This window comes from Gastrolobium bilobum, unplaced genomic scaffold (assembly GCF_033153095.1).
Source record: "Gastrolobium bilobum isolate Gb01-03AN ecotype WA unplaced genomic scaffold, APGP_CSIRO_Gbil_v1 utg48796, whole genome shotgun sequence".
Classification (NCBI taxonomy): domain Eukaryota; kingdom Viridiplantae; phylum Streptophyta; class Magnoliopsida; order Fabales; family Fabaceae; genus Gastrolobium; species Gastrolobium bilobum.
Genome location: NW_026896941.1, coordinates 65,050 through 137,138, shown reverse-complemented (window position 1 = coordinate 137,138; position 72,089 = coordinate 65,050). Strand labels below are relative to the sequence as shown.

The window sequence follows — 72,089 nt, the reverse complement described above, 5'->3', positions numbered from 1 at the left end:
ATTTGTCTTTATTTTTCATCAATTCACTATTTTCCAAAACAATCGAATTTTCCAACTTAAGGGGACTGATTATTGTGGTACTTGGTTTACAATCCCTGTGGAGATGATACTCTACTTACTCATTATATTACTTGTGCGATCGGTACACTTGCCGGTGAGCATCAGGTCCCATATCTTGTCTAGTTTTGATGATAACAAGCAAGTGAAACCAAATTATCTAACATTTTCATTAATTTTTTGAAGTTTGTTCCAGGAATTAATTTGCGATGAATTATGAAGAAGTGAATGCAACAAATTTGTCATGAAATCGTGAATATCAGAATTGCATGATAAAATCTTAGATTTCATGTAATGGTTGGATGAGGTGAATCTTGATTATGCCTTGGATTACATTATCTTAAAGTTTTGGAGACTAAGTGTAACACCCCGTAGTATTTCGATTGTTAACATCAAGATATTATAGCGTACACATTGGAAGATTTTATTTAAAGATTAATAATTCGTCTTGTAAAAATACGATTAAACTTCTTCCAACACATTTTCTGAAAATATTTCAAAAAAATGTTCACGTGAGATACTGCGAAAGCGTAAATATAAACATACATCTACTAATTAATCCCATTAGCCAGTATTAGTGGCCATTGACTAACTGGATATGACCTCAAGTGTCATTCCTGTCAGAGTCTCACGGACAGTATAACGGTTGTTTAACGGATAACTGGGAGATAAGAATCTCATGCACAAATACACCTAATAGACATAATTACATGACATACAGCTTGCAAGTCCCACACGGACTGCAATCCCCTCATAGGGTCAGTACATACATAATGGCTCTATGCCCAATTAATACATCCATACATCATGTCTATATGTCCTCATCACATGTATCTAACATAGTTCAAAATAAATACATCCATAATCCAGAAGCTCAAATAATAATCATTCTGAGCATTATTAAATACAACCACATTGTCTCAAAATAAACTAACTAAGCATGTCAAAACACTACACACGCCACATAAAATTATAACATCATAAAATAAACAGCAGCCTCAATCCACTAATCCATAGCTGGGCCTGACCCTTAGACTGCACACTACTAACCTGGATACCTGAAATGATGTCCCGAAAAGAGGTAAGATAACAACATCTCAGTAAGCTCAAGGTTTTTAGAGGATCCTATAATCCCCTGAGCTCATTTCCTGCATGACAAGTCATATATAAAGCATATAATACAGGCATAAAACATAAACATAGCATCATCATATCATCCTTGTGTAACCCCAGGGTCAAAGCCATAGACGGTTACACATGTGTGACTCCAGGGTCAAGCCATAGACAGTCAACACAACCTCAGTATGAAATAGCTCCCAGAGTCAAGTCATATGCAGCTTACATACCATGATCATTGGCCAGGATTCTCATAACATATATCATCAGAGCATCATAATAACATCAAGAATTATATAACATCTATATGAATGTGAATGAATGCACATATACATTATACCACATACTTTTATACAATACAACCATAATGCCTACCATCATGGTGGGGCCACAAGAGAGAGGAGCAACCAGAACTAGGAGCTTACCTCAAAGAGCTTAGTACAAGCCCACACTCCAATATAATACCTATGCTCCAATACAATCCTCAAGTGCAAGGTTCTCTAGGCACACCTAGAGTAGGACCATTCATATCATTAATTAAATATTAATTAATCAAGTCATATCCAAGATTTAATCATATAATGATTCCACTTTTTATACTCGTATGCCAATAATATGCCCATTACAAGTCTAGACCATTTATTACTTAATTATATGATTTTAGTGCATTATTAAGTGTTCACTTGTTACACAATCAACAACATAGTTTAAGCACCTTACATAATCTTAGAATCACACCCTAGGATCACTAAGTTAGCTTAGATTATTTTAAACTCATCCAAGCCATATATATGATTATTATAAGTTACTAAGGGGTTTCCATAAACCCACTTAGCTTAAATCTCACTTTTACGGTCTTTTATAACTGTTCACGCTTCTGTTTTCTAGTTACTGTGTGCAACTCACTTTCTATAACCTTCTCATATTTTATTATGTTAATCTAGACTTAATTACCTTTCCAAAAAGGTATCACATGCCTCATTTAGAGTTTTCTAGCTCCGGTTATCATCGTTTGAAGTTGCACAAGAAAAATTGTCTGTCAACCCCACACAGAGCCTCAAACATCCCTCACCATTTCTGCGATTCTGGAAAATATACTAAACCAATTTCTCTCAAATTTTTATATAGAAATCTAGAAAGCTTCAGATTTAATTCGATATATCATGAGCCTAATTTGAGTAAGAAAAATGGAAGAGAAAAATTCGTGGAAGATGCAGCCACGTACAGCCCCTGCACATGGCCTCCCTGGGCAGTCTCCACTCAATCAGACCTACAGAATGCTACACATCTTCAAATGTTACCAAATTTTGGCACCATATATCTGACATCTCAAGCTTCAAAATGATGTATGGAACATCCATTTTGGACCTCTATGGTAGGAGATATGCTCTCCCAAAATTAGCCTAAACACTGGTCATTTAACCTCAAGTGTGTTTAATTAGCAAATCCTAATTATCTTTGGTTAGAAACTCTAAGTCACTTTAATTTTAGGATTTTTCTATTATTAGGTCACTTATACATTCTCACATAGTCACATTAGGTCTTAGTTCATTAGGTTCACTAATTACATAATTAGTGCTTATAAACCCTAATTAGGTCCATTTTAGGGTTTTATAGTTAATTAATTAATTATGCATGATCCAGCTCACTTTAATCCTTGATTATTATCCTAATTAGGTCTCAAAACAATTTTTAACATACTAACCCTAATTGATCCCTAATTGGCTGAATTGTTTAGGTGCTATAAACAAGGTCGTTAGCTTGTCTACTTCACCATTTCTTTAATTAATAAAATCCTACACTTAATTAGTCCACTAATCCACTATTTAATTAAATTTAAAACATAAAATCCGAATTATACTTATTAGGGCAGATTTGACATGATAGTGTGATTAGGGTTTAAATTCTATCCTTAAGCAAGATTAATGTTCTTATTGCATTTTTAACATTATCATTGGTTCAACTCATGATTCTCCACACTTTCCAACATCAAGAACTCATTTTTATCAAATTACAACATCAATCCCATAAAGAACCCATGATGGCCAAATCATATAGGTGGGTGTGGGAGAGTTTTGGTCACCATTTTTCCAAGTAACCATGTGTAAGAACCCGCACCGTTAAATTAGGAATTCAATTAATTTAAATATGAATTTAGAAAATAATAATTGATCCTAATAATTATGAGAAGGCTTAAATAATTATAGTAAGTGATTAATAATATTGAAAGTCGCTTTTCTGATGAAAAGTGCAGATACCGGTTCTGCCTCACGCTATAAGTGCGCACCGATGAAGTATTCCGGAAAATTATGAAAAATATGTATATATCACTAGAATAATATCTATAACTAGTATAACAAGTTTGGAGTCAAAATAATGAGAACTGGCGTCAGGACTGATATCAGCTACGTAAAAGCGCGTACAGGCAAAGTTCTGCGAAAAATAAAATAAAAATATGATAAATCCTAGAAAAATGGCTAGGACCAGAATCCAAAGTTTGGGATTAAAATGTTAAGCGTAGCTATTAGCGCTAATATTGTGTGTTTAAACTTTAACAGACTATAAATACACATTTTGCACAAAACCCTAGGCCATAATCAGTTGCTACGTGGGTTTTCTTTTGAACCTTGGGTCTCCAAGCTGCCACCTTCCTTTTCTTCATGAACACTCAACAAAAACCCAACCTTTCTCTTTGATTCTTCCTCTATATGTGGTACACACTTGGGTGTCTGATTGGTGAGGGAGAAAAGTGCATCATTTCTGAGTATGTGACTGCTGTGAGTTATGGTTAGGGGCTTCGTGTTTCAGTTCTTGTTTGGGAAGCCATTTAAATGTCATTGGAGGCTTCAAGAAGCTACCATTGTTGATATAGGACCAAGCTTGCAAGGTAAATTCTTGGCCTTGTGAAGACAGTGTTGTGTGACTGATTGGTGAGCTCCAAGAGCACCCCTTTTCTGAGTTTGATCCTTGGGTAAGCTTCATCACCTTTGTTCTTGAGTTTTCTTTGGGAAGAATGAACCTTGATGCATGTAACAAGCTAAAGTTAATAACTTAAGGGTGGGTAAGGTTAAACACACCTAGAAATGCATGATTGAACGTCTGGAAACCTAAAAAATGGGACATTGGTTGGATATCTTCGTGAAAATGTAGAACTGCATTCTGTCGCGAAATATCCGGATATGATATCCGGATATTGATATCCTGACATGGGGTTTTGGATATCCGGATATGGATATCCCGATATGATATCTGGATATGCCCCTGACAAATATCTGGATATTCTGAGAATTTCGTGATGGTCACTGTTCTGTTCATACAGAATGAGATTTTGGGTTTATGGACCCTAGATTGGTGAGTTGAACCTCTGTAATAATTGAACTAAGTCAGAATCACTTAGATTAAGGGCTTAAGGCTTTGGGAGAAGTCTAATGGCATGAAACGATAAAGAGAACGTTGTCATTATATCATGAACTCTTAGATTATAAATATTGATATGATTGTTGGTCTAAACAGATTGTGATTGTGTTGTTTATGAACCTTGAGCTAGTGTGTACCTTGGCTTGGGATTGATTGCTTAAGAGGTAGGCTTTCGTGTCCTCGGTTTTGCCATTGTTAGTTTTACCATACCTCATGGAGGTATGGTTTATATGCATAATGTGTTTTCATGTATTGATATTTGAAATGCTATTGAGCTGTTAAGTGCAAGTGCCTTATGATATATATGTGTTGTTCTACCTAGATGGTAAGCCTGAGTATGTGGCCATACAATATGGTGATTCTGTAGGTGGGTGCATGTAGCGTCTTGCACTGATTTTAGGTTGTAGACGTATGTAATTCCTGCATGTTCTCTGGCCAGTAGGATTTTAACACACCTGACATGATTATATGCTGCATTGCATTAATTTTGGAACTTATATTATTATATTGCTTTTGAACTTATATTGCACATGTAAGTGAGCTTGGGGTGGAGAGATCCTTGAGGACTTCTTGTTTTACTGAGATTTCTTTTTAGAGATTTCACCCCACGATTAGGGCACATTTTCAGGTTCAGGTACCTCGGGGGTTGATACCTCGGGCGACAGGAGGTCGGAGCTTAGTTGACTGGTGCATGTTGATTATACTATTATGATTGGATGCTGCTTTATGTTATACTGTCATTATATGATTTTTGAGCTGAGACTTTGTTGGGCTTGTTGTCTTATTTGATGAGTATGGGAATTGTCCATGTCACATTGATGTTAGTTATGCTTTTAGCTTGAGTTGTATAAACTATCAGGATATTGTCCGGTCTACGTGTTGTAGCTCTATAACTAGAAACACATTTATATATGAGGTATTTTAGTTAGTTGTTTAATTGCAATTTACATACAGGTAATGTTTTATAAAGAATTTAAGTAATCAACTTGGTTATTAATAATGACGTTATAATTGAAAAGAAAAAGTTAGTTTCGCATTTTAATTAAGTTCAGCTTAATACGATGATATGATAACAAACCAGGTATACACAGGGTGTTACACCATGTTTACTTCTTCAAGTTAGCTCCAAGGCTTCAAGCTTCCACTTTTCTCAAACAAAGATGCATCCTTTCCACCAAGAACACACCTTTAACAAAGACTCATTAGAACTCAAGAACACAACTCAAAGGTGGGATTTTTCAAGAAAAAGATTCAAGAGACTTAGAGAGATTCACCAAGGAGTGTTCTTCCAAGATAACTCAAAACAACATCTCCATGGCATGAAAAATCTCCAAAACCGCTGCTGCATGGGGAGGGATTCACCATGAAAATTTGGCTTCCAAGAACAAAAATGGTATGTTCTTGAAGAGGAGGATGAGAGGAACAAGTTTTGTGAAGGAATTTTGGTGATTTGATGAAGTTTTAGTGATGGATTCTTAGAGAGAAGGTGGAGAAAATTTGAAAACTCAAACTTAGAGAGAGAGAGGGGGGGCTGCTAGGGTGCTGATCAGAAATGAGGGGAAGGGTCTCTTATGTTTTTAGGGTTTATGTAATGTCATTAAGTGGCTTTCTGTCATTTAGTGACACCCGGTGTAATTTTTTTTTTTTTTGAACTGTTATCAATTTTTTACCCGAAGATCTCAACTTTAAGTAATTAATATTAAGTTTGTTTAATTAACATGTTTCTAACTTAAAAATCTAATTAGTAATTCACAGATACGCTTACTGTTGTTTAACTACACTATAATCTTTACGGGTATTCTTAACTGTACCTGAATTTCATAATCTTCTTAACTTTAACATTATTGGTCTAATTATGACTTGTAAGGCATATATTGGTCTTTCTTTCCATTTTTTCATCTTTTTCTCGTTCTGAGATTCTACCGGCTACTTCTACCACAATATGAGTATCAAACTTCATCAAATCATATACTAACCTCATCTATGATAATCATACCATCAAAATAGCTCTCTAACTCTAATTTGCTAAATTTGAGCCATTCTACTGACGGTTACTGCTCCAGCAGTCAAAAATAACATATGAAAATTCACCTTTGTAAAATACCATCAATATGGATATCAAACTTCTTAGAATTTCATCATCATTCCATTTATGACCCTAAGGTCTTCATAATAACCCTCTAATTTTAAAATTTTAAAATTAGGATTATTATACTAAGGAAAGAAGATTTAAAAGTTTAAATTTTAATCTAAATATATTTTTAAGATTTGGTTTTTGATTAGAAAAAGAAAAAGTTAATTTGAGATTAAATTACTTTTTTCTTTTGAAAGAATTACTTTGATTTTATTTAATTTTTAAAAGTTAATTTTTGAAAAATCATGATGATCTTGAAAAACAGATTCAGTGAAATTTTTTAGAGATTTTTCTTTAGTAATTGATTTTGAGAAAAAATCTAAAAATTATAATTTGAGTCTTTCTTCAATGTGTTTGTAAGCATTCAAGAGAAGAGCACATTGAAAGTATTATGAGCATTTATTCTTAAAATGCATTCAAAATTATTTGGCAATCAAGGCATGAGCATTTTCATTGAATCTACCACTTAGGTTTTATTTGTACACCTATGCTGATTGATTAGAAGGTGTAATGTAACTCTAATTAATTTATTTTCGTTTAGCTATTGTCGAAGTAGGTAATAGGGGAGCAATTATCTAATGATAATTGGATTTTATTCTTTTGGCTTAGAGTTAAGCTAAAAAGAGTGTTTAGCTATTTTTGGAGTAAGCAATAGAGGAGCAATTATCTATTTATAATTGGGGTTTTATTCTTTTAACTTAGAGTTAAGCTGGAAGAGTGTTTAGCAATTGTCAAATATTTGATAATTGGGGTGCAATTTACGAGGGTAAATTAGGGTATTTAAATCTAGAGGTAGATTTGGATGAATTTTTGTATAAAGATAAAATACATTTTATTCTTGTAGTTTGAATTGAGTGTGGCTCATAATTGTGGATTTATTTCCCAATTGGATAGAGGTATCCAGATTGGAGTCATTGATTTTTTTTCTCTTTTTAGAGTTTTTTCACGTAATTATTTGTGTTATCTCTTTGTTATTTTCTTTATTGGTCAAAATTATTATTGAAAAACTAACATTGATTTATAATCATAAAGTTTAGATAACTCAACTCACCTCATTTTAAGTTCATTCTGGACCTACACTAATGAATTCAATGTTTTAAAATTTTGAATTAAGTTGAGTGTCATTTAACCCTTAATAATAATTCTGGGGCTCATGTGACTTACGAAACATCTTCCTCCCGTTTGAACCAAACATCAAAAGAATTTGACTCTCACAACTCTAGTGGAAGTGTGATGTGGTGTCCATGGTTTTGTATGTCCGCATCAATAACGCACGGTGACTTTAATTATGTCCACAATTAATCCAATGACCAATGGAAGTCTTCTCAGTATGAATTCTAAAGATAGTAGGGTGATCGATTTTCAAGTTTTTAGAAATTATTGCCACGAGAGTTGAACAATATCTTTGTTACTAGAACCAAATATAGGAGGATTATCATTTTTTTTATATCAAAGGAAATTAAAAAGAAGCAAGCTACAAAGCAACAAATCTGGGTAACATAGTACCCCTACAATCCTCTAAACAAAGATCCCTACAGCCTTCCGGAGGAGAGCTGAACCAGTGTGTATCCCAATCAGTATCAACCCTGAGTTTAGCCATCCAATCAGCCACTCGGTTACCTTCTCTGTATGTATGTAAAATATTAACCTGCCAATTACGTTCAATAAGCTCCTTGATTCTATTCACAAGAGAACAACAAGGATGGGAATCAGTACAGCCTTTCCTCAGCAAAAGGTTAGCCACCAAAGAGTCTCCCTCCAAACAAACACATCTGTAATTATTTTGCCAAGCCCACTCCAAACCAAAAACACAACCCCACAGTTCTGCCATAAGCACCGAACCACAACCTAAGTTCTTGCTAAAACCTTGCAGCCAAGTCCCATGATAATCTTGAATTACTCCACCACAAGCTAGGATTGACCCATTATTACTGCAAGAACCGTCCACATTAATCTTGATCCATCCCTCCATGGGAAGCACCCAATTAATCCACACCTCCTAAACAGAATTAACAGCTAATCCAGAAGACATCAGAATATCATTATCATTTTCAATATTCATAATACTAATAGAAACCTGATGAAAAAATTCATGAGGGCTGTGTCCTATGCCATTAAAACAGAGATTATTCCTGTCCTTCCACATGTGCCAACAGATAACACCAAATTTCAGACTCCATCCACGATTGTACCCCTTAGGCTTAAGATTCAAGCTGAGCCATTTATCAACATCATTACTATAGAAATCCTTATTCCTTCTGCCATCAACCCAGTGTTCCCAAACTGCTCGAGACCAACTACATTTCCTAAAAATGTGATCTCTATCTTCCATAGGGTCCTGACATCTTGGGCATCTAGCATTAACAGCCATGTGTCTTCTATTTCTCTCTGCATTAGAGAGAAGCTTGTTACTCAATAAAAGCCACAGGAAGAATTTAATTCTGTGGGGGCCCTCCCATCTCCACACTAATCTCCAATCTTTGGTCTGAGGCTCATTAGGAATGGGGATCAAGGAAGAGTAGGCTGAACTAATAGAAAACAGCCCTGAAGAAGAGTGTCTCCAAATGACCTTATCGAAACCACCTTCTGCAATAGGGGAGAAATACCAGCTATAGCAGCCAGAACTTCCTCAGCCAAGTAGACTTCCAGCAAGCTTCAGTCCCAAGTACCATCTACTGAAACATAATCACTGACCTTCCAACTCCTGGCTTCAGCAGGTATATCAGATAGAGCATGGTTCAGTAATTTACCAAAACCAGGGACCCAAGGATCCTTCCAAAACTCTGTGTTTCTGCCATCACCAAGGAGGATTAAGGAACCAGCCTGAACATGCTCCCACACCTGTTGAATCCCTCTCCAAGTGTTTGATGCATCTCTAGTCACAGTGATGTTAGGAAGCAAGCCATCACCAACCTTATACTTCGATTTCAGAATTTGAACCCAAAGGTTTTCTGAATTATTTATCAAATTAAATCCAAGCTACATTGAGAAAGCTTTATTTACCATAGATTGATCCCGAAGACCAAGACCCGCAACCACCTTAGGCTTACAAACTTTAGACCAACTAACAAGATGAATTTTCTTCTGGTCATGGCTTGAACCCCAGATGAAGCTTTTAGTAAGTTTTTCCACTTCCTTACAAACTCCAACATGGACAGAAGCAGATTGCATCGTGTATGCAGGTAAGACTTCCAAAACAGCTTTAGCTAAAGTAGTTCTCCCTGCAAATGAGAGGGAATTTTGATTCCAGGAGGACAATCTGTTCTGCATTTTTCCAATGACATGGCTAAAAGCACCTTTGGTCACTCTATTATGGTGTAATGGAACACCCAAATATTTTCCCAAATCAGTTGTGATGGTAAATCCCAAGCACTCACTGATTTCAGTAGCTTTCCCAAAGCTAACATTCTTTGAAAAGCAAATTTTGGTCTTCTCATTACTCACCTTTTGACCCGAAGCATCAGAGAAAACTTTAAGGACTTGATTGATCACAAAGGCTTGCTCCATACTAGCCTCAGCAAACAGAATGATATCATCTACAAAGAATAAGTGAGAAAGAGGGGGAGCCCTTTTGTTTATCAACACAGGTTTCCAGGCTTTCACATCCACTGCCAACTGAATAAGGTGAGCCATTCTCTCCATACAAAAGACAAACAGGTAGGGGAGATGGGATCCCCCTGTCTGATTCCCCACTCTGGAATAATTTCCTTGGTAGCAATTCCATTCCACAACAGCTTGAAGGTAGCAGAAGACATGCAGCTGGAGATCAAATTACAAAGAGAAGCAAGAAAGCCAATGTCCTTTACTGTCTCCCTCACAAAGTTCCAGCTTAGCCTATCATAGGCTTTTTCCAAATCAACTTTAATCATCATCCAACCCTTCCTCCCTTTCCTTCTTCTCATTGAGTGAATAACTTCTTGGGCCACAATTATATTATCAGCACTCTGCCTCCCCTTGATAAAACTGCTCTGGTTAGGGGAAATTAGTCTAGGCAGCAACTCCCTTAATCTTTCAGAAATAATTTTTGTAATAAGTTTGTAACTCACATTACAAAGGCTAATAGGACGAAAATCCTTCATGGTTTCTGGAGATTCCTTCTTAGGGACCAGACAAATATGAGTTTTATTTATCTCTTTCACCTTATCAGGATCTTAGAAAGCTTCTTGGACAAGGTTGCACACTGAAGCCTCAACAGTAGCCCATTGACTCTGAAAGAAAATAGCATGTAAGCCATCTGGTCCAGGGGCTTTGAATTTCCCCATTTTGAAGATGATCCTCCTGATCTCCTCCTTACTGGGACACTGAGCAATCCTATTCATCTCACAACTGGATAGCTTAGGGAAAACCCCCTGGACAGGAAAGAAACCATCATCCATTTCTTCTGCCTTAAACAACTTTTGGTAGTATTCGACAGCCATAACCACCAATTCTTCAAGATCAGCTAACCAGCAACCATTATCATCTCTCAGAGTAATGATTCTATTGTGCCTCCTCCTGGCCACAGTAGAAGAGTGGAAAAAATTTGTATTCTTGTCACCAAATTTAAGCCAGTTACACCTTGATCTTTTATACCAATTCAGTTCTTCCTTAATGAGGATAGCTTGGAGGTCTCTCCAAAGGCTCTTCTGGAATAGCTCCATATTGTGATCATATCTCCCATGCATGTAACTATCCAGGCCTCGCAATCTGGCATAAATCTTGTTTTTCTGCTAAATACTCCTTTTAAACACATTTTGATGCCACAATTTCGCTTCCACCTCAAAATTATTTCTGGCTTGAATCCAGTCAACATTATTTTGCCAGCTGCTCTTCACCAAATTCCCAAAATCCTGATCAGTAAGCCAGGCAGCCAAAAATTTAAAAGTCCTAGTGTGATCAGCAGGTCTAGAGGGGCCACTCTGAGCCAACAGTAATGGCCTGTGGTCAGAATTAAAGAAAGGGAGATGAGAGATAAAAGAATCAGCCCTGGTAAGGTTCCAGGCTTCATTAGAGCAGGCCCTATCAATTCTCTCATGTAATCTCCCTCTCTTCCAAGTGAACTCAGGACCCATATATCCTAAGTCACTAACCTTACAACTCCACAAACATTGCTGCATATCCAACATTCCGTCCCAACAAACCTCCCCCCTCCAATTTTCTCAGAAGAGTAGAGAATAGAATTGAAATCTCCCATCAGCAACCAAGGTTCATGAATGGATTGGCTAATGAGCTCCAATTCGGACCAAAAGATTCTCCTCTCCATCCTCCTAGGATTACCATAGATAAAAGTGATGAGTTCCACCTTAGAAGACTTAAGGTGATGAACCTGAGTGTGCACAAACTGATGGTGAGCTGAAATAATCTCCAGCTTAGTCACATTGGCATCCCAAAGGATCCAAATACCACCCGAGAAGCCTATAGACTCCTGCTTGAAGAAATTAGGAAACCCAAACTGCTTAACAATAGTATCTCCTTTAGGTCCATTTATTCTAGTTTCTAACAGAACCAAAATATCAATCCTAAAACGAAATTTTAAATCTTTAATAAGAGTAGCAAAACCTTGTTTACCTACCCCTCTACAATTCCATACACAGACAGACATGAATATACTTAAAATAAAAGAACCAGAATAGGGCCAATACCCTGGAAGACCTACTCACAGATGAGTTGGGATAGAATCCCCTAATTGAGTACATGGGTTATTTTCATTCTGCCCTACCTGTGGCTGAGGTGATGAACTAGGAGACTCACAATCCAAGACTCATTTTCCTCTCCTACCCACCTGGTTAGTCAGCCCATCCAATCTTTCTTTCAGATCTAAACTGGGCTTCCCTCTCTTTTTCAATCTGCTAGAAACAATATTAGGTGGTTTATTTTCCACACCACCTTTCTTTTGCAAAGGACTAGTGAGACTCATTCCCTTCTCCTTACTTCCTTTCACAGGGACACCTCTGACCTTGCCATCAGCAACTTTAGGTTTCCTCAAATTGCCCTGATCACCAGAGTGATTTCTATCCCCCAAGGTATTTTGGATGTTACTGGAATGCTTTATAACATCCCCTAATTCCATAGCCACTATCTCTGGACCATGGGTGATAACCTGATCAGCCTCCATAGGAATAACAACATTCACAGCCCCAGCTTCCACCTTCTCCATAGCCACCACCTTCTTGACACCTGATGTACCCTCTCTCACATCTTCATTCTTCATCTTTGAAGGGACAACCTTCAACTTCCTCCCCCTGGGTTGCATTTGAATCACCATCCATTCCCCAAAGGCTTCCTTCTGCTTCACTTCTACTTCGGCTTCAACTGGACTACTGTTATCTGATTTAGCAAGGGAATCTCCTTCAACAGCTTTCTGATCCTCCTGAGTAGCAATATCAGAGCATAAATCTTTTTTGTGGCCATAGATCCCACATTTGAAACAAATCAAATGTAAGCCTTCATACCCTGCATGGTAAATTTTTTCACCTATATTAAACTTTGACAAACAGCTCTTTCGCAAATCCACCTCCACACATATGCGGGCAAAACGAGCTCTCTCAGTGATAACCTCTAAGCCAGAGTCACTCTTACGAAGAGAGTTTCTATTAACCTTCAGAGTCCTCCCAAAAATGTTGCCAATCTTCCAAAGATGATGTGCAGTATACAGTTCGATAGGTAATCCAGGAATCCTGATCCACACTATCAGCTTCTTAACTTGATCATCATATGGATCAAAGAATGGCCTCCATCGTTGAACCACAACATAATGATCATTCACTATCCAAGGTCCTTCTTCCAGGACATGACGGTAATCGTTGTCATTCTGAAAACGCAGCAACAGAAAACCATCGTCTAAATCGATTAATTCATATGGACTCACCAAGTTCCATAGCCTCTGAAGCCTTGCCATCAGAAATCGAGGAGCAATCATCTTGCCTAGCAATTTGATAATCAAAGCCTTTCGCCACTGCTTACAGTCCTCCATATGTTGAGCCTTCGATATTTGATAAGTTGGACAGAGAGGATCCTCCTAAGAAACTTGAGGGCACTCGTCCATGAGATCATCCTCTTCTTCCTCCCTCTTTTTCCTAGTCAGCCAGTCCTCCTCCTCACTATCCGAAGCATCTCCGCCATTTAGCTTCAATAATTTGTCTTTATACGACACCAACTTGCTTCGTGAGCTACCAGAAGCTTCCACAACCTTCTTCTCGGTCCGCATGGAGGGACTAGGAGTTAGATCCTCCCTCCCTTCCCCTTTTTCCATCATCGGAACATCCTTAACCAGATCCTCTCCCAAATCGCCCAAATCTCCCTTCGGTTTCTTACCATTTCGAAAAGCCAGGTCCTCCTCAGATGGCAACCTCTCTCTACACCCCTTCCCTCCATCCCCTTCTGGGGAAGCTTGACTCAACATCACTTCGTCTTCCATCAGCAAATCATATCACAGAGAATCAAAGAGAAAAACACAAGAAACGCCCCACAGAACCCTAGCAGAGAAGAAAAAACTCGCGCGCGTAAGTCTACGCGCCTAACCTATGCTCCTCTTCAGATGAGGATTATCATTGGTTTGAGAAAGGTTAAGTACCCATTATTTATTCAGTGTTTGGTGGTCAAAATTTTCAACATGTATAAACCATGTAGGCAGATAACCTTATATAATCTTTCTTTCCTTTTCTTCTCCCGGCTTATTAATAGCATCAATGTCTTGCTACAAGTACTGGAGACAATTTGCATATGTTCTTACGTACTTTGTCTTTATTTTCAACCTTTTTCTGCACGACAAACATTTAGACGTTCTAATATCCTCTAAACATTCAATTATATATATAGGGATAAGATCAACTTACACCAATATATGAATAATAAGTTTTAGACCAAATCTTAATCGTTGATTTCCATATATTTAATGGTTATAATTTATTAAAAATTAAAAATTAATTAATTAATGTGACCCAATAAATCACAATTGTAAGATTCATGAAAATCGACGGTTAAGATTATGTATAAGACTTATTATTCTTACATCAATATTAGTTTATCCTCATATATATATATATATATATATATATATATATATATATATATATAGGACAGGAATTTTTAACACCGGTGTCAAACTTTGACTCCAAATCATAATAATTGATTTTCGTCATTCAACGGTTATCATTTATTGAGAATTAATATTTAATATAATTAATAAGTTTGATTGACAAAAATTATAACAGTTGATTGACGAAAAACAACGGTTAGGATTTGGTGTCAACTTTCAAAGTTTGACACCGGTGTCAAAAAGATACCGCCCATAATAAATTTAAATACATCTATTTTGAAACTATTTTTTTACCTCAATCATATTAACATAAGGAATTGCTTAAAACAATTTTTTTTAATCCTTATTTCAACAAATATTAGAACTTCATAATTATCTTTTTGTTTATAAATAGAGTAAATACCATTTTTAGTCTTTAGCAAATTTTTCGATACCCGCTTTAATCCCTAACAAATAAAAAGGCTATTCGTGGTCCCTAAGAAATTTAAAGTGGACCCATTTTAGTCTTTTTGAAGGACTAATGTGGGTATTTTTTGAATTTATGAGGGACCACGACTTTAACTAAATGGATCCATTTCGAATTTCTTAGGGACCACAAATAGCCTTTTTATTTGCTAGGGACTAAAGTGGACATCGTGAAATTTGCTGAGGACCAAAAATGATATTTACTGTTATAAATATTTTGATCTCAATGTATATCTTTCATATAGGACCATAAAATGCAATTAATGAAAACATGTGTAAATTGGTTTGAACATTACTTTTTATCAAAAGTAATACTAAAGGAGTACACATTAAATCAGTAGCCAATTTATATAATCTTTTTGCGCAAGACCCTTATTATAAGTCTGTTCATCTAACATTAGTCTTTAAAGAAAAAAATGCAATGAGTAAACAGGGATAATATCCTACGAATTTGAGAAAAATTATAATTATTCTATAACTTGACCTAAACATTATTAGAACATTCAAGGACATGTTTGATGCATAGTATAAGATAAAGCCTGATAGTATAAAACTAATAGTATAAGGTCTGATTATATAAGATTTTATTAAATTTTTAATAATATCCAGTATTTGGCATGATACTATATAAGATAATGTATAATATACTGTATAAGATAATATCATCGAGTGTTTGGTAATGCATTGTATAATACTAAATATGATAAAAATAAATATGATAAAAATACTCTCTAATAAAAAATTTATATAATTCTTCCAAATGTCATATGATATTAATTTTTATAAAAATCTATTGATCAATGTGTCTAAAAAATATAATAAATTTTTATAAAAAAAAAACTCCAATATTTTAGAATTAATATATTGGAAAGATTAATTTTTATTTTAATATATTTATATTAAAATAATATATTAATTTTCAAGAATTGCACTAGTCAAACGATGTTAATACATCAATCCCTTATCAGGCCTAATCCCACCGCCTTAGGCCGGATTAAGTTATACATCATTTTAATGTATTAAGAGATTCTGTTGTATAAGCTTATACTATACGAATATCACACTAAACAACTAAAAATGTCATAATTATAATATAAACTTATACTATCAAATCTTATACATTAATTACATAAAAAACGCGAGTTGGTTCAGTTCACTTCACCCTTAATTCCTATCCTAGATGGGTTAGGATATATGGGCTAAGGCAAAAAAATAAAAAATAAAATAAGAAGAAAAAAAAACTCACTTATTAAACGTGTTAAGTCCATCTCATGTGAGCTTCGACAAGCTTGTCAAATGTTTAGATTACATTTAATTTAAAAAAAAAATTAGTTAATAAATTTCTCAAATTTTCTTTAAAAATTAATAAATTTCACAAAATTGTAATCTAATTAAATTTTATATAGGAAAAGTAGAACACTTATTTAAAATTTTGCTCAAGATATCTATCCACCATTATTCGTCCATAACTGTTTTCTATCACTCCTTATGATCGCGCTGTTTGAGGCTCTCCTACTATACTTACGAAATAAAGGGCAGCCCAACTTGAATTTTTCAGCACATGGACCAATGTATTAGGGTTAAAAAGCACACTTTTTTTTTTGTGCGCATTAGGTTTTAAAGGAGCTAAGGAGAGGTTCCACCATTAACATGAGCCTAAGAGGATCCCCACTAAAAGGTTAAAAGAGGAACCCGACACTTGGTGATTTAATGGCATCCCAATTAGATTTAGATTTTAAAATTTAACCAGTTCAAATGGTAGTAATTTAGGAGTGTTAACGGACCGAGCCGAGCTTTGGTCTGAAAAGGCTAAGCCTGCGTTTAAATGTGTCAACCTGTTACCTGTTACGAATATAATTATCGGCATTGGTCTGTCTTATTTACAAAAAATAAAAGTCTAATTTGACCTGTTAGCCTGTTTAAAAAAAAATAAGACAATAAAAATTTATTCAAACAGAATATACAAGCAACAACATTAGTAATTCCATAAATATTCATAAATTCAATGTATATCCAAACAGCATAATATAGAACAAAATTATTCAAAAAATCTGTTTAACCAAAAAAATGAGGTGAAATGGATTGAGGAGAGAGAATGGACTATTACAAGTAGTATAAAAAATATGAAATAAAAATAAAATTAATATACTAGGTCGGCCTGAGAGGTTCCAATGCCGAGCTTTTGAATTAGAGCCTCAGGTCTTTTTATTAAACGAGCTTTTATACAAGTTCAAGTCTGGTTTCAATAACCAATTTCAGACATGTAAGTTCAGTCCTTCACGAGCAGAACCAAAGGCCCCTATAAAGCTCCTGATTTATTTACCACCCCTAGGTAATATGTTTGATTCTTGAGAGTTACAATTTATGAAGAAGAGAAATATTCAAATCCGAAATTGGATTAGTTCGATCTATTAGAGTTTCGGACGTCAATTAATATCTATAAAAAAAATTTGGAGGAAAATATTTTATCAAAGCGAGCTATGTTTAGTGCTTACGGAACAGTATAGGTCATAGTTATAATAGTCTAATTAAGCTTCATGTAGGACTAAATAAGTTGGGCATGACTTTTGGCCCATCTTTCATGTCTATTTTGACAACACTATTAAAAGGTAGGTAGAGCATATAAATATAGCTTTTTGCTATTAAGAATTCGGATCAAAGTAGACACCCTACAGCTAACCCTATAGCATTAAATTGTTGATATTTTGTGCGAGAACATTGTCATAATGTTTAGTCGATACAAATTAAAAGAAAAAAGAATTGGGACCTCTCTTACATATAATTGCATCAAGATGACATCATGATTTATTTTTTCGAATTTCAATATTAATTCATGAAATGTTGAAAAAGGTTTTGAAGTACAGTTTGACTAAACATTGCAGCCTATTCCTGAAGATGAGATATGGGGATATGTTCCAACTTCCAATGAGCTCTCTTTGTATTTTGTACCATATATTTCTAGCTGAGCAGCCCCATACCACGATGATACATTGATAATTGATAACTTAAAAATGCGAAGTGGGTACATCATTTTCAGTACTGTTTTCTTTATCTTCTTTTTTTTCTCCTTCTATTTGAGCCTTGTATTATCTTCTTTCCAAGATATGGAGAGCCAAGGCACTACTTTTTTCTTACTTTGTTGCTCCTTTATTTTTAATTTATGTTTTTTCTTCTCTATTTTCATGATAGTTGAATTGAAGTCAGAAACTTGAAATTGACTCTCCTTAGATGTTGAGAGAACTGCACTTGAGTATGATTTAAGGGCCTTCAGAATTTGGTATTAGTTCCTATCTAAGTTAGAGACTCTCAAAAGAAATCCATATATAGGACCCATTATCTGCTTTTAAGCTTTGGTCGGTGACCCTTTTTGATACGTTATTCTCAATCCCTATTATGCATTGGATTTGAATGTTAGATCAAAGAGGTAGTAGGGGGTAATTCTGTTTGAAATATAAACCTAGGTCTAAGTATAATTTAAAGATTACTCTAGGACATTGAATGTCAAACCCGTATTATGATTATCTCTTGTATGATTGTTGCTTTGGCCGTCTGAATGGTTGGATTAACAATAAGAAGGGATAGGAACTGATAGATTATTCTGTCTACTCCCATCTTGCTTATATTTGTCTACCATTTTCATTACCGTTTGATTACAATATAATCCAACGGTCTATATTTGCGAAATAAAATAAATTTTTTTCCTTTTTTTTTTCTCCCCACTTCTTCCCACACTCTTTCTCTCTCCTCCCCTTTCTCTCTTCCTCTACGTCGTATTAGATACATTTTTTTTTCCTTCATGCTGATATAATAATCGGTGTTGGATCATTATATATGAGAAATAATTACATGAAGCTAAATATATATACATGAAGCTATACATTAATCGAATGGTTCATATATAAACTAAGGGATATATTTTTCTTATGTTGTAGGAAAAAAATTATCTCATGTTGTAGAAATAAAAGTATAGGTGAGACCCACAGATAAGAGAAGAGAGAAAAAAGAGTGGTGGGACCAACATCTTTTTGTGTGTGTAGGAGAGTTGTTTATCTCATGTAAAATGAGATAAATCCATAAACTAAACATTAACCGCTGGTATAAAAATTGGTTTATATATAGGGAAAAATGTTTCTGCAGTTAATGCAGATAAGTTATCTGCATTTATTCCCAAAACGATGTCGTTTTAGTATTGGAATCTTAAAAAATTATAAATATAAAGACTATTATAACCCTAAAATAAGTTAAAAATACAAAAACACCGTGATTTCCGTCCCAAAATGACGTCGTATTGGGCTTATTACAGATAACTTATTTTCTGTAACTGCAGAAAAAACGAACTCATATATATTTAGTTTATATATATTTATGGAAAATACTTTTTTTATTTTGTAGGTAAGTAGTTATCTCATGTTGTAGAAATAAAATTATAAGTGGGACCCACAGGTAAGAGAAGAGAGAAAAAAGAGTGGTGAGACCTAATCTTTTTTGTGTGTAAGAAAGTTGTTTATCTCAAGTAAAATAAGATAAACATAATCCTATATTTATATACATGAAGCTAAATATATATGAGACAACTTTCTGTTCGATTAAAATTGGGCTTTACGATAGCCTCTGACCATGGTGTTCCACATGTAAGTATTGGGTTCCTCGATTTGGTTGAAAAGAATGAAGGGAAAAATAAGTCTCTGGTGTGGCGTACTGAAAGAGAGAAAGGGGAGGAGAGAGAAATGTGAGAGGAAGTGAGGAAAAAGATGAGGAAAAAATGATTTATTTTATTTCGTAAATATGGACCGTTGGATTAGATTGTAATCGAACAATATTGAAAAGATTAGATAAAGATAAGCAAGATGAGAGTAAGCAAAATAACGTATCCCTAATAAAAATATTATAACTTTTCATTGTTATATATACCTGTAACCCCTTTCTCCCATTTCAAAGTGGCTGGAGTCATAGATTCCACCTAAAAGTTTCTTTCTCTCTCTTTTTTTTTTCTGGTGGTAGATAGATGCATTACCTACTAAAAAACAGCGTTGTTCAATCTATTTTAACATTTAATTTGTGTTTAAATTAATTTATTTTATATTAAAAAACATATCACAATTAGAATTTTACATGACAAGTTTGTAAAAATCATATCCTAAAAAAGAATCAAATCCTGAAATCCAAACAAGAATTTAATAAACACTAATTTTGCATCCTCACATAGATCTTAACATACAATTTGGTTCAACAGTTGATGATTATAGCTTACTGCGCACAAACATACAAAGTGATATCCAAAATGATTTGGATAAAATAGAAAGAAAAACAAGAAATTCGGTATCATATGTAATTTGTATGTTTATACTAAAAAACACAATCATAAATAATTAAAAATTGGCACAGAATCAACTTCTACTAGTGTTGGAATAACAATTTCATCGGTTAATTTTCTTTCATATAATGATTATAATTAATTTATTAAGTTACGTTATTAATTATTTACTAATCCCCATATATATATATATATAAGGTTTATTTTTTTTAAATTACTTTAGATAATTTTGTCTAATGTTCACGGAAACAATGTCGTTTTGGAGTAAAAATTATGGTGAATTTGTAATTTTAATTTATTTCAGGGTTATAATAGTCTTTATTATTATATTTTTTTAATTTTTCAATCCCAAAATTTACATAAACTAATGGTTATGATTTATTAGGGCATAATAATTAATTAATTAATTAATATGACCCAATAAATCGTAACCGTTAGGTGCACAGAAATCAACGATTAAGATTTGGTGTAAGAATTCTTATTCTTACATCAGTGTTGGTCCTGTAGAATTATTTTACACCAGTATAACTTACACTTTCAATCCTCATTGTTGGTCATGTTTATTTCCAATGGTTATGATTTTTTAGATATTTGAACAGTTAGATGTAAGTAAATCAATGATCCAAATTTGATGTAAGACTTCTTTTTATTACACTGATATAAGTATATCATGCTCATATATATATGAAAAAAATATTTTCCAAGCAGTTTGAGATATATTTATCTCGGTTCACCCAAAAACTAAAATTTTTTGTTTATTTCTTTCCTTATATTAATTGATTCACCTTTGAATGATTATGATTTTATTTTTCTCTTTCTTCCTTTATCACCATTGATCCATCTTTGTATAGTTATGATTTAGTAGCTGAAAATAAAATTATTCCAAACAACTTGATAAATGATAAGCCATATATATATATGATTTGAGTTAGAGAGCACTGGCAGACCCAGGCATGCGAAAATGACCGCAAGTGCGGACATAAAATTTTGGATTTTAGTTTTTTTTTCTTTGTTGTAGCCTTATAGGTCCTTATTTGTCTCTTGGTTCAATATTTATATTAGGTGTAAATATCCTTTTAAGTCCATAATAAAAAACATGGTCCCCACTTTAGTCCCTTACCAAAAATTAGTCTCGAGGTCCCTAAGAAATTCAAAGTGGATCAATTTAGTTAAAATCATGGTCCCTGTCAAATTCAAAAAAGACCTACAGTAGTCCCTCAAAAAAATTAAAATGGGTTCACTTTAAATTTTATAGGGACTAGATGACTAGTTTTTTATAATGGACTAAAACGGGGACCGAATTTTTTGTTAGGGACCAAAGATGATATTTATTCTTATATTAGTTAGCAACGTAACAACGTACAGAGATGATTAAAACAACGTAGCAACGCAAATTGGTTAGAGAAAATTTATTCTTCCTCCCCTGTCACGTACCCATTCCCATACTCTATTCATCCTTTGTTTCCTTTCTCACTTTTATAAAAAAATCGAGAGGATTGATTGCAGGTCTGACATTCTCAAATAAGTTAATATCTAGAGACGAAACCTTCACTGTGATTTTGTTTGCCTTCTGTACAGGTAGTATTGACTTTTTTATTCACCACTATAAAATAGAATGATGATGTATGGATGTATTGGAGTATGTTCTCATATTTGTTTTGGAGGATTTGTAAGATTTAAGAGGAAAAATGATTGGTCAAACTATTGCCTGCAACTTGTTATGGAAGCAACTAGATTATGAGCAGGTTCAAGCGATAATTTAAATTTTTTTTACAAAAAAAAAATTTCGGGAGCAGTGCCCCGAACCCCCGCCACTAAATGTGCAGAGATAAAAAAAAATTTCTGGGTCCGCTATTGAGTTAGAGGAGATAATTTTATCTCACAATTAAAGTATTTTTTTCATATTTGTTTTGGCATTGATCTTGTCAATGTCGTCTTCAATCTTTTCTTCTTTATATTGTTGTATTGGCACAGTGGACATGTAGTTAATGTACATAAATGAATTATCTGACCCCATGTCTTCAAAATTTCAATGTATGGAAAAGAAGGGAAAGAATATATGACAAAAAAAAAAACCATGGAAAGATCCGCAATGTGGGCTGCAACTGACAAATCGGTCTGTCCAATGGAATAAGAACACTTTCCCTTAATTTCTCATTAAAGCGATTAACTTAAATTGGAGTAGTTTATAATAGCGTATTATTCATGCATAGAAATAGCTATGTTTTCTTATACCGTAGAAAACATTAAAAATATAATATAAACAACTTGTATGGACAAGGGAAAACGTGGATAAGAAATTCAAAAGGTGGCAACCCTGAAATTTAAGCAAAGGTTGTGCTTCTGCAGGAAGATGCATACAATTGTCTACTAATGGACCACTCAGAAACCAAGTGGGCACACTAATTGTTTCTTAACTTCTCCCATTGACTTATATTTATTAAAAATTCAACTCACAAAAAATAAAATATATAGTCTACACTTTGATGGAAAACACTACCTAACTTAAATATATATCCTCTCTAAACATGAATAGGAGCAATGCTCCCACAAATCAGCATGGTTTGCGCATATGGGTGCCATGTATGCTTGTTTCTGTTCACTAGTCAATGTGAAATAGTTAAGTACCCAACATTTCATTAATTCTCATTTATTTGTTTAGGTTTCCTAAGATGATGACAGCTTCAATATATGCATAGCAAACCAAGAAAAAGTAGGATTCAACGAAGACATGGACCACGATAGTGTTTGGTAGGGAGCAAAAATTGAATGTATAATCGTATCTTAACAAGCTGACAAAAAGTATTGTATAGTTTAGTGATGAAAAATCTTTAGGAGGGTTTCAGATAATGGTAATGTTAATTATATGTATTGTGTGTTTGGTTTTTCAATTGAAAATTGGAAATCCTAAAGTATGGTTTGAGAAAAAGCTTATTTCTCGTAGGATTTGCCCAAACCATGGTTTTGGAATTTCAAATGACGAAAAAAAATTGGTAGGTGGGGAAAATGGGCATGTATATAGGGCAAAGCTTTAATGTTGGCACATGTACATAGCTAGGCCTTAGACATGTGATGAAATCAAGATCTATATCATTTCTAAGTTGATTATGGGGCGTGTGAAATGATTGTGCTGGCATTAGTGAAACAATCATTGGTGGTTTGTTCTTGGTCCAGGTCATTGTGGTGCTACTGCTGGTTTGGTATTAGATTGGTCTGATGCTATATATAACAAGCCCATGATGGCCAAGAAAGTGTGTGGAACATGATGGCCTAGTCCACATTTGGAAAGCTATAATGGGCTCTTTCAGACAACCAAACACTTGAATATTAAGTAGTTTGCAATCTCATGTGAAAGAAAGACGGTCCAACAAGATACATTCTTAAATAGCGCAATTTCCCCCCTCGTGACATTGTAATTTTATCACCCCGAAATTCTTATTCTCCGGATTCCACTAGCAAATTAGTTCAGAACAAATTATGGATATCTCATCTGTATGATATACTTATATTCAGGGATGTGCACGGAGCGATTCATAACTGGTTTTAAGAAAAATCGAATCGAACCGGTTTTAAATGGTTTGATTTTCAAACCGAACCGGTTTTCTTCTCTTAAAACCGGTTTTTAATTTTCTAAACCGGTTTGAAACCGGTTCCAAAACCGGTTTATGGTTTATAACCGGTTTTGATTTAAAACCGATTTTAAATCGATTTTAATCCAAAATTGATTTTAAATCAAAACCGGTTATGAACCATAAATCGGTTATCAAGTTCAAAACCGATTTTTTAATAAATTCAAAATTGATTTTTGATAGATTGTGTTATTTTTATATGTAGTTGTTTGTTTCTCCCGATTATAGATAGTTGATCAACTATTTCTTGCAAGAATCTTCATTGTTGTGGAATTCTCGGAACAAAATGATTCTTATATAAATATTTTTGTTCATATTTAATAAATAATGTATCGAGTAATCCGTATATTAGTAGCACCAAAAATATTTTGGTAGATATAACAGGTGGGGTTAGACTAATCAATGCTATTGTTGTTAATGTGACCGACGTTGTAGTGAACGTTTAGTTATTGTTATTATTATTATTATTTTTTATTATTATGATGATGAAGATGAGATGATTTGGTCCTGTGCTTGCTAAATGGGAGGCACGAGAGTAGAAAATCAGGATAATGCCTTTACAGAATTACAGCTTGTAGATAACGAAACATTGCGAGGAGAGATCCCAGCACGTTTATTTGGACGCCACAGTCAGGGGTGTTTAAAATGTCTAAATTAATCACATGAATCCATAACCAAGCTTCTTCACATTTTAAAAATCGATTATTTTTAAAAATCGATTTCATATGAAATCATATTTTATTTTTATAAACTGGTTATTTATCAAACTATAAAAATAATTGGTTATTCATAATCAAACTGCTCTATAATTAAGGAACAAATAAGTAAATCCATTGTGAATTGTCCTTTTAACGATACTCTCAAAGATATTAAGTCAATTGATTAATTTTGTTGCCCTTTTCGTTATGATTTTTTAACTTCATCTTTATTATTTCAAAACCTTCGCCTTGTAAAATATGAGTTTGCCCGAAGGCCTGTATGTGGTCATTTTTATTTTTTTTTGGAAAAAAAATTGTTATATTACATACGAAGTGCTTTCTTAAGATGCGACATTTTCATTTATGTGTAATTTTTTTTTAAATAAATATTTTCTACTTGAGCTACTTAACTTTTTTTGCTAGTTTATTGTTTGAAAGTTTGAGTCAATTGACTAATATAATACGAATGGTAAAAGATAATACTTATTTGTTCTTTAATTGTAAAACAGTTTGGTTATGGATAACCATATAGGGCTGAAACTGGGCCGGGCCGGCCTACAGGGGCCTTCGGCTCGGCCTACGTCAGGTCAGACCTGATCTAGTATATTTCGTAAAATAGGTCGGGCTTGGGCTTTGAAAAAGCTTGTTTAATAAAAAGACCGTAGACCCACTTTCACAAGGCCTGACCTAAAAACCTACAGGCCGACCTATATTGTACTACTTATTTTAAATAAAATAGAATAAGTATGTCTTAAAGAAAAAATAAAAGTTATAAATTTAATCAATTGCAATAATTTACAACTTAATTATATTCGATTATATTTTAATAAAAATATGACTTTATTTCTTATGTAGGAGGAACTAACATCTCAATATGTTAGATTGGGCTTTTTGACCCTTTTGCCCCTCATTAAATAATTAATAACCAATTTGCCCCTCCCCCAGAACTATCCACCATCCTGCCCTCATTTAGTCGATTAAGTTGCACTTTTAATCGACTAAATGGGCAAAACTTAGAAATCATGAAACGCGAATTTTAGTCGACTAAATACTCACCTTAATCGACTACATTCGTTGCACTTTTAGTCGACTAAGTCCATTATTTAGTCGACTAAATGTCGCAGATCAGGTTTTTTAAAAACCCCCCATTTCGCAAAGGGGGTTATTTTCACACCCTAATCGACTAAATCGCTCCATTCCGTCCCCTCTCTCCAACCAAGTTCGAATCTCAACCCTTGAAGGTGCGATTGAAGCATCCTTGGTTCACACTTGCGAAATCGACATTTAGGTAACGTTTTCTGACTTGCATTTGGTTTTAGGTTTAGATTTTATTTTTTTCTTCATGTATTTGATTTCTGTTTGCGGTTTTGTGGATTTAGGTTAGGGGTAGGGTGTTAAGTTTGTTGTAAAGGTGAGGGTTAGGGTTGATGTGGTACCTTAGGCTTAGGGTTAGGGTTAGGGTTAAGGTTTATGTTGCTGTTTTGTTTGGGTTGTAGTGTTAGGGTTGATGTTTTTATGTTAGGGGCTAGGAATGGTTTTTTGTGATGCGCTAGGGTTAGGGTTAGGGTTAGGGTTTCTGTTTTAGGGTTAGGGCTAGGGTTTGGGGTGCTGTTTTTGATTGGGTTTGGGGTTTACGTTTCCTGTTTTTATGGTATGGTATAGGTATAGGGTTTGTTTTCTGTTTTATTTTAGGATTAGGTTTTATTTTTTATATTGAATTTTAAATTTTTTGATATTGTTATTGTTCATTGATATTGTTTCCACTTGCATTGTAGGTACAATTGTTCCCATGGCTGGCCGTAGAAGATCGTCTAGCACTGGAAATGAGAGACGACAGAAGCTACGACAAGACCGTCCGTCTTCGTCAAGGCAACAAGAGGAAGAGCCCGCTCCTGTCGACCTCCCATTCGGATACTTGTTCGATAATGACCCCGTGGTTCATGAATCATTTGTCCGTGACTTTGTTAACCGACCCATATGTGAGGCCAAATCACTTGATACAGCCTTTTTTGAACAAGAAGGTTTTTAACATTGTGAGGTGGTTGGAGGAATCACATCTTAGGACCTTGGCTGAACTGTCGTGTTCATATTCTGAGCTGCATGTACGGGCCTTCTACCATAACCTCAACTACGTACAGGGTGAGCTGAGGTCTAGGGTCTGCGGGGTGGAGATCATCATGACGGCTCTGGTATGGTTGGAGTTACTGGGGTATAACTTTGATTCTGCGCAGACTGTGGAATATGACGCAGACAGCGGGACCATACTTCCAGGATATACACGAGGTGATGCCGTGCAGGAGCAGAGAAGAGTCTGTGGGCAACACATTGCCTATACGGTGGGGTTGCTTACTGTGGAGTCCCGTATAATACACTATGTCATCGCCCACATTCTGTTTCCGCGAGCGTTCTATCATTCCAGGGTGTTGGAGCATGATATTCCCATCATGTGGGCTATCCGACATGGTACTTCGGTGAACTGGAGGCACTACATCTGTTGGATGATGCATAAGGCCAAACACAAGGGTGCACTTCCATTTGCTTGTCTTGTTCAGAGGATATTGGAGCATTTTGATGTTCCCATGGGTAATGTGACCTTGAAGAAGACCACATGGTATAATCATAAGTTTGGAAATCGTCTACTGGAGCAGTGCAAGATGACAAAGAACCCCCAAACAGGAGTGTGGCAGTTCACAGGTGCGGCTGATGTTGAGGTTCCTGATGTAGCTCCACTTGTAGACATGGTTGAGCCCGAGGTGGAGGATGATGATGAGGGTGACCAGCAGGAGATAGCTGAGCCTGAGGGTAGGTTTTCATTGCGTGATGTCATGAAGGGCATAAACGACACGCTGAAGAAAATAGGAAAAATGGCGCTGAAACACAAAAAATGGAGGAAGAGTCACGTGCAGAAAGGGAATGAAGGATTTAGACATATACAGGGACAGTTCAAGGGTGTTGAAGATAGGCTTGCTCGTCTAGAGCTTGGACGAGGAAAACAGCAGGTTGAGGATGTTGCAGGACAGGGGACTGATGTGTCAGACGAGGATGACGAGGAGACGGCGTCCGAGGAGGAGGAGGATTAGATTTAGGGTTTATGTTTTTTACTTTACGTTTGTAGTGTGTGTTGTTATGTAATTGACTTCGGTCTTCATATTTGACATTTGTAGTTTATGTGATATTATGTTTATGAGCTGAACTATTTAATGTTCCCATCATGTTGTGAACCGTTTACGTAATTATGTCATTTTTCTTGTTTACCAAATGAAGGAACATGGTAAATTTACATTCTTGTTTTCAATTTGTGTCTAATCACAGTCCAACGGGTCTAAAATGTCCAATGAAATTCAGAACAGGTGCTCATAAGAGAGTTAAATGAAGAACACAAGTTTCGGGTACCCTAAACCAAGATTTATGCAATAAATGTACATTCATGGTTTATAACCGCCACAATACAATTTTGTACCTGAAAGTGTGTTCCCCAAGTCATTATATGTGTGTACATTGATATTCGATCGGTTTCGTGCCAAAAAAATGCGTGCAAAACAGAATGAGGTGTCAAAACCACTTATTTAGTCGAGCAACCTATACTGGTTTAGTCGACTAAACTGTGTAGTCGACTAAACCAGCACAGGTTGCTCGACTAAATAAGTGGTTTTGACACCCCATTTTGTTTTGCATGCATTTTTTTGGCACGGAACCGATCGAATACTAATGTACACGCATATAATGACTTGGGGAACACACTTTCATGTACAAAATTGTATTGTACAGGATTCGTATGCAATTGGGTACGTATTGCTTGAAACCGTTTGTTTACGCTCCCCGAAGCTTGGTGAATTCATTTAGGGGTAATATTAGTATTAGTTATGAGTTTCAATCTATCAATATGGACCAATGTTAGATAATGGACTTAGAAATGAAAAGTCAAATAACATAATGAGTTATACAGTAACACAAAGTAACATAAAAATTCATAACAGAATTACATGAACTCTTACAAAAGACCTTAAATACATGCACAACATTGGTTCAGCTTTGTCTAATCCTCATAGGACATGTACGTTTATTGTGACCAATTTGCTTGCAGGTGCTACACTAGTTTTACTGCTTGTGGGTTGGGACTCAACCCAATCCATTTCATTCTGTATCCTTGAAGACTTCGGTCTCCCTTGTGCACGAACCAAAGATGCATTTGGGATAATAGTTGGACCATCTATTTCTGGGATCAACAACTCATTACCCATTGGAAACCAATGTGCAGCATACCTTCTCAATTTGTGTAATTGAGAACACAGGATCGACATAGTCATAGTGGTTCAATTTTTCAACCTTGCACACCGCTAGCACATGACTGCAAGGAAATCGTCTAGCTATGAACCGTCCACATTGACATTTACGATTTAGCAAGTCAACCCTCATAATGTCGCTGGCATCATGCGTAGATTGATTGTAGGCATCCTCAACTTCAAACAACTGCAAATCTCTATCAAAAACACGAACACGGAGACTGACAGTTAACTGATCATTCTTTTGTAAGAAGGCCTCAACCTTTTTTGCAATTCTCCAGCCTTTGTCCTTTGCTTTTTTGATCTTTTAACGCCTCTTCACAAAATACTCTACAATTCTACTTTGCGTCATCTTGACCAATGCAGTTACTGGCAAATTACGTGCACCCCGTAGGACCTTATTGATACACTCAGATAGGTTAGTCGTCATATGACCAAACCTTCGGCCCTCCTCATCATAAGACCTGCAATATTTCTCTTTGGGAATCTGATCTATCCATGAGGCTACTTGTGGGTTACTGTCGACAAATTCTTGAAATCTTAAATCAAAGTGAATCTTCGAACACATGTAACCTGCAAAAAATGAACCCAAATTGAATGAGTTATACATAAACATCATTACATACAACATGTACACATTCATGAAAATAGCTTACCTAGTTTCATCAGCGTTTTCTTCAGTTCCACGTCCCTAAACTTAGTGTTAAAGTTGCTTCCAATGTGACAAAGACAAAACACGTGATACGCAAATGGAGGCTGCCAACCGGCATGATCCTTCACAGCCCTGATGATGCTGGGGTGACGATCGGATATTAGACATATACCATGCCTACGTGTGACATGGAAACGCATCTGGCTAAGAAACCACAACCAATCATCCAATCTCTCACCCGGTGGAACAATGGCAAACGCAATAGCAGAATGAATCCATCACCATCCTGTGACGTAGCAATCAAGAGGGTACCTTTGTATTTCCCGTACAGGTGCGTGCCATCAATTTGGATTATGGGTTTACAATATTTGAAAGCCCCAATGCACTGGTGAAAAGTCCAAAATACCCTGCGAAAGATAGCCTTATCGGTGTAGACACGTCGTTCGTCACAACACTAGTCCGTATCAATCTTGAACACAGAACCAGGATTAATCTGTGTCATGTAGGTCAGCCAACCAGGTAAGATGGCATATGATTTTTCCCAGTCGCCAAACAACTTCACAATGGCCTTCATTTTAGCCTTCCAAGCCTTCCTATAAGATATGTTGTATCCATACAAACTTTGTACCCTCTCCTGAATAAGAACTGGTTTCGTGGATATATCTTCTTTTAACATACCTATACAAAATTCAAAGTCAACACAGTCAATAAATATACCGAAAAATTAAACCATAAACAAAAATTCTGTAATACATACTTATAATGGCTGCACAAATTACATTAGAATCCAGCTGTCTATGGTCCCGAGTAAGGCCTTGGTTTAGGCAGGTGTGTTTTTTACCCCACTTACTAACAACCCAACTATTTCCATTCTTGGGCAACATAGCCCGCACGTACCAGGGACAACCATCATTATGGTGTCGACACTTCATCACAAATCTATGGTCATCACTTTTTGCCACCACAGCAGTACGATGAGACTTCATACATATAATTTGACTGCATGTTGCATTTCAGATTTAGTTCGAAACTCCTGGTACAAATATAATGGATCCCCTAAATGCCAGCCACCGTGGATGTCATCGTCGCCATACAATATCTCCGTCTCATCATTAGGGTGAGCCCAATTAATGAAGGAATAGTGTGGGCTGTCGTTCCAAAATGGCTCAATCTCAGAACCTACGTCCAAATTTAAACTTATCCGTCAGTACGAAAGAAAACACAAATATATATATATGCAAAATTAAAACTTTAATGTACAATCTTACCACTGCTAACAGGGTCAACACGGAGTGGTGGCATAACTTGGGAACTCAAGTTTCCTGAACTAGTATCAGCGTCAAAATTCCCCTCTATGTCCGTATCTGAGGTGTCACCCAGCGGAATAACACTCTCGGGTTCACCATCGTCTTCACTGTCCATATCCTCGTCATGCTCATCCTCATCCTCGTCTATTTCCCTCAGTGTTATCTGACTTAAGATAGGTGCAGGTGCAGATAATCCGACCACTCTGTCTTCTTGACTTTGACTTCTTCCATGCACAGGTGCAGATGAAGATTGACCACAGTCTATTTCAACATATATCTCAATAAAGTTTTGAAATTTTCGGTCCCCAAATGCATCTATGACACAGTCCACATCTTCATCGTCACATATATCATTACCAATGTAGAATATAGCATCCTTACCAACTGTAGACTCTACCCTGGCAATCATCCGTTGAACGCCATGGCTGCCGTATAGCCCCAATTTCTGGTGAATCCTCCCTTTCAGCTCATTGTACGTAGTGCCCCGTTTGATTTTCAACATTTTCGTTTTTCCTTCAAATTGAACACCGTTGGGGCCTTCATAATGCTTTCCATCATAGTAAATCATGGTAACATACATGTTTGGACTTGAGCTCATCTTTCACACGAATTTTGGGGGTAGGAATCAGATTTTAGGGTTTTGGCTTCGGATTTGAGGGAAACAATTGAGAAATAAAGGGAAATGACAATGATTTCACAATTATTATGCCTTAGAGGTGGTGGGATGAAATGGAAGGGTGATTGGAAGGATCACAGTTGACAAACAAGAGAAAGAGGAGTTTTGATTTCGAATATAATGAAAATGAGACGGAGAGAGGTCTGGATATAGGGTTTTCTGCGACATTTAGTCGACTAAATAATGGACTTAGTCGACTAAAAGTGCAACGAATGTAGTCGATTAATGTGAGTATTTAGTCTACTAAATTTCGCGTTTCATGATTTCTGAGTTTTGCCCATTTAGTCGATTAAAAGTGCAACTTAATCGACTAAATGGGGGCATGATGGTGGATAGTTCTGGGGAAGGGGCAAATTGGTTATTAATTATTTAATGAGGGACAAAAGGGTCAAAAAGCCTGTTAGATTGTGTATATGAATATATTAAAAGATTTTAGGAGATGTTATACTTACTACAAGCATCATGATGTGTTTGTTGGAATCATGTAGTTATTTTAATTTACATAGTATGGATTTGTTTGTTGGATCTGATGAAATATATGTTATTTAGTTTGAACATTTTGCTTTCGAAAGTGATTTAAATGCAGATTGTATGAGTGTTGTTGTGATTTATGATTTTGTTTGGACGTTGAAATTATGATTTTTGATTTAGCAACAGAATTTGAGTATTTTGTAAAGTTGATTCATGGTTCTGCTTGAAGTTAAAAATTAACAGGCTAATGGGCTAGGTCAGGCCATTTGTTATTTTATAAACGGGCGAAGTTAGGCTAACAATTTGACTCATAATAGGCTTGGGCCAGGCAAAATTAAAATTTTTTGACGTAGGCTTGGGCTTTTCGGGGCAAAGTTTGGCCCAGCCCAGCCCACTTTCACCCCTGACCATGGATAACCAATTATTTTTATGGTTTGGTAAATAACCAATTTATAAAATAAAATGTGGTTTCATATGAAACCGATTTTTAAAACGTGGAGCAGTTTGATTATGGATCGATTTAGTTCTTTTGGACATTTTGAACACCTCTATTTATATTTCATGTCAATGTATGAATAAAACATTTTAAGTGATGGGTAACGGAGACTCTCTTTTTTTCATTTTCTTTTTATTAAGTGATGTCTATAGAGAATGGCGTTCATTTTATGTAATTTAGTTCATTATTCTTTACGACTTGTGAATTCAAATATGATTTTTTTGTTCAAAGTTTAAGGAGAGAATCAAAGTCTTCTAAAAGTCAATTGTTGGAATGGGCTCGTAGTTGCCACAGGTCCAAAGGGTAATCGTACAAAAATGCTTGTAAGAGACTTGCAAAAAAAATATAAATAAAATGCTACGATCTAGTCATGTTTTTTTTATTTTATTTTATTTATTAATTTTTTTACCATATTCTACAGTCTTCCTTCTTCTACCTTTAAACAAAAAACAATGCACAAAAATAGTTATGATTGGCCAAGTGTTTGCTTCTCCTTCTTGCAAGACCTACAATTTGACATTGAACTATCCATTGCCGTGAACCTTTGCAACTCTGGAAGTTGTTCCATGTAGCTAGAGTTCAAGTATGCTTGATACCTGCCAAATAAATTGAAAATTGTAGAACTATTAGTTAGAGGCTATAATTCCATACAAAGAACCATTTTAATGTTAAAATTGAAGCTGTTAGGTGAAGATACATTAATAATTTTATATTTTAAATTATATATTTCTCTACAAAATCTATATGGGATTTCAACCTCAAATGTAAAGATGTAAAGTAATTACAAAAAAAAGAAGAAGATGTAATTTGAGTTCAACCTATCCCACCCAAAATAAAATAAAAATGAATGATTGAGTTAGTTTAGGCTGATATATGTATTACATTTCATTGTTCAGGTGAGAAATATATATGATACGTTATTTGTGAATTTGTAAAAGATCATTTGCTTGTGTTGAATAATTTAGTTAACCACTTCAAACTTCGTTACTTGGCTAAAGGTGATGAGTTCATTTCTGTTGGGATTAAATCTACATTGATTATTGCTGACCATTTTTTTATAGCAGCTAGTTTAACATAATTTAAATATTCATCCGGTCTCAGGTTTGTACAGTTATAACTATTATTTTTGATAAAATTTACAAGGAAAATATTACTCTTATATATGTTAGATGAGAGAATTTTTCTCTCATGCACTCACAACTTAAAGAAAAGAGAATAAAAAAGAGAGAAAAATGTCGAATGGACCCTACCCTTAATTTGTGACTATATAAGAAAAAATTTATCTCACGTAACATTAGAATAATATTACCCAATTTAAAAGCTATCTTCCAAAGAAAAATAAAAAATGCTTTCAATATATCCTTATAGGCGGAGAAGATTTTTTGTGAGACGGGACCATGGTGGTCCCTCCCAAAAATAGAAAAAAAGAGGGACAGAGAGGGGAAAAATAAAAAAAAAAGGGTAGAAATAGAAGAAAAATTTTCATTTACAATGATGGGCCTGTTAAATTTTTTCGCATGTGTCGCATAGTTCTTTGGGCCATCTTTTCTTAAATATTTGGATACGGGCTTCGGGGCTCCAAAATCAAAACCTGACCCGAATAACAATGGGTACCAAAAATCAATCCATAAACCTCAACGCCCCTCACTCACTCTTGTCTTTCTTTCACTTTCAACGAGTAACTGGTGCGGTTTCACAAGCCACTTAATTTTCCGAGTTAACCGTCGATTCCACAATGCATTTTCCTCCACTTTCTCAGCAACCAAACAGGAACTGATTTTGCGCGCGGGGTATCCGGTCAATCTGGAGAACTCTTCTTTGTCATGAACCGCTTGTCGCCACTGTCATCTTACACTGCTGCCATAATCGGAAGGACCTCTCGATTCGTCGCGAACTGCTCTCTGCACCGATGTTCTTCCACTTGCTCTTTTCCGAGAAAATCAGAGAATCGTGGTGTTAGGTCTTTCCATTCAGAATTCGTGCTTACTCAGTTTCGTGTTCGGTGCTATTCGACCAAAAAAGCGCGCAACAGTGGTTCTTCTCGGTTGAAGAAGGTGGATACTGAAGCGGTGATGGAGCAGGAGAAGGATGCTTTCTTTGTGGTGAGGAAAGGGGACGTTGTTGGAATCTACAATAATCTCAGTGATTCCCAGGCTCAAGTTGGATCTTCTGTAATTCTCTCCGGAAACCTATAATATAGTGTTTTGTTGTTGATTTTGGTTTTGTTTGTCTTGTTTATAATATGTTGGAAGTATTAACGTGCTTAAGCATTTGTGACTTTTGAATTTTTATTGGTTATCAAAATTGAAGGTGAGAAAAATGTTTCATTGAAACTGTAGAGTGGTCTGTTTGACAGCCATTATATTTCTGATCTTTGTGAGCATGATTTTCCATTGTTAGTATTCAAAATTCAAGTTGCCTTTTTTTTTTAGGTTATTCAAAATTCAACATTGTGGTGTTTTTTTGTTGTGGTAGGCTAAATAAATGCTTCCTTCTGTGTCACCTCGTAGGTATGTGATCCTCCTGTTAGTGTATACAAGGGATATTCGTTGTCGAAGGACACTGAGGAGTATCTTGTCTCGCACGGATTAAAGAATGCTTTATACACAATTAGAGCTGCTGATTTAAAAGAGGATTTGTTTGGCATGCTTGTTCCTTGCCCTTTCCAGGTAAATAATTGTTGCAATGCATTGAATTTTCTCTTCTTTTTTATGAATGCATCATCTGTCAAAAAATAGCATGGGAAAAGGTTACCGTTAGCTTTGAGTTGAAGATATTTAGTTCTCTGGAAATTTATATTAACTTCCAGAAGTACTAGTATTTCTTATCTACAATAAGTTTATATCCTTGATTCACAATATCCACATCCTTAACCACGAGTTGAAGATGTTTACTAATTCTCAATGCAGATTAATCTGAATTTATAACATAATATGCTTTCAGATAATGTAAAAATATATTTTTCATTCATATTAGCAGAGCATTGGTGATTGATGGGAATAATTCCTTTTTTTGTTTGATATTCTTGCAAGACAATCTTATATATAGAATCCTTTAAACATGTTCCAATGCATATTCAATTTTTAATAACTAGGTTCCTTTCATTCTTGATTACAAATTTATAAAACCCGTTTTGTGCTTACATCATAAAGAACTATTTAGCAGGTAATAGTATTTTATATTAATTTTACTTTTTTTCTGATAAAGATAGTATTCTATACTATAACTGTCACATTTCTGTTCCCTTGGCTTATGCTTTCTTCAAGATACCCTCTAAATACCCTTTAAAGGGAATTTTTTAATATGCTCTCGAATCACCGTGCTCCTTCCATTCAAAAATTGACACCTGTATTAAATTTTATTTTTTATTTTTTCTCCCTCCTCTCTCCTCAACTTTTTCTCTCTTTCTCTCACCTCAGTCCTACACTATTTTTCTTGGTCCCGGACCACTATAAGTTCACTCCCTTTAAAGAAGTTTGAGGTTTGTGAATCAAGCAAATAAGAAGATTTATTATGTATGTCTCAGGATCCTTCTTCTACCCAAGGGGGCACATCAAATAAGGATGTATCTAAAAAGAGATCTCTGCGAGTGCTTGGAGAAGATAATGTGGTAAGTTCAGCACAATTTGAAACCACAGCATGCTAATCAAGAAGGAAAAGATCCAGGGATTATATATCTGTTTACTAAGATGCTATATTTGACAGTTGTTTTATAAATTATCAATTTGTCATCACTTTCATGTTGGGAAAAATATGTAATTTCCTTATTATTTCATATATCTGAGATGTAATATGCTTATGACACCTCTCCCATGTCTCTTACCTTGTATTCTTTCAACTGTGTTCCTAACTTTATGTTATATTTGATTGCATAGGATTCTTGCATGGCATTGAATCTTATAATGTTTGTGAAACATTATACACTTGTGTAACTATATAATAATAAAGAGTCAAGTGTGATTGGTAGTGCTGTGTATGTTTGTAAAAGTTTAACTTATTAAAAGGCTTGAGTCATTGTTTGGTAATAACGTAATAAAGGTACTACGGGATTATCAGCTGCATCAGATGCTACACTCACTTGCATTTTCAGTCACGGAACCTCCATTCAAGAGTCTAATGTCAATTGCGACATGAGAAAATGTTGTGGATCTAAGTTGTGAAATATCTGTAAACCAGTTGTTTTTACTTCAATCAGTGCTTCTTCAGGGAAGTATCTGTCATCCTTTCTTTTTGTGTTGACTCTTCCTAACTGGAAGCACTATCCAAACTTTTTTTTATGGAAAACGTTTTAATATATTGAGACATATCTTTATTTGCTTAGCAGAATATAACTAGTCTGACATCCATCTCTGAAGATCCCTTGAGAAAGCAAGTCAAGCTAGCCCAAGCACCTTCACTTGATACTGTAAGTGGAAACCATCCTAATGCTCATGCATGCAAAAATATGTTTGCTTGAGGCTACCCTTATTTCATAAACAACCATTGCTACATCTGCTCCATATGCAGGATTTGTCATTTAACCATGAGTATTTTAATCAGTAAACTATAATGGGTGATAGTTAGGGCCAATCACATTATTTGTTGCTTTGCTTTTTGACTGTTAAGTCAAGTTTTATGAGATGGTCAAATGGAGGTGCTGCAATGCTGCTGTCGGGGCTACTCTGGTCCTGTCATTGCTCATTGAGGATGTTGAGCAAAGTATTGGCTAAAGTGAACATAACCTCCTCCAATTATAGGTCAATTGCAGAAAGAAAAATGATGATTGGTACGATCTCAATAATATTGGGAAAATTTAACCATGTAGAGCACTGTAAGTTTAACCCATCATTTATTTGTGGAAAATAACCTTGTAGTGAGTCAATTGCACTGTTTGATAAGTTTGAGGAGTCAAGTTGCTGAGTTTTGAATCACAGGGGGTTTTGTGCAATTGACTTATAATTGAAGGGATTTCCTTTCATTTTGACCTAAAATATTGGGTGACAAGCTGGGCTAGTGACATTATTTCCTACTCTTCATTTTAATTACAGACTCAAGTTTTATAGGGTGATCACTGGAGGGCTCTCTAGTTGCTAGTGTTGAGTTGTATCCTAGAGTCTTGAATGAAATATTTTGATTAATTATTTACGTTTAATATGCTTATTTGATGTTTTTACATTTTAGATCTCGATATACCTGTAAAACCTAGTCCTTATAGTCATTTATCCTTGTGCAGCGGACTTGTATTCTTGAGTTTGATGGTGCATCAAAAGGAAATCCTGGAAAAGCTGGTGCTGGGGCTATTCTACGAGCTAATGATGGACGTTTGGTATATGATATTTCTGTATCTATGCATCATTTGCGTACAACTATTAATCTCTTTAACTATTATTACCTTAAAGATTTGTAGGTTGCGTGAAGGTGCGGGTATTGCAACATGCAATGCTGCTGAATATCGTGCAATGATATTGGGAATGAAATATGCTCTTAAAAAGGGATTTACTGGTATTCATATCCAAGGTGACTCCAAACTTGTTTGCATGCAGGTTGGCCATTTTTTATTCTTCACTCTACGTTATTCTAACATGATTAAATGTTTAGTGACATCTCCCGCTCCCTCCACTTAAAATTGTTACATTTTGTTATTGTATATTTTTGTTGTTTCTTCAGATTGTGTCTAGTTGTTCTTTTTCCTTCTCTTTGATTTAAACAAATATGTGAGAACTATATTTAAAATAAAACCTGTATTGTGATAAACTTGATTCACTTTGAGAGATGACCCAGAAGAGTATTTTTAAATACTTTGTCCTCTTTGCCAATGGCCTTGTAGCCTAGTGGCACCCAGCTTCCTTGGGAAGCACTTGATGTCAGGTTTCATTTCCGCTGAGTCTCAATACTCATTTTGAGCCCACCTTTTCCCATCCCCTCACCAGGTTATAGCACCTCCTTTGCAACCTAAAAAAAATTGCTCCGCTCAGCAATTAATATAGCCTTTACTGTCAACCCATCTATGCCTTTTAGCCTTTAAAATTTAAATAGATTGTAAACATGATAGGACTCTCGTCTTAACAAAGTATAGGATATGAGTGAAAATTCGAAAGATAGTAATAATAAATCATTCATAATTATATTCAATACTGGTAAGCTGATTGTCTCTTCTACGCTAATGATGGTTCTTGTCACAGGGAATTGCAATGAGGCAAAAGTCAACAATATATAACCATAAATAAGATTAAATCAACCCACATAAAATCAAATCCATAATGATATGCCAAAATTAAGTCCCATCTCTACATTTTTGGGTTGAATCCTAGGTATGCTTGGCTTGCTAGTTTTGATAACCCCAAGTTTAAAAATCACAAAATACTTAGAAAGCAAATTTAGGATGGTTATGACGTATTTACTTTAATGTTGGAGGTAGCTTGGAACCAACTTGACAAAGGTGATTGAAATTATCAAATTTTTCTTCTGGGAATTTTTTTCCAACAAAAAACGTAAGAGTCATCATTCATCTCTATATTGAGTTATCATCTAATATTGAATTTACGGAATGAAAATAGGATAAATTACAGCTTCCACCCGTGGTTTGATGTGAAATCACTTTGTCTCCTAGTGGTGTATAAATTGACAGTTTACCACCCTCTGCTTCATACCATCATCACATACTTACCTGAAGTTTTTTCCCGTCCATTTTGCAACAGTTAGCTGCATGTGAGTGACTTATTGGCACTGACACATGATTACACTTTGAACTCATTTCATTCCAATTTGTACCATACGGGATGCAATAATGGAATAAGCCCCGGGTAATAAAGTGAGATATTATATGTGCCACATGGGAGCAAAGTAATTCGGGGTAAACCACATAATAGGAAACTGTAATTTGCGCTTGAAAAATACCAACGAAATACAGGAAAAGCATCCGATTTAATCTATGTACATTTTAGTTTCTAATCTTGTTTCATTTGCAAGTATTTGGTCAGTGATTTCTATTATTTACAGTTTGTTTCACTTCAATTTTCTCGTGCTACTGCATGAAACAGATTGATGGTTCATGGAAGGTCAAGAACGAGAACTTATCTACATTGTATAAGGTGGCAAAAGAACTCAAGGATAATTTTTTGTCATTCCATATCAGTCATGTTCTTAGGGTAGGTACATTTTTCTAAGCTGTTGGTGTATATGGAATTTTTTTGGTTTTTATATTAGCAATTTTTGTTGAATGCCTTAATGTGAAAGAAGTGCTTGCAGTAAAAGTGATGAAAAAATGCGACAAGGTAATGCCTTCTGTAATCTCCTAAGGGAGCGATTGTCCCCTTCAAAGATTTGTTTGTGTGAAACACACATGAATTGCAGGAACCTGTTCAACCCAAGGGGACATCGTATTAAGTATTTAATACTAAAAAATCAATGAGATGAAGGATCATATATTGTCTCCTTACTTTAAAAATTTGTCTGTGTGAAACACATGAATTGCAGGAACCTGTTCGACCCGAGGGGCCATCCTATTAAGTATTTAATACTCAAAAATCAATGAGATGAAGGATTATATATTGTCTCCTTAGTGATACAGAACTGTTTAATTGAATACTATAAACGCAACATCCCTTTTCTCGTTTAGTTTGTCTTCTTAATGTCAATTTGTTGATGACTTGATGGGGCATTATTTCCTATATGCTAATTCTATTCCATAAACAGGCGTTCTAAACTCAACCATGTCCTGAATTTATTTTATTTTATTTATTTTAAAAAATATTTTGGTTTTCTCTTCAAGGAATCATTTGTGTAAAAATCCCTTCTTTCCTTTGAGATTTTGTTTTAGGATAAGAGCTTCCGTTTTTAAATCTTATATTTGTGCAAGAATAAGATTATTCCTGATGCTTTTATCTAAGCGTTTCTTTGAAAATAACTTTATGTTTCCCTTGTCAAGAACTTCAACTCCGAGGCTGATGCTCAAGCAAATTTGGCCATCAATCTTGCTGGTGAGGCTTTCAGAATCTTTAATATTTCTTCAGCTTTTAATATGCACGCATATATTCATGTGTATTTGCTTGTATTCAACTTTCCTAAGTTTTTTCTGCTTCTACAGATGGCCAAGTCCAGGAAGAGTGTGTAGATTAATTCGTTCTTGGCAGCTGCTGGTTATATTTTAGGTTTGTAGCAGAATACATCTGCAATTTACGGACCAAGTTTCAGTGTTCTTTCATTTATTGTCAACCCAATTATTTAACAATCAAACCCAAGAATGAATTATTTTGAATTAGTCCTCTATCGCTTGTCATCAAAGTTATCAAACAGCAATCGACATCAGCTAAGTTAACTTTTTAATCGTGAATTGTAAATCATTTTTATTACAGCTCGGGTTTTCATACAGTGGTAGAGTCAAGATTTTTTGTGATGAGGGCAAAAATAAAAGATATAAAAATACTTACAATACAATATAAATTTAATATAAAAGTTTGAAAGAGTTTTGTTACAGAAATCAAGATTAGTTAATTTCTGTTTATGTTTTTGTATATTGTTAAACTCTTCTATAATTGAATTTGTATTAAAATTCAATTTTTTTAATGTCAACATCAACATCAACAACACCTTTATCCCAAATTAATTGGGGTCGGTGGTAGATGAACCCACATGAAAGATACAAAACGGTTGAAAAAAAAGTTAAAAAAAAGAAGAAGTTAAAAAGTAAAAAAGCCAAAAATAAATAAATAAAAATAAACAAATAAAATAAAAATATAAAATAAGATAAAATAAAATAACAATATATGTATATATAAATAAATAAAAGTAAAAAAGAAAGGGACAAGAAGAAGTGGGGGAAATGAAGGGAAAAAGGACTAAAAAGGGACCATCTGGAACATAGGAATAACAGCGGATCTAACCCTCCACCATACTTATAGCTTTTCTCCATTCCGTTCTAAGACATACTGTCCGCCAATCTATATCCCACTCCATTAAATCTTGTTTTACTACTTTCCCCCAAGTAAGCTTCGGCCTACCTCTGCCTCTTTTTGTGTTGAGCTCTTGGTAACAAACTTCTGTTCTTACAGGAGCATCCATGGGTCTTCTCATCACGTGCCCAAACCACCTCAATCTATGTTCTCTCATCTTCTCGGCTACCGGTACTACTTCGACCTTTCGTCGAATATCTTCATTTCTTATCTTATCCATCATTGTGTAACCACACATCCACCTTAACATCCTCATCTCTGCTACTCCCATCTTATGCTCATGTTGCCTATGTGCTGGCCAGCATTCTGCTCCATATAGCATTGCCGGTCTTACTGCCGTTTTATAGAATTTTCCTTTTAACTTCAGGGGGATTTTGCGGTCACACAAAAATGCAGATGCACTGCGCCATTTCATCCACCCTGCTCTGATTCTGTGATTTACATCCTCATCAATCTCTCCACCGTTTTGTAAAATGGAGTCCAAGTATTTAAAAGCATCTTTTTTGGGTACCTCTTGACCATTTAGATGCACAGGTTCTTGGTCCCCATCTCGTACCAGAGAAAACTCACACTTCAGATACTCAGTCTTGCTTCGACTTAATGTGAATCCTCTGGATTCCAATGTGCTTCTCCACAATTCAAGTTTTCTATTAACACCCTCCTTGCTCTCATCAATAAGCACAACATCGTCTGCAAAAAGCATACACCATGGCACTTCCTCTTGAATATCTTTTGTTAGTTCATCCATAACTAAGGCAAAGAGGTAAGGACTTAGAGCCGACCCTTGGTGTACACCTACCGTGATAGGAAAATAACTTGATGATCCGTTACAAGCTTTTACACATGTAGTAGCCCCATCATACATATCCTTGATTGCCTTTACATACTTTAATGGAACCTTTTTCTTCTCCAGGACCCACCATAAAACTTTCCTTGGAACCCTATCGTATGCTTTCTCAAGGTCTATGAACACCATATGCAAGTCCTTTTTCTTTTCTCGGTATCTTTCCATTAGTTGTCGCATCAAGAAAATTGCTTCCATGGTACATCTTCCTGACATAAATCCAAATTGATTTACAGAAACCTTGGTATCTCTCCTCAAGCGATGTTCAATAATCTTCTCCCACAACTTCATAGTATGACTCATTAGCTTAATGCCTCTATAGTTTGAACAATTCTGTATATCTCCCTTGTTTTTGTAGATAGGCACAATCATACTTTTCCTCCATACATCAGGCATCTTATTCGTCTGGAGAATCTTATTAAAAAGATTGGTCAACCATTTTATTGCCACATCCCCCAGGCCTCTCCACACTTCAATAGGGACACCATCAGACCCTAAGGCTTTATTAGTCTTCATCCTCTTTAAAGCCTCCTTAACTTCATGTGTATTAATTCTGCGTACAAATCTTCTATTCATATCATCACACGCGTCCTCTAAGTCCACCTCGCTTATATCTCCATCCCCATTATGCGTACAAATCTTCTATTCAATTTTTTTAATGTACCTAATAAAAAATCATTAAGAAAGTAGGCTCTCATTTTATTTTGAAGTTTTCTTTTAAATATTTCATAGTTGAAAAAGCTCTTACGGTAGTTGTAATCATTCTATTAATAAAAGGGTAAAATAATTGGCTTTCCATTTCTTGCTGAAGCTCAAAATGCTATAATTCTACTTCAAGGGCATTTTTTTCTATCTACAAAATAAATTTTATCCACAAATTTGCAAATATTATTACTATTAAATGACAGGAAAAATATTTTTGCTTTTATTGCAGAAATGGGTTTATGTTTTTTTTTTTTTTTTCTCTTTTCTCTTTACATGACCTCACATGGATCCCACGAGTTATGGATAAAATTATCTTTATTATTGGCTTTATTATTTTTACTATTATTACAAAAACATCATGTTATAAAATATACAAGAATAAACTCCTTTTGCCAAGGAGCACTTCGTTTCTCACTAAGCACTCTTAGCTCATATTAAAAAAATACCATTATGACCAATATCGTGGTTTAGGTTTGATTTTTAACTTTTTCTTTTTGGTAGATAATATATAATCCCATTTTAAATCCTTAAAGAGATTGATAGTTTTTCCTGACCTTATGTAAGGGTAGGCCTCCCTTAATTTGAACTTCCTGTGATTTCAAAAACAAAAATAAAAAGCCAAAACCCACCTACCTAACTAATTTTAGTACATTCTCTGTTTTTTTTTTTTGGGGATATATACATTGTTTTTTGTAATTTGACCTGGGTCTGGTAAAGGCCAAAGTTATTTTCAAGGATCAAACTTTCGATTTTGGGATTCAAACAGCCAATGTTAACCACTGCAATGGGCACCGGCCATTTGGTCTTGATACTATGAGTATAATCTTTTTTATTCTTTTATATCATCTAAATATTGTATAATGCTCAATGTCATAAACTTTAAACTAGAATTTAGAAATTGACAAAACAACTTAATCATACGTCTCAAAACACAAAGTCATAAGTCATAAGCGAGTCACGTAAAGTGACTGCATGAAGTTTATGTTTCACAAGAATGAAAATAGAAAACTGATATATTCAAATAAGGTGCATATAAAGTGAGCGAGTGATGTGAAACACCTGTTCCAGAAAAATGAAAAATTATAATGGAATAACCAAATAGGACACATGGAATGATTAATTTTGTGAAGTCCTTATTTTAGAAGAATGAAAATGTTATATTGAAAAAAATCAAATAAGATGTATTTAATAGCATTTTTTAATTTTTGTTATTTAAAAACTTCATTTTAATTGACTTTTCAAAAAAAAAAAATGAGAATTGATAAAAGAAAATCATAAAAAAAAAAAATTGAATTGTATGAGCAATTTGTATCAGTTATATAGAATGATATATATTCATGTATGTATTACACAGATCTGAATTGCTGGCTTGATAAATTGTATGTAATCGTGTGATTCCAATAACTAGGGTGATGGTGAGCATCTTGGTTGGTGGCTAATCCTCTCATATTAAAATTTCAGATGACTTGATATCAAAAAAAAAAAAAAAAAAAAATTCAGATGACTTGGTATGTGAAATTTTATGTCTATATATCTTTTTACATATATTAAATAAGTAGGATCCAACTATCATTAATGAAGAATGAAATAAAAACAAAAATTAAAAATAACCAAGTCATGTAAAATTTTTAATGGGAGATTCCATTCCCAATATTTTTTAGTCCAAGCCTGGCTACTGGCCTCAGCAGTCAACGTTGATAGTAACTTTCAACATTAATCTTTTCAATTTCAATCATATTTTTCGGAGTAAGATTTTCATTCGGATTTACTGGGACTGCAGTCACATGAAGCTGGATTTTGTAATTTTCAATCTTAGGCCTATATGGAAGACCAGAAACTCTTACAGTATATTGCAAACAAATTCTTGTTCAATTACACAAATATTGTTGTGCCTCCTAGCTAAATACTGTTTCATTTCTTGTAATATCAATATTCTGGTTACCTCTTGCATAAAACAGTATTCTAATAATGAAGTCGATGTTCAGAGTCATAAATCTGCCATATAACTAGTCTCTGTTTTCTCGTGTTGTTGGAGATGAGATATCTCATATTGTAGATTCAAGATGTGGTGGGATCCACATTTGTTAAAAAAGAAAAGAAAGATATGACACAAGAATCAAAGAGTGAGAAGTAGGAGATTGCTTTCTCCTACGACATAAGAGAATGGTTTTCCTATAAATATATTGCTATGCCTTTTTTAAAAAAATTTGTGTGTCGGACACGTGTTGAACATCGACACGTTCCGACACGCGATTAATATTTTTGGACACGCGATCAACATTTTGACATGTTCTGACACGTGTTTCTGACATACAGTCAAAGCTCCGACACGTTTTTTTAGGTCTAAATTCTATTTTATTAACTAAATAAAAATAATTTATAAGTCAATTTTTTTCTGTTATGGAATTTGACATAAAAAATTAACAATATATCAAAAATTACTTTTGTTTTATATTTATGTTATGGAATTTGAATATTTAATTGATTATATGACTTATTATGAACTGTTATATGTATTAAACATAAATTATATTATATATATTAAAAATATTATTTAATATCAAAACGTGTCCTAATTTATCGAAATACAATATTTTTTAAAATTAACGTGTCAGCATATCGTATCTTGTCGTATCTCGTGTTTTGTGTCAGTTTCGGTGGAATATAGACTATATGCTTACACATTGATGTTGATCCGTTTAATTAGACACCACTCCGCTATTGCTGTCATAGGATAGTGGTTTTGGAATGTCAAAAAAATATTGGGAAAAGTGTTTGTCCTTTTAAATAATACAATTTATGTCATTAATTTCACTCTCACAAAGAGATGGGACCCACACCTTTATATTTTTTGTTCATTCTCTCTCCTTCTTTATTTATCTCTTTCTCTTACCTAAAATGACACAACTTTACATCCTTTAAAATGATACACACTTTTCCCAAAAATATTTTCTGGCTTCGGCCTTATTTTTTAAAAGGGGAAGGATATTGTGACAACCAAGTTGTGTTACTACCAAGTGACTACCAATCAATCTCACTGTTAAATCGATTATGTTGATCCAGCGGTTATATTTATTTTCATCTTTGTATGGTCATGATTCCCCAAATTTAATACTTTATATTTATTTTCACCTTTGTATGGTTATGATTTCTCATATTTAATGTTGTCACTTTAAATATGGGGAATCATGACCATACAAAGATGGAAATAAATATAACCGTTGGATCAGTATAATCGATCTAACGGTGAGATTGATTGGTAGTCACTTGGTAGTAACACGACTTGGTTGTCACAATATCCTTCCCCTTTTTTAAATATGATTGATGATTTTGTCCTTGTTTTGAAGTTTTTTTTATCAATTTATTTCCTTTTCAAATTATAAATAAATATGTTCTTTCTTTTAAACTATATACTAATTTATTTTGTTTGATCAAATTTTGACCAAATCCTAGCCATTGATAAATAAAGACAAGTAAGTCGTATTTTTTAAATTATTCCCTTTTTAAGGTAAGTCATTTATTTGAGTAAATAAAGTGTCGGATCAAATAAAGATAGATTAATAAATAATTTAAGAAATAACATATAGATATATAATTTGAGAAAGGAGGAAAAATGATAATTTTTTCAAAACATGCATAAACTGGTTTTGCATTCATCATTTAACATGACCACAAAAAATTTTCTACACACACAATATTTTGTGGGACCCGCATGTTTTAAAGGAAAAAAAATTACGGCACGCAAAACGAATCTTTAAAACATAACACAATCATTTTTCCAACAACATAATTCTTATAAAACCCTTAACCTAATCGTATTATCTGCTATAAATATAATTAATTTTCTAGTAGGCCAAGGCTATCCATCAATTTTTGTTTCGAATTGTGAGGGAGTATTTTCAAAACATTGTTTTTCCTGTTGTGATTAAAAGTTGTGTTCCAAAAATTTATCCTTTCACCAAATGATGGGAACTGGGAGAGGGATCTTTATTGGCCAGCTTCATACGTCAAATAAAATAATACTATCACACAGAATATTTGTGGCTTGACAATTAAAAAAGATCACTTGATGTCCAGTGGCGGAGTGGGCTCCAATTTGAGTCGGGTCAAAAAATCATCAATTTGAGCTCGAACCAAAAAATTATATGTGTATTTATTTTTCTTAATTTTAATTAGTTCATATCGTAATATATTTAAATCATATTAAATACAGAGCACCTGAGCAGACACTACTAAGAAGAGTTATAATTTTATTAAATATTTTTTAATTTCACTAAAAATATTTTTTTTATGTAAATAAAAATTAAATACATAACCTAATACAACTTACCCAAATCTTTTATCAAAAATATTTTAAATTTTAGATAAGGCCAAATTACAAATTGTAGCTCCGGTCAAATTATAATTTTAATCCGGATCAAATTATAATTAATTATATAATTATATACAATAATACAAGAGGAAGGTTATACTTACAACTTTTTTTTACAATCTCTTACAACCATATCTTAACACCGTTGATTTCCGTCAATCAACAGTTATCATTTATTGTGAATTAATAATTAATTAATGAGTTTAATTTGCGAAAATAATAACCGTTGATTGACGGAAATCAACGGTGTTAAGATATGGTTATAAGAAGTTGTAAAAAAAAAAATTGTAAGTATAACTTTTTTTAAATACAATTTATTAAAATTTAACCTGGGCCAAGGCCACACCCAAACCATACGTGGCTCCGTCACTGGATGCAGCCATATTAATATTTTGTTGAAAAACAAAAAAATGGTTTTGTTTTCTCTATCAATGTCACACTCAGAATAATTTAGGTGCCTAGAAATTTCATAGGTATTACTGGCTAAAGAAATAGTCTAGTCGTGAGATTAATATTAATTAAATTAATAACTGGGGTTGGGAGTTAACGTGAATTGTACCTTTATAACATTTACAATGAAATTAATAATGAATAGCAACCAAATTAACATTGGGACCAGTTGCTGGAGTAGCTCAGTTGGTTAGAGCGTGTGGCTGTTAACCACAAGGTCGAAGGTTCAACCCCTTCCTCTAGCGCTTCAGTACTCATAAAGACATTTTTTTCAATTATAATTTTGCCATTGTGCCATTCTTTTCATGTAATCTTGAATCTGCAATTTAATTGGATCAAACCTTTCTGAATTATATAACCCTGATGCTATTGAACGTGTTATAATGTCAAATACCGAAACATGCTTACCTAAGCTATTTCTTTGTAATGTTAGTTCAACTTATGTAGTCTCAATATTTAGGAATAAGTAGTGCAACTTTAAAAAGGAAAAAGTTATATTTATAACATTTTTGTTTATATAGTGTATTTTTGCCATTGTGCCATTCTTTTCATGCAATCTTGAATCTGCAATCTAATTGTATCAAACCTTTCTGAATTACATAACCCTGATGTTATTGAATGTGTTATAATGTCAAATACCGAAACTCTAGATGATGCCTACCTAAGCTATTTCTTAGTAATGTTAGTTCAACTTATCTAGTCTAAAAATTTAGGAACAAATCTTGCAACTTTAAAAGGAAAAAATTATATTTACAAATTTTTTGTTTACATACACTTTCAAATTCAACTATGTACTATGATGGGTAGCACACTTTTGAATCCATGTACTACCCATAGTACATAAGTTGAATTTGTAAATATAACCGTTCCCACTTTAAAATGTTAAAATAGGATGGGAAAGAAGTATCATGTTCTTCCCCTCTGCTTCCAGTCCACAACATCAAGTCTTTCCTTCATGTAGCCTAGCCACTTGAAACAGCACAGCACAGGGTTTGAAAATTGATTTTGAAAGTAAAACAGACAATACTGGATAAAAAATATACCAAATGCTTCAAGCTCCATGATCTCAGAATAAGCAAATAATTATTTTTCTCAACAATCTTTCTGAACTTACTATCTACCCATTTTCTTGTCCATCTTAAGAGATAATAATAAATATCAAAACTGCTCATTTAGCTCTTACAACATAAGCAACCAACACAAGTTGTTAGAGAACTAAGTGATTAACATACAATAAGAGGTACACTATTACTTGCTATCACCACCAGTCCATTCTTTCCAATCCTTGTCAACGTGATCTGTAGCCCATTTGACAGCAGCACGTGCAGCTTGTGGCCCTCCGGGCAATCCCCTTTCATTTAAAGCATCATTCATATCAATGAAAGGAGTGACCAAGAGTGTACCAGGTCCTCCATATTCGGAATTTAAGAAAGTGCTAAAAATCTGTTCAATTCAATGTATAACGATAGAATCAACAGCCACATATTTCACTAGTATACTCAAGCTCAAGAAATAACATTGGTGTACAAAGAAAATCCTCATAGAACAAACTACCTTAGGAAATCAAACAATGAACAGAATCAATTTATGCCAACAAAAGGTAATGAGATAGGCTGCATCTAGTTTGCATTTGAAATGTTTTGTAACACAATCAAACTATCAAAGTTGAAAGACCCATTGGGTAGGTTAGGTCTATAATAGACAGCTTTACTTTGCATTTGCAAGAGACTTATTACATGAATCGAACCTGAGACCTCGGGTTCACATGACAACAACACCAGATATTGTGTCAAGGTTCCCCTTCCAATAATATGAAAGATAGATTCTAAATGGACCCTTCCAATGACTAAAATATGGAAATATTGATATCATACACAGACAAATCCTCATATTGTTAACTTCTAGTTTCATTCACTTTTGTACAAGATGTTAACTCAGTTTGTAGAACTTTACAATCTCATAATGCCTACGGATGAAATAAATGCAAGCTGCGAATTTTTGCAAACTAAACTAACACATAACTAGTTTGGTATAAAGGTGATATTGACCTAAACTAAATATACAACCAACCCTGTGGTATCCCCATCTCATATTATTAGGTATTGAGCCTCATGAATTCTTTTGTTGTAATAATAGTTTTCTCTAACACAAAAATCTCTTCCAAATTCAATAAGTTCTACGGGACCTTATTTCACATGTGAAGATATTATTTCCCATCATCATCAGTGACAAAGACCAGAAAAGCCACGAACTAAACCAGAAAACATCAATGCAAACACATACAGAGCAAGGGGACAAGGGATGCTTTAAATGAAAGTTTAGCATGCTGATGAATCAGACTTATGTACTATAATCAAATAATCATTAACCTTATTCCCACTCCCTATATTCATCATAGTCTCATGTAGAGGAGAACCCTCAAACATGAGATCTTTCCTAAGATCGAAATTAAGAAATTAAGATAAAATCAAATGGACCCCAAGTGGAAACAAAATTTATTACTCAACTCAACAAAGAGCAGAACCCAGCAACAACAACAACAAAAAAAAAAAACGTGTGGGCAACCAAATCAACGGGAAACCCACCTCTGTGCAAACTCCTACAACTTCTTCAAGTGATTCTCCATAAATATCTTTCTTTGAAAGCTTCGTAAGAAGGTGGTTTTTGAATTTTTCTGTCTCCTGAAACCCACAAAAAAAATAAAAGGAATAAACTTTATGACTTCATAATCTGATGGAACCAAAAAATTGAACAGAAAACTCACAGCATCTGCAAATTCAGGAATTGGGTCAGGGAATTTGTACTCAGTGACTCTGGTAATGAGCCGTTCTCTGGATGTAAACGGTAAAGTTACAACCTTTACATTTGCAGAAGGAAATGAAGTTGAGTTTGAATGGCTCTGCGAAAAGCATAAAGAAGGAAGCAAAGAAATACGGGAAGAAGAAACAAAGAAAGATGCAAGACACGAAGTAGAAGAAGTCATAGTCGAAGCCATCTTCTTTATCTATCTCTTCCCTCTCCTCCTACGCTCAAATATCTTATGTTACTGATAAATGATAAATCACCCTTGTTAACACCAAAGGAAAAACACCCTTTTAATAATTTTGTATTTTTATAGTTTTATTTCTAAATAAATTTTTTATTTATAATGTTAAAAATAATAATAAATTAATAAAAATACAATTTTATACTCCTTATCTTTTGTTTCATTTTCATAGATCTCTTACATATTTTTCTTACTTATTTTTTATTTTTTATTTTTTATTTTTCATTTTCTTTAGTTTTTCGTTTTTAAATATTTCAAAGTGCGTTAATATCTTTTAAATATATTTTTTTCCTTTTCTTTTAAAATCTATGTCTTATCTATTGATTTCTGAAAATTACACTAACCTCATTTAAGGTTAATGCTTGTTATACTGACACTTTTCTCGTTTTAAAAAATAACACTTGTCCGTTTTTTTTTTTTTTGGTAATTAACACTTGTCTTTTTTTACTTTGTTGTTTTTAAGGAGAGTTTGTGTTGGTCCGTAGATAAAGAAAATGAAGTATGAGCAGCAATTCAAACAAAACAAAAAAATTGGGAGTGTAAGAGCACTGCATAAAGTAAATAATATTAGTGTAATTTTACAAACAAGAACAATGTCAGGGTAATATAAGTGCTAATCTCAGAAGAGGATAGTATAATTACTCCTTAATTTATTCGTCTCCATTGTTTCCCAGTTTATCTCATGCTTTAAGCGTCATTATAATTCATTGTTCTTCTAAAACCACTATATATTTGAAAACATAAATAACAAAAATAACAAAAAGGATGTTCCTCTAAAATACTTGCTGCCTTGCTTCATCCTCATTAACCTAAATGATATACTTATTTTATTATATACAATTAAATTTGATTTGATACATTATCACTAAAAAAAGTTTTACATTACCATTCAATTATGTATGGTCACATCATTTATTGAGTTGAAAATTAAATAATATAGCAACACATTATTGAATAATAGTTATAAAAAAATTATACATCAAAGTTAAACTTTATACAATCATAATATCATAGCATTTTTTTAATTTTTTAATTTTTAACACAACATAACAGTCATTGCTGAGTTTAGTAGACTTTTTTTTTTTTTTACAGTCATACATCCTCACGTGTGACTTTTGAGGTGTTTGTTGTGAGAGTTAAATATTTTTAATAATGTGACAATGTATGATTAAATAATAACATAATTTTTTTACACTAATAAAATCAAATATTAAAGTCATTTGTTGTATATTACTCTAATCTATGGCACACACCGTACTTGTATAACCTTCCTAATAATATCCACAAATAAGTTATTTTTGTTAGGGTTTTATAAGAGTTATGTTGTAGGAAAAGTGAATGTGTTATGTTATAGAGATTCATTTTGCGTGCCAGAATTTTATTTTATTTTTTGCTGCGGACCCCACAAAATGTTATGTGTGTAGGAAAATTTTTGTGGTCATGTTAAATGCTAGATGATAAACCCTTTTTGTTAAGATGTGAACATTATTATAAGTTTGGATTCATGTTACACAGCGATACTCCAATGCATTTCTCCCTCTACTCAAAATAACTATATTTTCGAACACTTTTCTTTCAAATTCAAAGTGTATGTTCCCGCGATCCATTAGTTGAATTGAGAAAATAATTACAAAACAAAAAGGACACAACCATTTTTACCTACCAAGAAGAGGCACAAGAGGTAAAAATAAAAAAAAAATTAATCACGTCTAAGCAGTCAATGTAACCTTTTTTCTTTTCAAATAAGTGCGACACATTTGGTGGTATCAGGGCACAACGTCTAGGAGACCTTATTGTAGAAGGTCTTATAATAGTTGTGCCTTTGGGATAGTTTAACATAGCCTATGATATTGTCACAAATGATGCATATTAGATTACTGAATAATGAGTCTGATCAACTCAAATGAATGGTGAATCCTAGGCGTACAAGGGAGAATCACATGTATGCTCATTCAACTTTAAAGGGCCATCATTTAAGAAAGACAAAGACAACGTAAAGAAAGCTTAACTCAGTCATCTCGTGGCCTAATTTTCCAAGTTCCATAACAACTAAAGCTTTTAAGCATCGACAAGCTAAAGAAGGAAGATGCAGCAATCTCTAATGAAGGTCACACAGCCATCTTTTTCCTCAATCAAATAACACAGTATAACAAACTGTCAAAAGACTATAAATGTGCTGCGATGATCCATTTATAATCCAGATGGTGATTCTTAATCTTCTTCTCTTTCGGGAGGCAGACCACAAGGCAGGAGCATTTTCTGCAAAAAAGGGTAGAATTTGTCAAATAAGAAATGTAACAGCCTGTAGACAAATTAGCCGCTATCCAATAGCTCATATTATTTAGTAAGATCAAGCACTAAGCAACTTCATATGATGCTCCTAAATAAGGATACCTTGAAAAAAATGCTACAATCAGATATCAAAGTGCTATTTTTTCGGAACTGCATAGTGAATATTAGGTGAGATCAAGGAGTATCAAGTATGCTCTTGATATTTTAATACATTAGTTTAATGTAAAATAATAATTCTTCTTGAAGTTCATTTTCTCCCAAAAGAATGGAAAGATACTATGGCTCAACCCATAAAAATTTGTCATAAAGAGCAATATCAGATCACATTTTAATAAAATCTTGCAGGTACAGAACAGTGTACAGATTCAACTGAGTTAAACAGATGTATACATTAGGAAAAAGCTCAACTCGAAAAATTGAAAGGCATCTGTCATCTCAAACCAAGCCGATTTCGAAGTACACATCTCTTTCTGTCTGTCTGTCTCGATATATATATATATATATATATATATAGATATATATATATATATATATATATATATATATATATATATAGAGAGAGAGAGAGAGAGAGTTTTATAAGAGTTATGTTGTAAGAAAAGTGATTGTGTAATGTTATAGAGATTCGTTTTGCGTGCCGTAGTTTTTTTTTTTTTTTTGTGCTTCAAAAAGTGTGGGCCCCACAAAATGTTGTGTGTGTAGGATACTTTTTTGTGTCATGTTAAATGATGAATGCGAACCCCATATATATATATATACACATATAAAATTTGCAAACCAAAAAAGATGAAGTGAAAAGACGCATTTGTACTCTCACAGAAACTACAAATCTTGACAAGCAGAGTAATTAGTGATGACTGATGAGTTGAAAACAATTTGACAGAAAAAGACGAGGCTAGCAAGACCAAAGAAAATAAATAAGAGTAGGGTAAAACAATAACTACTCTTCCTAAAATACTACAGTCTAACCAATTTCCTTGAGAACTTCAAGTGAAATAGGAAGAAATGCTACATGGTCAGGAAAAGCGAAAGCAGGAAGAGGAAAAGAATTTGCATTTGTTTGGGAGCTGAAAGGAAAAGCGAAAGGAATCAAAAGAAAAAGAAAAGAGAGAGAGAGCTTGACAATAGGTCTCTTCCTAACTTCCAAGTTTTTGGGAGAAGATGGGGATAACCTTTCTATATTCCTATACCCTCCTTTATCATTTATGATCTCTGTACCACCATCTGTTTAGCAGCTCCAACCCTTGGCAGGAGTTTTCCATTTCTTGGAATTTCCATTTTCCCCAAAACCTATGATAGAGAAGCTCTGGAACTAGAATCTTTTCATGGTTTGCTTGACTCTTGTGTTCTTCTTCAGAAGATAAAAGGATATTGACTCTTGAATCCTCTGGAGTGTTTTCCATGCAAATCCTAATTTCAGTTCTTTATTCTCCCAACAAGGACAATTGCTAATTCTTTTTGGAAGTCCAAGGTCCCCTCTATGTGAAATGTTTTATTTTGAATTTGACTGCACTAATTAAAAGGATTAATACAAATGTAGTTGGAGATTCACAGACCACGCAAAGCTCTCTACCCTAATGTTTTTCTTATGCTGTTTCTCCAATTGCAAGGCTAGCATCAATTTAATTTCACATTGCTCAGCTGCTAGATAATTGTGGTATAGACTCAGTAATTTTTAAGAATATAGGATCTGTCCAGAGTGTTTGAAGGTGTACAGTGTATGCTGTAGCTTGGTGCTCCTAGTTAGAAAGGAATGCCAGAAATTTTAACACAAATTTTTGCTGCTTCATCTTCTATTAGATAAAGTTAATAACTGATTTTCTTAGCCTCTTTATGGAGCTCAAACATAGGCTAATACAAAGTGGTTTCTTTGTCAGATATGCAAAGAGATCAGCTAGCTTTGCTTAGCAGATGAATTTTCTTATGTGTTCTTTTTTTTATTTTATCTAAAGAATTAGAAGAAAACATTCAAAAAAATTCCCAAATTGAGGTGGGAAAAGTAAGGACTCTTGATAGAGCTTTCCCGGCAGTTATTCCCTGCCCCTCTATTCCCTTCTAAAACTCTCAAACATGAAAACTACATATTCCTCCCTTTCCTTTTCCATCATTATCGCCGACCCCCCCCCCCCCCCCACAAAAAAAAAAAAACCAAAAAGAAAACGTATATATATATATATATATATATATAAACCACTGCATGCAAGAAACAATCAATTATCAACATGCATAAATACAAAGGAAAAGGGTAAGTAAAACTAGATCAAAATGTAGTAAGCATGTAATCAATAAGAGAAAATCAACCTACTATGAGTTGATGTGTGTAGGAACCCATTATGCATCCCTATTGCTAAATCTCATGCCAAACTTCAAGAATCTTAACCTAATCAAATTACTTTCTATAGAAAGGAAAATTTCTTCAACATCATAAACGATCATGCTTATTGACATAGATCTAACAGCATCAATGTTTTGGCATGAAGAAGTTATTGTTTCCTTCAAAAACTGCTAAAAAAACTGGTATAAGCTCCATGAGAGCAAGTTCTAACCATCTAGCCGCTGAACATCCCTATTTTTATCTCCTCACAATTAAATTTTTTAAAAGGCACAAACCACATACATGTCCTTTCTCTTCACCGCTATCATTTCAACTACATGTTCCCTTTAGTTCATCTATGGAATAACTCCAGGCAAAAAAGAAAGAGGGGAAAACAAACAGCTTCTACTCAACATACTCTATAAGTTCAAGTATATTTGAGTTCCTGTCTCCTATCAAAGAGAAATAAAAACAAAATAACAAGCTAGCAACATGCACTTCTTTAGTGCATAGAACTCGGGACCTATGTTAAACTATGCGCATACACAAATGGAATATCACATAAAAATAAAAGGACTAGTCCTCCTAAAAAGAACAGAAATAGAGTAATCAGAAAATAAACAAATAAATAAAGGGATTGAAGTAAGATGACAAAGTTCATCTCCCAAATAAACAGAACGAGAACAACAGTGATTAACACAACCTATTTGGCCGCAATATATCTCACTAAAATAACAGTGAAACAAACTAATGGATATGAGATAAAGACTTAATTTAATGTCAAAAGGCTGAAAAAAGGACAATAGAACTAACAAGCCAAATTGCAGCAACAAACACACACCAAATCATACTCTGTACATTCTTATTATAAAAAGGGGACCAAAAAAAAAAAAGAATAAAAATTGAAGCTGAAATTAATAAGTTGAGTGAAGGGGCAAAAAAGAGAACGAACCTGCATAAAGCTGTAGCGTTCTCTTCCAATAGATTCATTTTCTGCAACAGCAAAGTATGCGAGTAAAGGGTAGTGCCCAATATATGATGCATAGCTATCACGCTGAATGTTCATTGCCCACTCACTGCACACAAATAAGAACAAAAAGGGTAATAAATAAATTCTAAAAAAAAAAAAAATTAAAAAAATTAGAGAGAGAGAGAGAGAGAGAGAGACCCACAATCTGTTCAAATCGGCGTGGCCAGTTCCAACATATTTGGCTTGGAGATGCTCAAGTTGAGAATTGATGTTAAAGCGATCACTGGCCTGCACAAATCCTTCACATAATTAATTTCGATTACGAAATTTCAAAACTTTGATTGTAATTCACTTATATTGCATCTTCGATAAAAGAAAAAACAAATGGTATCACAGCATTAACTTTGGAATCGAACCCGTGCATAGAAACATGAAGAGAGCGTTTTGAAGATATTGGGAATACCTGCATTTTGTTACCTCTCTTGTTCAGAAACCACAGGCTGTGACTCACAAGTTGAGTTGCACCGAAGTTCTTGCAAGTTTGAAGGAAAAGGGTAGCAAATAGCAATCCTTCTTGACAAAATACTCTCTTTAGTTTATAAAAATTTAGTTAATTAAAAACAGTAATTATTGGGCCCAATTTAATGTCCTAGAAAAAAAAAAGTCTATTTATATTTTCTTTTAAATTCAAAATAGATTTATATTAATTCTTTTTTAGAAATTAACGTAAATCTTCTTTGAATTTTAGAGGATCACGATTTCAATTAACTGAATTTATTTTGAATTTCAGATGAACTATAAATTACTTTTATCTTTTTCTAAAGAATTAAAATGAGTCCCGTAATTTTTGTTGAAAATTCAAAAGATATTTTATTTATTAAGGTGAATAAAAATAAACAAAATAAAGTTTTATAGTTGTTTAAAGGGAAAAATGTATTGTTGTAAAAAAAAAATTCTGAGAGATTCACATAAAAATATGCGGATTTCGTTTATTTTTTCAGTCTTTTCTTTTTATAATAAGATCAATTAATTTTTATGCGAGTGTGACATAGAATTTTTTTTTTTTAAAAATTAAACCCTTAGTTAAATAAATAACTCAGTTATTATGTTTCCAGAATTCACATGATCTGCTACTTTTGAAACATTATAAAGACTTACTTTTAAAACGTAAGTCTCATGTTGTTGGAAAAAAAAAAAGCTTCTCCTTCCCACTCATCGATTCTTGTACCATTTTTTTTTTCTAAATATTATAGGCTCCACATATTTGTCTGTTCGCATAAGGCACATTATCTCGAGTGACATGATATTCGTTGCTCACAATGCTATAATGAAATATTAAAAAGTAAATAAGGAAAATTATACTTATAACTTATTTTTATTTATAATATTTTTTAACTATATTTTAATCATTGATTTCTGTCAATCAACGGTTATTATTTTCACAAATCAATTCCATTAATTAATTTTTAATTCGGAATAAATAATAATCTTGATTGACAAAAATCAATAATTAAAATATAGTTGTAGAATATTGTAAAAAGTACAACCATATGATCATTATAAATCTAGAAATAAAGGAAGTCACAACTTCAATCCAAACGGGCACATAAAAGCATGAATCATAAAACCGTGAGAGATTAGTTTAAGAGAAACCAATATTAAGTTTTTAATGTAATCTGGTAATTTTAAAAAGTATAGAATTCAAAAAGAATTCAAGTATCGTTATCTGGGAACAGAAAATTTAATTTCTTTCATTTATTATTTTTTTAGTTTTTTTGAAGATGAATGTAATTGCTTAAAGCATGTATTTTTTCTAAAATGTAAACTATATCAAGAATAGTAAGAACACGTAAAAATCAATGATAATCTTTAAACTCATTCCCATGGAAAACTTAAGATTGGTTGATACTTGAATTCTTGGATATTATAAAAATCAATGATAATCTTCAAATCTATTCCCATGGAACTTAAACCAAGAAAATTCAATTAATAAAACATCAAATGGAACTTAAATCAAGAAAATTCAATTAATCAAACATCAAGAACATGCACAACAGTTTAGAATCAATTTTTGAGTACTTATCATCTTCATCACAATTCTAGAAAATTAAATTAGCAATGCATGTTGAAGATTAAAGCAAAAATGAAACTCAACATAACAGTAAACATATTTTTCATTCACAAATACCAAAAACAGTAAGAGTAGAAGGTAACAGACCAATCTCTTCTTCAAATTCAAGTTGCTACAACAAAGAAATGCTTAACCACAGTAAATCCAAAAGCTGCACGCGAATATCCCTTCTCTTGAATCCCTTCAAGGATGAAGTTCTTTCTTGTGAATGTATCTCCAAGAACTTACAAAGAAAACTAACGCGCTCCAAAAAAAATGTAAAAACTGATTACAACGAAAAAAACTGAGTTCAACTAAATTTTGCGTTCTCCCCTTCTTAAAAAAACAAAGACTCTATTTTTAAAACTAAAGCTTCAAGTAGCTGCTTTCCCTTGGATCAAACAAGCATCTAATGGTTCTCATATTGCCATCTCATCTTCTTTTATCTGCCATGTGTCAGTAAAAAATGAAAATAATTAATGAAAATTTAAATTGCCCTTTTTTTACTCCATTTTACCAACTTGGGCTTACTCCTTTAGGTTTGGCCCAAGTTTTACCTGCATTTTGACCAAATTTAGCCCAGAAAATATAGGAGAATTATCACTAGATTAAGTAGAAATTAAGACTAACACTTAATACAAATTACAAGTAGCTTAAAATTTGTACCATAGATCGAAGTTTTGATTGGAATAGGTCTTTAACAGCTACGTCTTCCCACTCTAAATTTCTCCACCAGGATGTACGTGCTTCAATTGCAATCAAGCTGTCCTTGGCAGAGTTGGAATTCAAAGGAAGCTTCCTCAGATTTGGACAGTCCTCAATATAAATCAATTTCAAGAAAGGAAAAGCCAATGCTCTCTTATGGATGCTATTCAGTTTTGACAAACAAGTAAGAGAGAGATGTCTAAGACTTTGGAATACATCATTAGCGGTGTCTCTATCATCTTTGGCTTCCTTTACCACTTCTTCAATTGAATCACAATCGTCAACCCAAAGAAACTCAAGAAGTGGAGCATACCTCAGCCATGTCAAATGAGTTATTGAACCACACATTGAAATTTCCACCCTACGAAGGTTGCAAAGACGGCAAGTGTTAGCAATGTATGAACCTTCCGTAATGTTTTCCACATGCCGTAAAACTATATGGTCCAGATGCTTCATTCTTGACAAAGATGCTAATATTGATGTCATTTCAATTTCAAGTGGTTCCCTGCTTCCATTAATCAGAAAGTGTCTTAAGCAATTCCCCAATTTGATCGACTCAAGTAATTTACGGATGCCAGTAATGCTAGTTAATCTGATGCACAATTCCTCTAATTTTGGTAAGCACTCCAACTTCTCTAGGATTGCTTCCTCATTTCCGGCACTTCCCCTTCCAAGAGTGAAAAGTAGCCTACACACCTTTAATTGCTCAAGACTTTCTATCCCTTCCAAAATTATTCCAGGTCTGGCATATTGCACAAGCAAGAATCTCAGCTTTTTCAAATTCTTCAAATCAATTGTCCACATATCTCTTGTTCTTATATCTGACAGATAGAGGAATTCCAAGTTGATTAACTTGCCTATTTCTATAGGGAGATGTTGATGTTCTATGTCTAAAACTTTCAACCTTGTCATGGATTCAAGATTTGAATAATCAGTGACCTCCACATTACCCCGTACGCACATTGTGAGCAGATTTGGACAAGCTGGTACTTTCCAACTTCCACTTCCACTTCCACTTCCATCTATAATTGAAATCCTTTCCACAACATTCAACCTTTCGGGATCGACTTCTGACATGGCTAATACTTCCCCCTGAACTACAACTTTGTCTTCGTTCCCATCTTCATCACGGGCTAACCATATAGCCATATCTCGGATCATATCATGCATCTTAATCGCAAACCACCATGTATCATAATCTTCAATACCCTCTAACAGACATGAAAGCTTTAATCTTGCAATGATATCTTTCCCTTCCTCATACATATCATATATACCCTTTTTAGCCTTACCTTTACCAAGAAATCCCTCTGCGATCCATCGATCAATAAGATCATCAACGCTGACTTCATAATCTTCTGGGTATAATGCACAGTATCGAAAACAATTTTTGTGTGTTTCGTCTGGCAGTCTTTCATAGCTAAACTTGAGGACACAAAACACTTTCTTCTCCAAATCAGGACCTATCCAAGAAGAACTTGTTAAATCACCTATGGCTTGCCTCCATGATTCAACGCTATCCACTCCTGCCATGGCACTTCCCACTGTAATGAGTGCTAGTGGTAATCCTCCACATTCTTTAACCATATCCTTTGCAAGCTCTGGAATTTCACTATGACAATTTAAAGTCTCTTCCCCTACTTTTTTGCAAAACAAATCAAATGCTTCTTTCTCTGATAAACATTCCACTTTGAATTTCTTCTGTGCTTGCATTCTAGCACACACATCCTCAGATCGAGTTGTGAACAACACTTTTGATTGATTCTTAGTATCCTTAGGGAGTGGAACACCCACATTTTCTAGTTCCAACTTTCCCCATATATCGTCTAACATTAGCACAAACTTCTTTTGTTTCAGGACTCGATAAATCTTTGTCACTCTTTCATGTACTTGGCTAATGTTGTTCCAAACATCATCATTGATCCCCAACCTCTTTCGAATATCATTCATAATTTTATTGATATCACATTCTTTAGAAACCACCACCCACAACACTAGATCAAAATTGTGCCTTCTCTTTCCAAATTCACTATGAATTTTGTTCATAAGGGTGGTTTTTCCAGCCCCACCCATTCCATATAAACCAATCACGTCTAGATTTTCATCTTCAATAGCACTCCAGACTTTGTTGAACATCACATCCAATCCTACAGTCTCAACAGAAGGCATCTCTTCCACTAGCCTAGGTGGTAGCTTGTAAGCAATATCAATATTCTTGTCAACAAAATGTTTTCCCGAGTTCAATAGTTCATCCACCTCCTTGAGCAGGTCCACAACTTTCCTTCCTAACTTGTAGCTTGATACACTATTCTTTGGGCAAAAACTACCTATACATTTATTATCAATTTCTCGAGAAGCTTGATCTTCAATATCTTCTCTTTCCTGTTAGCAGTGTATATATAGTGAGACTTCATAAATATGTGTCAATTTAAAATATAATGAATAACTCACAATAAATGATAACGGTTAATTGACGGAAATCAACAGTTAAGATATTATCGTAAGAAGTTGTAAACAAAGATAGGTTATATGTATAACCTTCTTACTTAGTTACTTTTCTATATGCATTTTAAAAGTTCTGAAACTAGTGTGTGTATATATATATATAGGTAGGATCTTTTGACACTAGTGTCAAATTTGAAATTTGACACCTCATCTGAGAGTCATTAGATCAAAAAGATTAATGACTATGATTTTTAAGCATGTGACCCCATTAATCTTTTTTGATCTAATGGCTATCAGATGAGGTGTCAAATTTCAAATTTGACACTGGTGTCAAATGATCCTACTTCTTATATATATAAATATATATATATATATATATATATATATATATATATATATATGAAGCAGGATCCTTTGACACCAGTGTCAAAATTCAAATTTGACACCTCACTTGAGAGTCATTAGATCAAAAAAGATCAACGGTGTCACATGCTTGCAAATCATAGACGTTGATCTTTTTTGATCTAATGATTCTCAGGTGAGGTGTCAAATTTGAATTTTGACACTGGTGTCAAAGGATCCTACCTCTATATATAGATATATATATATATATATATATATATATACTTTACTTTAAGTTTTTTATGTTTATGAAACTAGAAAATAATAAAAGGACTACTGAAAAAGATTATAGTAAATGCCCTTAGATGATTTAATAAGTAAAAAATTCGATGATCAGCATTTATGAATGGAAGTTTACCTTCTGAAGATGTTCAACTTTTTCGAGCCAACGATTCACTTCACTTGTCCTTTGCATCTCATCCGTGCCCTCAGCGTCCTCAATTCTTTTAAGGACATCTATTCTAGTGCTTTTAAGATCCTCTGCCTTTTTTTTTAATGATTCAAGATTCTTCTCCAACTTAAAAATATAGGCAGCGTGGTTTATACCACAATTGCACAAACAAATAGCAGCATCCCAAAGTTTTCCTGCTATCTCCATGGCTTTGTTCTACATCTCAAACAATTGTTAATAATTGAATCACTTTAAAAAAATGCAAAAACAAAGAAGGATAAAAAAGAGAGTCAAGTTATAATTTTCACATTTGCTCATTACAATAATATAAGCATATAAAACAACACGGCCTTGTATTAGAACTTAGAAGTTAAAGAATCTAGAATATTGGAGAAAATGGGTCCAACAATGCTCAAATTGGATTAGCCTGGTTTGTATAAAAATAAAATTTAAAAGTAATTATACATTTTTATTTGTACTTTAAAAATAATTAGAAAATCTTTTCTTAACATAGAATTTGTGTTTTAAACGAAATTTAGATTTCAGAATTTGATGAGAGCGAAAAGTTAACCCAAATTATGTTTGTTTTAAAGACAGTTATGAATTTCTAACTAATAAGTTCAAAGTTGACCATAACACAAAACACATAACACTAAGGACAAAAATAAAAATGTATTATTTTTGGATCAAAACTTAATATGGGTAATAGTTTTTGAATTTAGCTCCTCTAAAATAAAGAAAACATTTTAGAAGAAAAAGTGTGAAATTATAACCGTTAATTAAAAATTTTAATGGCTAAATTTGTGATAAAATACATGTATATATATTATAAATTATATGAAGATATTAAAATAAATTCTCCTAATTTTTAACCGTGGTAATTGTGCATCTTTTCTTTTAAAGTGCAGCCTTCACTTGATAAAATTTTAGAAAAGAAATTGAGATAACAAAGAAGTTTTGAAAGAAGGGCTGGGGCTCCTTTTCACCGTGTGTAAATAATGATGTATTCAGTAATAAATATTAATAGGTTAAGATCAAGAAACACTGTACAACTAAATAAAGGGATATATATCCTTATTTAATTACTTTAAAATAAAGCTCACTCTAAAATAGCTATATCTAAAACTAATACATGTTATATTTTTATTGAAAAATAACTCCACAAACCCTTAACGAACTTAATCTATGTTTTGTCCTAAAATTAATATCATGGGCAACTGAGTGCATCGAACCAATTAATTTAAAATCAATTATTTATTATTTTTTAATGGGCGATCAAGCTTTTGATTGAGGTAGATTATGACATAAGACACGCAAGTATCAAACGACACTTCACACACACATAATCGACTCAATCAAAAGATGCATGTCAAAACATTGAATCACTAGCATAGTTTTATTTTAAGGATGTACTCGTAAATCGATCTATGTCACAGTAAAAATAAGATAACTAAGAAAATTCAGAAAGAAAAAAATCACCCTAAAATTAAACAAATACTTATGACAAAATATTAAATCACTGAGGTATCTATATATTATCAAATAAACCCTTTGTTTTTAGAAGCATATTTCATATTTTTCTAAAAAAAAAAAAAAATCATTTAAAGTGATATAACACACAATTTCGAAAAAAGGAAGGAGAAACAACAAAACAACGATAACAAATAAAAAATATAAATATTTCATGCTACGAATTAGATGTGATACAAAAGACAAAGAAAAGATCTCTATCAACTTTAAATAGGAATCATAAAATAAGGAATTCTAGTAATTTGGGTACTTATAACATAATTAATATTAATTTTAATTGATAACAATATAAATAAATTCTAATAAATACCTAACATAGTCTTTTTCTCATATCCTAATTTTGAAATTATGTTGTTTGCTATTGGGAAAAAAAAATGTCTATTTTTTTTTATATTATCCATTAGTTGGTCCATGAATCAACTAGTTCAATTCATCAGGTAGAACTACAACGGTTCCCAGGGACTCGAACTCTCGGGACTACTGGTTAAGCCGGAACAATATCTTATCAATTGATCGAGTGGTGATCCATTGGTCGAAAAGAATATCTCTTTGTTGCCAACGTTTTTTCTCATTAATAGTGGATCTAGCATGGATGGTCATGGATTAAGTTTGACAGTTGTACAGGATTAAGATGATATTTATTAGGAAAAATGTGTGTCATTTAATTTGTGTCATTTCATAGACATAAATAGATGAGATCCATACTTTTTATTTTTATTTTTGTTTTTTTATTTTTTCAATACAACTCGCATATTTTTGTATTTATGAAATGACACAACTTGTATTGTTTAAAATGACATACATTTTTTTCTATTTATTATTTATTAGGGTTGTCACTCATTTGGGCATGGTTTAGTTTTTTGTTGATTGGTTGCCCTGCGTCATAGACTCATAGCATATATCTCATTTCATGAAGTAGAATCATTAACGAATGGGAAACTCGTCTGTACCCGTTATCATAAACAACTTAGAAATAGAATCTCATGCTATATTTATGAATACCGAATCAAAAAGGCACTATTAGAAGTAAAAGGACTTTACCTAGAAAATCGCTCTCTCCCAAAGAGCTTTGTTGCGTAACTATTTTCTTCAGATCAAACTGTCTTCTCCTCTTCAAGTGTTCTGCTCCTGTGGCTTCTTTTCTCGTTCCACCTCTTTCTTGTGTTATCAGCTTCCTCTATTATTATAAGCAGTGTCAAGTGAGAGCTGAGCTGTAACCCTTGGTTTTTTTTAAGGAAAGCACATTTTATATCATTTCACTCTCATAAAGAGATAAGAGATAGGATCTACATCTTTATATTTTTTTGTCAATTCTCTCTTTCTTTATCTATCTTTTTCTCTTATTTAAAATGATACAACTTTACTTCCTTTAAAATAATACAATTTTACATCATAAAGTCATGACTAATTGATTTGAAGAGAGGCCCGAAACGAATGCTGATAAAATAAAATTTGATTAGGCTTATGCTTTATACTTTTGACAATATAAGATAAATCACTCCATCTAAAATATGTGTTACTTTAAAAGATGAAAATTTATTATTTTAAATGAAAGAAAGAGATAAATCATGAATGAGACATAATAAACAAAAAAAATAAAGATATGAGTTTCATCTCTTAGTGAAATAAAATGATATAAGTTATATCATTTAAAAGGATAAAAATTCTTCTCTAATTTTAATTCTTATTATTGTTTTTTTTTTTTACTTCTCGAACAATAAAACTTATACTTTGATTCATTTTATTTTATTTTTATTTTTTTTGATAAATCGATTCATTTTATTTTATTATAAAACATCTAAACAACAATATTGTGATTTTATTTTATTTTACTTCATTTCATTTCTTCTCATTCAAAATTTAGCGTGCTATTGCGTTACTTCTTTAAAAAGGTTTATCTTTAAATTAGTTCCTAAAAATTATTGAGTTATCCCATATTATTATTGTCCACATATTTTTTATCCAATAACACTTATCTCCTTCCACCATGTGCACAGGAGCCGTTCACTTTCAGCTTCAGTGGACCCAGGTGGAGGTAAATGTCCACAAGTGTGAACATAAATATTATGATTTTAGTTTTTTTTTTCTTTTTGTTGTAGGTTTTTATTTGTCACTTAGTTCAATATTTATATTAGAAGTAAATATTTTTTCAAGTCCTTAATAAAAAATACAGTCCCCACTTTATTCTCTTATAAAAAAATTAGTTTCGAGATTTCTAAGAAATTCAAAGTGGATCAATTTAGTTAAAATCGTGATCCCTCACAAATTCAAAAAAGACTCACATTAGTCATTCAAAAAGATTAAAATGTGTCCACTTTGAATTTTTAGGGACCAGGTCACTAAATTTCTTTTGTAAAGAACTAAAGTGAGGGACCGAATTTTTTGTTAGGGACCAAAAAGAGTATTTACTTTTATATTAGTTAGCAACGTACAGAGATGATTAAAACAACGTAGCAACGCAAATTGATTAGAGAAAAAACTTATTCTTCCTCCGTTGTCACGTACCCATTTCCATGCTCTCTTCATCCTCTGTTTCCTTTTTCATTTTTATAAAAAGAGAGGATTGATTGCAGGTCTGACATTCTCAAATAAGTTAATCTCTAAAGACGAGACCTTCACTGTGATTTCGTTTACCTCCTATATAGGTAGTGTTGACTTTTTTATTCACCACTATAAAATAGAATGATGATGTATGGATGTACTGAAGTATATTCTCATATTTGTTTAAGATGATTGGTAAGATTTAGAGGGAAAAATAATTGTTCAAACTATTGCTTGCAGCTTGTCATAGAAGCAATTAGATTATGAACGAGTTCATAACCTTATACATAAAGCATTAATCTAAATTATCTTTACAAAAAAAAATTTCGGGACAGTGTTACCAACCCATCAGTGAATGTGCGCACATAAACAATCTTTCCTGCATCAGTCACTCGTTTCATCCAATTATCCCCACTTGGAAATGGAAACACCGAGTGAACAAAGATTTCCTTTCTTGTGGATTGATATACATTGTCTCTAAAATTCATGGCGCTCCTGATAACGTTCATATCAAAAAGAGTTTGGATACTTGAGTTTGTACTGTTGTAGGACAACTCACCGCTCCTGCATGCAGAAGGAAAATTTTTAAATAAATACATCGAATTCGGTATATCCATTAACTAAATGCAGAATTTTTTTTTTAATATATAGGAAAATAAAAAAAAAATTAAAAGGGAAAAAAATTATCCTTTTTTAGTAAAAGTAAGTTTATATATAAGATGTATTAAAAAAAGTTCTTTTTATTTTTTTAACTACAGGTGAGCCCCACGTCAAAATTTGCGAGATCTAATTTTTCCTGGATATGTATAATACCCTTTAATAATATCACAATCAAAGTATTATTTTAATTTTTTCTTCATCGACACCTTGATATTATTTCATAATTATTTATCAGCAATATTATAATAATTAATTAAAAAAATAAGAAGCAAATGTGTTTGTTGTTCAAAAGTTTAAATAATAATAATAAATATACAATAGGATTATAATACAAATTATTTTATATGCAAAAATGACTTAAAATTAAATTTTTTAATGACATAATAATTTTAAGAAGAATGGATGAAATTAAATTAAGTAAAATTAGTTACAATATTTACTTGATGCGATGGTGTTTGAATTGCAATTATAAACTAAAATCGTAGAACTATACTCAGTATGCAAATTGAATATATATATATATATATATATATATAAACGTCAATAAGTTTTTATAATTTAAAACTATAAACGAATTATTATAGTTACATAAAACTTTTCAGTAAGGTCCTTAAATCTACTGGTTAGGTCTCTACATGGGCCCAATTAAAAATTAAAATTAAAATAAAAAATAAACTATAAAAACCTATTTATGATTTTTAATTCATAAATACCGGTTTAAATTTTTTCAAAAAATACATAGCCTAGAAATTAATTAATTTAATCTTGATTTTATATTTGATTCTAAAGTACCCAAAAATTGTCTTCTCTACAAATGTTTTTTTTTTTTGGTAAATATCTTTTCTACAAATTTAATATATAATTTTTCTTCTCAAGAAAGATAAATTAATTTTTTTTAATAAATAAAACTGCATTTGCTTGCTAGTCTGAGTGTTTTTATACGTAGGGGTTTTAAAAGAGTGACGGGCCTTTGGCCTGGCTTATTTAAGTCTAACCTGACTCGTCTATTTTGATTGCTAGATATAGCCTTAAATTTGTGTAAAAACTATTTTATAAAAAGACCCAGACTCCAATTCTAAATCCCAGCCTTAAAACCTATTAGACTGGCCTGATAACTCTTATTTTTATTTTATATTTTTTATACTACTCATTTATTAAAACACAATCTAATTTTCACTTCCTCCTCCGGGTCTATCATCATTTTTGTTGTGTTATTTTTTTTTAACAGGCTAAGCCAGACTTTTTTTTTTGTAAATAAATCATACCACATGCCGATAATTATATTTATAACTGTAACAGAGTTCTTAACAGATTAGGGATTGAGGATAGAGAGAGAGAAAAGTAGGGAAAGAGAAAGGATTTCCTGAATACTCCATATGTATTAACTAAGCCAGTAGGCTATTTATAATGGTTCATACATTTCATCCAAATCATATTGATAATAAAGCAACATCAAATACTAATGGTCTTAATACTAAAGCAAGGCATCATTAACTCGAAGGTAGCTATATTTAACTAGCCCATAACATAATCACGATATTGGGCTAGCTTCCTCCTAGGACGCTTGTGGACCAATGGGCTGGAGCCCATAACATCACCCACCCCTGCAAGTGTGGGCTTATCCTCAAGACCAGTTGTCACATGGGTCTTCGTAATGGATGAGCTGGCGGATTGCAAAGTTGTCAGTGGAGTAACATGATTGGCAACTGGAACGGTGGAAAGGAAGGGTTGAGACGTTGCCGACATAGGAAACGGCTTGCAAGCCGTTAAATGGTTATCTTTCGTGGAAGACAACTGGAGATCACCCAATGATCTGGACGGTGCAGATGATGCCGACACTGGGGAAGGAATCTGGAGCGTTCATTCTGGTAGGTGGGAAGTAATAGTGATTGATGGGGTGACTTTGTTTGAGACCAAGTCAGTCTCTTCGAAGCCCTCAAGTTCCTTCTCTTCAACTCTCTCTCTGGTCTCCATTGTCGTTGTCTTGCCTTGAAGCTCTGTCACTACCTTTACCTCGTCCTCCTGTAATACCTCACGTCGCTGTGGAGGAACGCAAGTGTCCTCTCTTTCATTTTTCGTGTCCTTCCTTTTGTTAAAAATGGATACTTTCTGTCGTTGTGCTGTGCAAGTGACCCCATTCTCCTGCCCTTTTGTAGTATCCTCTGTAAGGTACTCACGCCCTTTAAGGTCAGCGTTCTCGTTGGCTAAAATTACTTCTTTATCCTCCCATGTGGAATCTTCAAGAGGAAGGTTTGTCCACTGAACCAGCACTTGAGGAACTAGCTCTCCCCGTCGCCAAATAGTTCTAGCACCCACCAGTGCACAAGGTGTGTGTTGCAACGACTGATCCGAGTTTGTGATGGGTAAAGGATGAACCTTGAACGGTAGTCCGACACGAAATGGACGAAACAACGAAACGTGGAACACCGAATGGACCTTGGCTGTGGAGGGAAGCTTCAGGCGGTATGCTACTGGACCGATTCGACCCTCAACCTTAAAGGGACCATAATACCTCAAGGCTAATTTTTGTGATGACCGGCGCTCAAGGGATAGTTGTCGGTATGGTTGTAGGCGAACCAAAATCAAATCGCCAGAGGTAAAACTCCAATCCTTTCTTTTCTTGTCTGATTGTGCGTTCATCGATTGTTGAGCCTTAAACAAGTTCTCTTTTAATGTGCTCATGAGGGCCATCCGCTGTGAGAGAGTGGCATCTACCGCTTCATTCTTGGACGAACCTAAGCAGTAAGCCAAGAGATTCGATGGTGGTCTTCCAAACATAACCTTGTATGGGGTGAAGCCAGTAGAAGAATGGAAAGACGTGTTGTAGTGGAACTCGACCAAACTCGGAAATTTTGACCACTTGGATGGTTGGGCGTGACAAAAAGCTCTCATGTAATTTTCAAGACACTGATTTACTCTTTCTGTTTGTCCATCTGTTTGGGGATGGTAACTTGAAATGAAACTGAGTTTAGGTCCTTGTATTTTGAACAGGGAGCGCCAGAAATCACTCAAAAAGATGGGATTTCTGTCAGAAATAATGGACTTTGGCATCCCATGAATTTTGCCAACAAAGTCCCAGAAATATTGAGCCACCTTGGGTGCAGAATAATGTTTTGGTAGAGGAATGAAGTGAGTGGCTTTGGAGAAACGATCCACCACAACAAGGATAGCGGTGTGTGGAGCAAAAAGAGGTAAATGTGTAATAAAATCCATGCTTAGATGAGTCCATAGTGAATTTGGGGTTTTTATGGGTTGGAGTAATCCAAGTGGTAAATGATTTTGGAGATTTTAATTTCTGACACAGTTCGCACCTCTGAATGTAAGCTTTAACATCCTTGTGTAATCCTTTCCAGGTGAAATTGTTGTTGATTCTGTGGAACGTGGCTTGAAGCCCATAATGTCCTCCCTGCACAGACGTGTGAAAATCATGCTAGATGTTAGGAATTAGCGAAGATTCCGCTGGAAGGAATATACGGGAGCAATGAAAAGGGATATCGTTCCTGAAATGCCAGTCAGCTATAGCATTAGACTTTTGTTGTAATTCCTGTATAATTTCCCTAGTGTGAGGGTCATTTTTGTACTCAGACTGTAAAATATTGGAATAGTTAAGTAGTGGGCCTGAAATGGCCAATAAGTGGGGTGTCTGGGTCGCAGCCCCCCTTCAGGCAGTCGCGACAGACTGTCGGCCACTCTGTTGCCCTTGCCCGTCTTGTAGGCTATTGTGTAATTGAAGCCCAATAGCTTAGATAAAAACTGTTGTTGTTCCGGAGTTTGGATAACCTGATTCATCAGGTTATGTAGACTCTTGTGATCAGTCCTAATGGTAAAATGAGAACCCAATAGGTACTGACGCCACTTGCTAACAGCTGACGTAATGGCAAACATTTCGCGCACATAAACTGACTGCCTTTGCATAGCTGGAGACAATTTACGGCTATAAAAAGCTATTGATAGCTCCCTTTGTAGGAGTACAGCCCCAATGTCCACCCCTGAGACATCCGTTTCTGTAAAGAACCTTGTGATATACCACCCCAAAAGCTAGCTCAAAGGGTGGGTGTGCCCAAGACCTTATAAACTCCACATTAGTTGCACATACAACCAATGTGAGACTATATATCTCAACACGCCCCCTCACGCAAGAGCCCTTTGGGCTAGAAGCGTGGAATTGCACAGGCCCAATTTTTGGTTTACCTTTTTGTGCTTTTTTTATTTTAATTCCACTTGAAAGTGGGAGGCGTATAAAGAACCAATTCAACCCAAAAGTTTAAGCTAGTGGGTGAGGGCTTTTTAATGGTTTTATATATCTCAACACGCTCCCTCACACGAGAGCCCACTGGACTTGAAGGGTAGACAATGCACGGGCCAACCTACCTGTGCGAATAAAGAAATTCCACCGAAAGAAAGTGGGGGCGGTGAGGATCGAACCCTGGACACGAGGCTCTGATACCATGTAAAGAACAAATTCAACCCAAAAGTTTAAGCTAGTGGGTGAGGGCTTTTTAATGGTTTTATATATCTCAACATGTTGAGATATATAGTCCCACATTGGTTGTATGAGCAACTAATGTGGAGTTTATAAGGCCTTGGGCACTCTCACCCTTAGAGCTAGCTTTTGGGGTGGTGTATCCCAAGGTTCTTTACATGGTATCA

The 72,089-nt window shown here is 33.9% G+C and overlaps 5 protein-coding genes and 1 non-coding gene across 7 annotated transcripts; 2 read left to right on the top strand and 4 right to left on the bottom strand.

Moving 5' to 3' along the window:
- Positions 1-12,464: 12,464 nt before the first annotated feature.
- Positions 12,465-13,676, bottom strand: LOC133302885 (uncharacterized). The gene has a single exon (XM_061502701.1). The coding sequence runs from the start codon at positions 13,674-13,676 to the stop codon at positions 12,465-12,467; it is 1,212 nt and encodes a 403-aa protein (XP_061358685.1).
- Positions 13,677-34,413: 20,737 nt separating this feature from the next.
- On the top strand, positions 34,414-41,010 carry LOC133302898 (uncharacterized). Of its 2 annotated transcripts, XM_061502720.1 has the most exons (9): positions 34,414-34,903; positions 35,243-35,401; positions 36,259-36,342; positions 37,057-37,137; positions 37,945-38,037; positions 38,111-38,254; positions 39,752-39,859; positions 40,639-40,690; positions 40,798-41,010. In XM_061502720.1, the coding sequence occupies exons 1-9, from the start codon at positions 34,556-34,558 to the stop codon at positions 40,827-40,829; spliced, it is 1,101 nt and encodes a 366-aa protein (XP_061358704.1). In that variant the 5' UTR covers positions 34,414-34,555; the 3' UTR covers positions 40,830-41,010. The 2 variants fall into 2 exon arrangements, with proteins under 2 accessions (XP_061358704.1, XP_061358705.1); XM_061502721.1 differs by lacking the exon at positions 37,057-37,137.
- A 7,194-nt stretch (positions 41,011-48,204) lies between these two features.
- TRNAN-GUU (transfer RNA asparagine (anticodon GUU)) lies at positions 48,205-48,278 on the top strand. The gene has a single exon. It is a non-coding gene; the product is annotated as a tRNA-Asn (tRNA).
- Positions 48,279-48,917: 639 nt separating this feature from the next.
- On the bottom strand, positions 48,918-51,088 carry LOC133302902 (protein PLASTID REDOX INSENSITIVE 2, chloroplastic-like). Its single transcript, XM_061502727.1, has 3 exons — positions 50,798-51,088; positions 50,619-50,714; positions 48,918-49,476 (listed from the first exon to the last, which is right to left on the bottom strand). Exons 1-3 carry the CDS (start codon positions 51,026-51,028, stop codon positions 49,282-49,284), a joined length of 522 nt encoding a protein of 173 aa, XP_061358711.1. The 5' UTR covers positions 51,029-51,088; the 3' UTR covers positions 48,918-49,281.
- A 1,782-nt stretch (positions 51,089-52,870) lies between these two features.
- On the bottom strand, positions 52,871-57,239 carry LOC133302903 (uncharacterized protein At4g14342). The gene is made up of 4 exons (XM_061502728.1): positions 57,119-57,239; positions 56,858-56,943; positions 56,638-56,761; positions 52,871-53,338 (listed from the first exon to the last, which is right to left on the bottom strand). The coding sequence occupies exons 1-4, from the start codon at positions 57,122-57,124 to the stop codon at positions 53,291-53,293; spliced, it is 264 nt and encodes an 87-aa protein (XP_061358712.1). The 5' UTR covers positions 57,125-57,239; the 3' UTR covers positions 52,871-53,290.
- Positions 57,240-58,819: 1,580 nt separating this feature from the next.
- LOC133302892 (probable disease resistance protein At5g63020) lies at positions 58,820-65,391 on the bottom strand. The gene is made up of 4 exons (XM_061502709.1): positions 65,280-65,391; positions 62,676-62,924; positions 59,432-61,852; positions 58,820-59,211 (listed from the first exon to the last, which is right to left on the bottom strand). The coding sequence occupies exons 2-4, from the start codon at positions 62,913-62,915 to the stop codon at positions 59,185-59,187; spliced, it is 2,688 nt and encodes an 895-aa protein (XP_061358693.1). The 5' UTR covers positions 62,916-62,924; positions 65,280-65,391; the 3' UTR covers positions 58,820-59,184.
- Positions 65,392-72,089: the final 6,698 nt, after the last annotated feature.

Coding starts and splice junctions, on each gene's coding strand:
- LOC133302885 (XM_061502701.1), bottom strand. CDS start 13,676: ATGGAGGACTGTAAGCAGTGGCGAAAGGCTTTGATTATCAAATTGCTA.
- LOC133302898 (XM_061502720.1), top strand. CDS start 34,556: ATGAACCGCTTGTCGCCACTGTCATCTTACACTGCTGCCATAATCGGA. Junction 36,343..37,056: donor TGCTTGGAGAAGATAATGTG/GTAAGTTCAGCA, acceptor TTTGCTTAGCAG/AATATAACTAGTCTGACATC. Junction 38,255..39,751: donor CCAAACTTGTTTGCATGCAG/GTTGGCCATTTT, acceptor TGCATGAAACAG/ATTGATGGTTCATGGAAGGT.
- LOC133302902 (XM_061502727.1), bottom strand. CDS start 51,028: ATGGCTTCGACTATGACTTCTTCTACTTCGTGTCTTGCATCTTTCTTT. Junction 50,715..50,797: donor TTCCTGAATTTGCAGATGCT/GTGAGTTTTCTG, acceptor TGTGGGTTTCAG/GAGACAGAAAAATTCAAAAA. Junction 49,477..50,618: donor TTGTAGGAGTTTGCACAGAG/GTGGGTTTCCCG, acceptor TGAATTGAACAG/ATTTTTAGCACTTTCTTAAA.
- LOC133302903 (XM_061502728.1), bottom strand. Junction 56,762..56,857: donor CACGCCGATTTGAACAGATT/GTGGGTCTCTCT, acceptor ATTTGTGTGCAG/TGAGTGGGCAATGAACATTC. Junction 53,339..56,637: donor AACGCTACAGCTTTATGCAG/GTTCGTTCTCTT, acceptor CCTTTTTTGCAG/AAAATGCTCCTGCCTTGTGG.
- LOC133302892 (XM_061502709.1), bottom strand. CDS start 62,915: ATGGAGATAGCAGGAAAACTTTGGGATGCTGCTATTTGTTTGTGCAAT. Junction 61,853..62,675: donor AAGTTGAACATCTTCAGAAG/GTAAACTTCCAT, acceptor CACTGCTAACAG/GAAAGAGAAGATATTGAAGA. Junction 59,212..59,431: donor AATCAAAACTTCGATCTATG/GTACAAATTTTA, acceptor GACACATGGCAG/ATAAAAGAAGATGAGATGGC.